Source organism: Nelumbo lutea, chromosome 6 (genome assembly GCF_056320005.1).
Source record: "Nelumbo lutea isolate HS-2025 chromosome 6, American lotus-T2T, whole genome shotgun sequence".
Taxonomy (NCBI): domain Eukaryota; kingdom Viridiplantae; phylum Streptophyta; class Magnoliopsida; order Proteales; family Nelumbonaceae; genus Nelumbo; species Nelumbo lutea.
Genome location: NC_142689.1, coordinates 27,815,756 through 27,887,844, shown reverse-complemented (window position 1 = coordinate 27,887,844; position 72,089 = coordinate 27,815,756). Strand labels below are relative to the sequence as shown.

General features: G+C 38.0%; 2 protein-coding genes across 5 annotated transcripts; both read right to left on the bottom strand.

Annotated features, from left to right (window-relative positions):
- Positions 1-16,475: 16,475 nt before the first annotated feature.
- Positions 16,476-32,730, bottom strand: LOC148848181 (vesicle-associated protein 1-3-like). Its single transcript, XM_088951021.1, has 7 exons — positions 32,425-32,730; positions 32,054-32,124; positions 31,852-31,933; positions 31,578-31,693; positions 31,309-31,482; positions 26,585-26,662; positions 16,476-16,779 (listed from the first exon to the last, which is right to left on the bottom strand). The coding sequence occupies exons 1-7, from the start codon at positions 32,474-32,476 to the stop codon at positions 16,666-16,668; spliced, it is 687 nt and encodes a 228-aa protein (XP_088807147.1). The 5' UTR covers positions 32,477-32,730; the 3' UTR covers positions 16,476-16,665.
- Positions 32,731-41,595: 8,865 nt separating this feature from the next.
- Positions 41,596-53,128, bottom strand: ORP2A (OSBP(oxysterol binding protein)-related protein 2A). Of its 4 annotated transcripts, none has more exons than XR_016101002.1 (12): positions 52,809-53,128; positions 52,227-52,640; positions 49,618-49,977; positions 47,729-47,825; positions 46,070-46,512; positions 44,946-45,101; positions 44,538-44,705; positions 44,319-44,459; positions 43,452-43,682; positions 43,224-43,373; positions 42,072-42,273; positions 41,596-41,921 (listed from the first exon to the last, which is right to left on the bottom strand). XR_016101002.1 is itself a non-coding variant. In XM_088951019.1 (12 exons), the coding sequence occupies exons 2-11, from the start codon at positions 52,632-52,634 to the stop codon at positions 42,109-42,111; spliced, it is 2,283 nt and encodes a 760-aa protein (XP_088807145.1). In that variant the 5' UTR covers positions 52,635-52,640; positions 52,809-53,128; the 3' UTR covers positions 41,596-41,921; positions 42,072-42,108. The 4 variants fall into 4 exon arrangements, 2 of the variants coding, with proteins under 2 accessions (XP_088807145.1, XP_088807146.1); XM_088951019.1 differs by having other exon boundaries at positions 43,224-43,337; XR_016101003.1 differs by lacking the exon at positions 44,319-44,459.
- Positions 53,129-72,089: the final 18,961 nt, after the last annotated feature.

Below are 72,089 nucleotides of genomic sequence, written 5' to 3'. Positions count from 1 at the left end.
CAAATTGTATTGGGTTGGGCCTTAGTAAAGTCGGGTTGATCGGGCCCAAATCAAAGGTTTGCATCTTAGCTAGGGATATGCCTGAGTTGACCCCCAAGCCGATCTAACATGCCTGAATTGGTTAGGTTTGAAAATACACCAAAAGGCATAAATATCAAGAAATTATGATCTTTACATGGTTAGAATGCTCTTAATGAATATTTTCCAAAATAATAATAATAGCAGATGGCTTTTGAAAATATGATTTTTAATCATAAGAAATTTTAAAATCAATATATAGAAATAAGATCTTTATATCAATGAAAATCTCTTCACAATTATTTTTCAGAAAAAATGATTATTTTAAAAATATAATATTGCTCAGTAATATTATTCTAAAAACACCCCTGAGGTTTAAATTGTATGATTCTAAGTTTGAACGCTTTTCCCCAACTATTGCTACCTATATACAAAGATTGGTAACGGTTCCAAAGAGGGTTTGAATGGTCATGATTGCTTTCTATTTGTCATAATATCCATATGAACCATACCCACGATGTTGCTATTTCACCTAATTAGGAAATTTATTTATTACAACTGTCAAGAAGAAAAAGAGTATAAAAATTAGGTGTTTAAGGTAATAATCATCGTTGTTTAAACTCTTTTTTTCCAAAATATATAAAGATTGATAATGGATTCCAAAGAGGGTTTGAATGGTTATGATTGTTTTTTATTGCCTTAATATCCATATGAATCATACCCATGATGTTGCTATTTTTCCTAATTAGGGAATTTATGCAACATTTTTTACAATTGTCAAAGAAAAAAAGAACTAGATTGCAAAAATTGGACGTTTAAAGTAATAATCATCTTTTTTAAATTCTTTTTCTTTTTCAAAATATACAAAGATTGGTAATGGGTTCCAAAGAGGTTTTGAATGGTCATGATTGTTTTTTGTTGTCTTAATATCCATATGAACCATACCCATGATGTTGCCATTTCACCTAATTGGGGAATTTAGGCAACATGCTTTACGATTGCCAATAAGAAAAAGAACTAGAGTGCAAAAATTGGGTGTTTAAAGTAATAATAATCGTTTTTAAACTCTTTTTTTATTGCTTTCTATTGTCTCAATATACATATTAACCATACCCATTGATGCTATTCAATCCGAGGTGGTGCACGAATTGAGGAGAGTAATCAGATAGTCCTTGTTGGCAAGGTGGGGCCGAGCTATAAGACGAGGCCGCGCTTCAAGACCTATGATCAAGAAAGGAGAAGTCAGAGACCCGAGGAGTTATCCCCGGGTAAGTACTCCAACGCCCAACTCAGTAGGAAGTGGTAGATGGTCGGGACATGCTATAAGCATGCTAGTCCGAGCTAAGTAGAAATATGGGTGTAAGAAGTTGGATCCCTTACTTGCATAAAGTACCTTTTTATAGCTGGAGATCCATGTCCTGGTCGAGTTGGGCTTCCGGGGTTGTTGGGATGAGGTTAGCTACCGAGGTATTCGGGATAGAATCCCATTCCCCAGCGGAGTCGCCTTCCTTACTCCTCTTTATCCGTAGTTGTGCTCATCTGTGTGACATGTAGCTGGCGTGGCTAAAAGGATAAGATGGGGGACAACAATAATAGCGTAGCTCGATCAAGCTATGCCGATGTGGTCGAGCTATGCCGACGTGGCCGAGCTAGGATAATGTGGTCGGGCGATGATTGGGCGGCCACATGTCTCTCAGGATCAGCTCAGCCATGACCTGAAGTCGGGGCTTAGCTCGGTCGGGTGCCAAAGAAGGGCTTTTTGCTGCAGGTAGGAGGTCGAGCTTCGGAGTTGAGACCGTTGTGATGCCCGGCCGCAGTGCATCGAGCTACAAATTCGGGGACCTTAGAGGTGCCGATCTACGGAGCTATGCGATTGTAATGTTTGGCCATGGTATGCCAAGCTTCAAAGTTGGGGACCTCATAGGTGCCGAGTTATTGTGATGCTCAGTTATGACATGCTGAGTTTTGAAGTTGAGGGCCTCGGAGGTGTCGAGCTATTGCGATGCTTGGCTATGGTGCATCGAGCTACGAAGTTGGGGCCTTTGTTCTTCAATTGAGGAACTTGTACTTAAAATTTCAGAATCCGAGCACCACTCCCCCAGTTCCAAAGTCAAAGAGTGGGGTTCCCGACTGAAGCACAATGGGGCCTCCTTTGGTCGGAATTTGTTGTTGGGCGTCCCGAAAAAACCATAAGAACTGGTTGACCCAGTTGGCCTGGGTGAATCTCGAGCATTTGCATCGTTGGTTGGACCACTACTACAGGGTGGACCGGATCAATTAATGCCTTGGTCGTTGCTTGTCAAGGTCGTCGCTTCGATTCCCAAGGCCTTGCGCATGTAGTAACAGTCATGTTGATTGGTCTTCCCGAGCTTTGTTAGGGTAGCGCTTGATCCTCACCTAGATTTGGCGGTGATTCACGTTCCTATGGGTTATAAGAAGAGGTAGACAGGCATTTCCCCTTTACCATTTACGAGAGGAGTTCCTTGGATAGCTCGACGGGGTGTTGTCAACGTTGCTCGGCATTTTGTTTTTATTCATCGTCTTCAAGCTCGGTAAGATGTCTTCCTCATCTTCCCATTCTTCTTTCACTTCTAGCTCTTCTAGTTCTAGTGAGTCCGATTATGAGTCCGAGGTTGGGGATTTCGAGGATGCCAAGGTTGAGGAGGCCAAGGTTGGTCCCTCTAGGGTAGAAGTCGAGCTTCCCTTGCGGGCTGATCGCCGATTTGGGACCACACCCTGTGTGTTGAACCTCAAGGACATGGCTTGGATCCGAGCTATGTACGATATCCCCGAGGAATTCCAAATGAGGTGCCCACAGCACGGTGAGATGGCAATCGATGCTCGGACCGATGAAATTTGTGTTTACGAGAACAGTATGGAAGTTGGGTTGAGGTTTCCTCTGAACAAAGGGGTTGTCGAGGTACTTGCATGGTACCGAGTACTGCCGGTGCAGCTGATGCCAAACTCCTTTAGGTTTTTGGTCGGCCTTTTGTCCTACTGCACCATTCGTGATATCAAGTTGACCCTAGGTATGGTGAGCTTCCTTCTTCAGCTCAAACATCACCAGCAAGGCTACTACTACTTCTCGACTAGGAAGAACATCAGAACGTTGGTCAGGGCTCCCTCCTCTGTGAAGGACTAGAAGGAAACTTTCTTCTTTGTGCACTATCCCGGGGACCTCCCCTTCTCAGCCGCACTACAAAAGCTGAGAATGAGAGTGCCCCAACCTCAATGGTTTGCACTTACTTGGGAGGAAAAGTCATCTCTGAGCATGATTCACGAGATAGACGTAGCTGCATATACATGCTCGAAGATGTTGATGCTCGGCGGGCTGATGCGTAGAGTGGCTGGTCCATCCTTTTCGTTGCTTTGTTTGCTCGTACTTTCTTTGCTTTTTTGATCTTGTACTCACTATCATGCTTCCACGGTGCATGTGTAGAAATGGAAAGTGAGGAGGAAATTGCACGTCGGATGAAGGAGAATCGCCAGAGGCAGAGCTGGGCTGGCGCGCCTCCGCAGGTCCGTCCTAAGATAGTTCCTCCTCCGAGGTCTACCAAGAGGGCGCCCTGTCGCCAAAAAAGAGCTCAGTGGCAAGGGAATGACAATGAGAACATTGTGGTTGTGGATGTCGGGGAAGCTTGCCAGGCTACCTTCCCTTTGCAAGTTGAGGTGGGGAGCAGTAGCTCCGATATTCATGTGTCGCGCTAGATGGTCTGCAACTGGGACGGGCTAAAGACCCCCAAGGTTATTGAGCACCTACTCCGCGGGATGATGATAGTCTACATCACCGAAGAGACTGGGAATACTAGGAGTAGCACCTCAGAATACTCACTCATTTGGGTTGCAGCTCAAGTAAGTTTGTATTTGCCTTCGTTGTTTTAAGCATGTTTCCTTGTACTAACAATGCTTCTTGTGTCCATAGAATGCATGCTCGGCTATTTCCATGGTTGATCGCCTTCGTGATTTGCGATGATGGTACAAGAAGGAGCATTCTGAGTACCTACAGTTGAAGGCCCAACTGGCCGAGCCAAAGGCCCGGTTGTTCGAGCAAGTGGAGTTGGTCCAAGGCTTGAAGCACAAGATTACCAAACTGAAGGCAGAGAGAGAATAGCTGAAGCAAGAGGCCGTCGAGGAGGCTGTGATGTAGTACAAGGGCTCGGTGGAGCTTCAGCAGGACATGGATCAGTATGCTTAAGCTTCATTCAAGGTTGGGTTCAACGTCTTTCAGCGAAGAGCACTGTGCCACTGTTCTGAGCTAGAGAGTGTTGCGTAGACCTGGGAGGCCTACAACGAAGAAACACCCCCGGCCTCGGATGAACTCGTTAATGAGGGCGGAGGTGGCGATGACAATGAGGATGGTGGTGACGAGGCCGCTAATCTCCCTTCCGCGGATTGAGCAGCTATAGGTTCCTTTCTCTTCATTTTTTTTTTTGCTCCTGTAATGGATTGGTATACCGAGCTTTCACCTGCTATACTACCTAATTAACTTAATGAAATTTTTTTGTTCTAAACTTGTATGCAATCATCTTTTTTTCCTCTCTTTTTTTTTGGTTCCTCGGCCTTGTCTTGGCTGAGGTTTGAGTTGGCCGAGATCTTCAACCTCTAACTGTCGAAGCGGGAGTGTAATCCAAGCTCTCATATTTTGGGATGCTGAGTTTCCAGTCTCAAGAGCCTTTAGGGCCCTTTGAGGGCTAGCCGTTGCTCGACTAGTTCTGACCGACTTAGTCAGTAGGTGAACGAAGTTTGATTGACCGTCCTCAGGCCTTAATGGGTGGGGGCGCTCTTCTCCGCTTTAGGATCAGGTCGTGGGCAGTCGAGTCAAGTTGGTCGGCAATACGCTACCAAGCTATGCATTGTGGGCTCGAGCTGTTCGGAGGTCAACCGAGTCAAGTTTGTCAGCAATACGCTACCGAGCTATGCGTTGTGGGCTCGAGCCGTTCGGAGGTCAGCCAAGTCAAGTTGGCCAGCAACACACTATCGAGCTATGCGTTGTAGGCTCGAGTCATTCGGAGGCTAATCGAGTTAGTAAGTTGTACTGAGCTACACATGTGTTGTGTGGTCACGTAGCACGGCCATGTAGCTCGGTCACGTAGCACGGTCACGTAGCTCGGTCGTGTGGCGCGGTGCTCATGCAGTGGTGTGTGTGTGTGTCCTATGTGGTGTGCGTACAAGTGGTGTGTCAGGCAATCAACACTTTACTTGAAAAAGATACTCTTTATTATCATCGAACCATTGATAGTACATCCGAATGTTTCCTATGCTCCAACTCCTCAATATTGGTCAGCTATCAAGGTCTTCAAGCCTGTAGGTGCTCGGACCAAGAACCTTGGTGACTCTATATGGCCCTTCCCAGTTTGGTCCGAGCTTACCTTCCCTAAGCGCGGCTACGATGACTTTGCGGAGGACGAGGTCACCTGTCTTGAACTCGCGTATTCTGACTTTGGTGTTGTAGTATTTTTCCATCCTCTATTGTTGTGCTACCATCTTAACATGTGCTCAACCCCAGGATTCCTCGATCAGGTCTAACTCTACGCGGAGGTCCTTGTTATTCTGGTCTTCATCAAAGAGCTCGGTCCAGAGGGTTGGAGAGCCAATCTCTACAGGTACCATAGCTTCAGCTCTGTAGGTCAGGCTGAATGGTGTCTCTCTGGTGGCTGTTCGCGGAGTAGTCCTATATGCCCAGAGTATGCTTGGCAATTCCTTGGACCACCTCCCCTTGGCCTAGTCTAACTGAGTCTTTAGGCCGTGCAATAAGGTTCGATTGGTTACCTCGGTATGCCCATTGCTCTGGGGTTGGTGTACAGTGGTGGTTCGACGATCGATCTTTAAGTCGGAGCAGAGGGCCTTGAACTTTCGATCGGTGAACTATGTCTCATTGTCTGTAATGAGGATGCGCGGAATACCGAATCAACAAACAATACTTTGCCAGAAAAAAGTTTTGGGCATTGTGCGTAGTAAAGCATGCTAGAGCTTCGGCTTCCACCCATTTGGTGAATTAATCCATCACCACCAAGAGGATGTCCATCCCCCACTATGCAAACGACCATGGGCTGGTGATCGGCTTCAAGGGGACTACAGGCTGGTGATAGAGATTGGAGTGTCATTGATAATTGTCGCATTTCCAAACTAATTGGGCAGTGTCTTGCTTCATCATCAGCCAGAAATAACCTTGCAGGAGTGCCTTGTATGCTAGGGTGCGTACGTTGGGATGGTTTCTGCAAATACCTTTGTGGATCTCCTTAAGGACGTAGTCTGCCTCGGATGGTGAGAGGCATTTCAGGTAGGGGAGCGTGTGTGAGCGACGATAGAGATGACCTTGGATAAGATAGTACCGAGCTGATCTATGCTGGAGTCTCTTTGCTTCTGCCCAATCTTCTAGAAGTGTACCTTCTCGGAGGTACTGTGTGATGGGTTCCATCCAGGACGGGCCACGTTGTACCGGGAGGATGAGGAGAGCTGTCGGTGCGATGCTTAGATGGGTCAGTGTGTCCAACCGTGCTGACTTGTCGAGGTTGGTTTTCGGAGAGCTAGCTAACTTGAATAGCACATCGGCTCGTATGTTCTCGGCTTGATGAATCTACTGGATGTTGAAGTGCTCAAGTTAGTGGATGAGCTCTTGCACCTTCTATAGATAACTTGCCATTGTGGGCTCTCATGTCTCAAACTGTCCGTGGATCTTGTTGACTACCAGTTGAGAGTCACTGAAGGCTTCTATTCCCTAAGCTCCCAGGTCTAGGGCGAGGCATAGTCCGACGAACAAGGCCTCATACTCAGCCTCGTTGTTGGATGCTTTAATCTCGAATCTGAGAGCATGCTCTAACACCGTGTCATTTGGACCGAGGAGAATGAGGCCAGCCCCGCTGCCTTACTGATTTGATGATCCGTCCATGTGTAGGGTCCATACTTGTGACGGTAGGGCAGGATCTCCGGCGGTGAATGTGCATTCAGCAATGAAGTCGGCTTGGGACTAAGCTTTGATTATAGGTTGGGGTGCGTATTTGATGTCAAACTCATTTAGCTCTATGCTCCATTTGATCAAGCGGCCAGATGCTTCTGGCCTTTGGAGAACTTGTTTGATCGGCTGGTTGGTGAGCACTCGAATACTGTTGGCCTGAAAGTATGGCTTAAGCTTTCTAGCCGAGGTGACCAAAGCCAAAGCCATTTTCTCCAAGTTGGAGTATCGGGTTTCCGTGCCACTAAGGACTTTGTTGGTGTAGTAGACCGGCCTTGGTACCCGATATTCCTCCTTGACCAGTACTGAGTTGTCAACCTCATCCCCGTTCCAGAGGTAGAGCAATAGCTCATCCCCTGGGCTCGGCTTGGTGAGGAGAGACAGCGAGCTTAGGTATCGCTTCAGTTCTTGAAAGGGCCGTTCGCATTCCTTGGTCCATTAGAATTCCTTCAGTCCCTTGAGGGCATTGAAGAAGAACAGACACCGGTTTTCGGATTTGGACATGAACCTGCTAAGGGTGGCTACTCTACCGGTGAGTCATTGCACATCTTTATGAGTTCAGGGCAATTGCATGTCGAGGATGGCCTGTATTTTCTTTGGATTTGCCTCAATCCCCCTTTGTGTCACCTTGAACCCCAGGAATTTACCCGAGCCAACCCCGAAAGCGCATTTGGTTGGGTTCAGCTTCATCTTGTACTTCCTGAGGATACCAAAGACTTCTTTTAGGTCGGCAAGGTGGTGCTCGGCCTTTTTTCTCTTCACTAGCATGTCACCGACGTATGCTTCCACGTTTCAGTCAAGTTGATTGTTGAACACCTCATTCACCAGCCGTTGGTAAATGGCGCCGACGTTCTTGAGGCTGAAGTGCATCAATTTGTAGCAATATAAGTCGCGGTCAGTGATGAAAACTATTTTCTCCGGGTCATCAGGGTGCATTCGGATCTGATTGTACCCTGAGAAGGCATCCATAAAACTTAGGAGTTCATGGCCTACCGTTGCGTCAACGAGTTGGTCGATCCTTGGTAAAGGAAAGATGTCTTTGGGGTAGGCTTTGTTTAGGTCGGTGAAGTTGATGCATATCCTCCACTTCCCATTGGCTTTCCTCACCATTACCACATTGGCCAGCCAGTCGGGGTATTTGACTTTCCGAATGAAACCGGCATCGAGCAACTTTTACACTTCGTTTGCAATCACATGCCACTGTTTTGTTGCGAATCTCCTCTACTTCTACTTGATAGGTCGATAGCAGGGGTCAGCGTTTAAGCGGTGCGTAATGAATTCGAGGTCAATCCCCGGCATATCCGCGGCTGACCAAGTGAACACATTGGCGTGGTCCCTTATCAACTACACAAGCTCTTCCCAAAGGAGGTCATCTAGGAGATAGCCGAACTAGACCATCCTCTTGGGGTCTCTTCGTTGAGTAGCACCTGGATGAGGTCTTCAACCGGTTGGTTGTGTTGTGCCCTCACCTCGTCCCTTAGATCATAAGCTTCTGCCATTAAGGGTCGGCTATGCCATATTCGGTGGTGAACTTCATGGCAAGGTGGAATGTGAAGACCATAGCCTACAGAGCATTGAGGTTTGGCTACCGAGGATGGCATTATACGAAGAGGGGCAACAAACCACAATGAAGTCCACCATGGTCGTCACAATAATGTCACCGTCTCTGATCAGTAGGGGAAGGGTTATTCTCCTAGTGGGCAGGAGGGACTCCCCAAAGAAGCCCATCAGGGGAGTGTTGACGAGGGTGAGGCGCTCTTTGTTGATGCCGATCTTCTCAAATGCATCCTTGAAGAGTACATAGGCAGAGCTGCTTGTATCAACCAGAATCTACCATATCTGAACCCCCTAAAGGTCATTGTCGGTGAATGTGATAGATTGGCCATACTTCTACTTGTGCACCTGGTTGTTGATCTCGCACAATCGTGCATATTTCTTGCGCCCCGAGCTACTCTCCCTCCTACGGCGATTCCTCATAATTTGATATGGATCACACCAGTAGGGGGATCAGGGTAGTGGTCAAGCATTCTTCGTGTATTGTTCCTCTTGTGCCGACTTCTCGCTCTTGTCAATGAATCCGCCGAGGTATCTGCACCTGATTAGGTCTTCAATGTGGTTGCACAGGTCGAAGTAGTTCTCCATGTCGTGGCCATGATCTCTATGGAACTCAAAATACTTGTCGTGGTTCCTTTTATTGCTTTGCATTTTCATCTTCTCAGGCCAACGAACATAATTGCAGTCGCAGATTTGCATCAAGACTTCAGATCGTGGCATATTGAGCGGCGTGAAGTTCCGATAGGTCGGTAGGGGTGTTCGTGGTCTATGGTCAAGTTGGCGGTCTTGCCTCTTATGGTCACAGTCTGATCTTTCTGACTTCCACTCCTTAGTATCTCTCCTCTTCTTGTTGGGCCTCTCCTCCTCGTCCTGCAGTTGTGTCTGTGCTTCTTCTACGTTGATTTACTTCTACGCATGGCACATCAACGCAGCCAAGGTTTGTGGAGGGTTCTTGGAGATGAAGACATTGAATGGCGATGGGCGGAGGCCGTGTTGAATAGCGGTGACAACCACAGACTGTTTTAGATTCCTGACCTATAGTGCCTCTTTGTTGAATCTCTCCAAGTAGTCCCTAAGAGATTCGTTTTTCCTCTATCGTACCTGTATGAGGCTGGCTGAGGTCTTCCAATGCTTTTGACTTGCTGTGAATTGTGCACAGAACGAAGTTTCCAATTGCTCCCATGACGCTATTGAGCGTGGAGGCAAAGAGGATTACCAAGTTAGGGCAGGACCTGTAAGGGTGGCCACTAGGGCTTAACACATCAGGCCTTCGGAAGATCTGTGCAACATTAACTAAGCCTTCAATACCTCAATGTGGTCGACGGGATCAGTATTTTCATCGTACTTGTTAAGCTGAGGTGCCCGCCATCCTGTGGGAGGTACCTTGTCCACAATCTCCTAGGTGAACAGTGGTTCCTTGGCAGTAGGTGCAGCTGGTTGCACGAGCTGATCTATAACCGGCAACGTGCTTCTCTAAACTTGGCTGCATTCAAACTCTTCCAAGCACTGTTGGAGTTCACGAATCTCATTATCCCTATGGTCCAGGACCGCGGTGTGTGTTGCCCTTTCCTTCTTGGGGCGCGTAGTGCGGTCTTTCACAGAGCTGGACTCTGCAATGGAGACCACATGAGGTGGCATTCATCTGTCGAGCCTTTCCTTGGCGGGGATCCGTGTGGTTTGGTGTGTCCTGTTGTGAGAGAGGGCAAAGGGGGCCAACCTTCTTGTGGTGTCTTACTTTTCTTGGTTGGACTGAGCTACACCCTTGTCCACTCGGCGCGCTTTGGGGTCCTCAAGGCGAGGATTATCCTTCATGCGCGTCGAGGCATAAGGGGGGACGGTCTTACTGGGTGGTGCCGTGGATCCTATGTTATGCATCATTTCAAAGATCGTATCAACCTTCTCTTACATTGCTCGAAATTGCATAGGATCAACCGTAGCTGGAGGCTGTGGAATTTCTTGATGCGGAGGGCTACGATGCCGAGACTCCCGAGATGGGGATCGGCCTGTTGATCATTCAGGCTAGTTCTTGGGCATCTTGATCACTTTCTTGATTGTGCGGTGAGGAATGAAGGATTTTTGGGAAAGGCTTTTTGTGTGTTTCCCACAGACAACACCAATCTAATGCTGCTCAATCCGAGGTGGTGCACAAATTGAGGAGAGCAACCAGATAGTCCTTGCTGGTAGGGCAGGGTCGAGCTACAAGGACGAGGTTGCGTTTCAAGACCTGTGATCAAGAAATGAGAAGTCAAAAGCCCGAGGAGTTATCCCCAAGTAAGTACTCCGACGCCCAAGTCAGTAGGAGGTGGTATTTGGTCGGGCCGAGCTGTAAAGATGTTGATCCGAGCTAAGTAGCAATATGGGTGTCAAAAGTTGGATCCCTTACCTTGAGCATGGACTACCTTTTTATAGCCGAAAATCTGTGTCCTGGTCGGATTGGGCTTCTGGGGATGTCGGGATGAGGTTAGCCACTGAGGTATCCGGGATAGTGTCCCATTTCCCAGCGGAGTCATCTTCCTTACTCCTCTTTATCCATAGTTGTGCTCGTCCATATGGCGTGTAGCTAACGTGGCTGAAAGGATAAGATGGGGGGCCACAATAATAGCATAGCTCAGCCAAGCTATGCCGACCTGGCCGGGCGATGGCTGGGTGGCGACGTGTCTCTCAGGACCAACTCAGCCATGACCCGAACACCCATAATGTTGGTATTTCACCTAATTAGGGAATTTATGCACATTTCTTACAATTGTCAAGAAGAAAAAGAACTAGAGTGCAAAAATTGGGTGTTTAAAGTAATAATCATTTTTCTAAACTCTTTTTTTCCAAAATATACCAGGATTGGCAATGGGTTCCAAAGAGGGTTTGAATGGTCATTTTCTTGTCTCAATATCCATATGAAACATACCCATGATGTTGTTATTTCACATAATTAGTGAGTTTATGCAACATTTTTTTCAATTTTCAAGAAAAAAGAACTATAGTGCAAAAATTGGGTGTTTAAAGTAATAATCATCTTTTTTTTAACTCTTTTTTTTCAAAATATACAAAGATTGGTAATGGATTCCTAAGAGGGTTTTAATGATCATGATTGTTTTCCATTGTCTTAATATGTATATGAACCATACCCATGCTGTTGCTATTTCACCTAATTAGGGAATTTATGGAACATTTTTTACAATTGTCAAGGAAAAAAACTAGAGTGCAAAATTGGGTGTTTAAAGTAATAATCATCTTTTTTTAAACTCTTTTCTTTTCAATAGTTATCTATACTATTATAAAAAGTCAAATGAGGGTGTGAAGTTTTTCTTGACTAAAATGTCCATATTTGGATATTTAGTTCATTTCTAATTATAATGGTTGAAAATGTAATTTCAATTAATGATTTTCACCTTATTTAATCGCCTCTCACTAAAGAGTTCATCTTCCATCAGGGAAAAGCCCATTAGAGCAGCCTTCACAACCTTCCATTGAGAATATGTCCCTACCTATATGCTTTATTTCATGGGAAGATATTCCCAATGCAAGGTTGCAAATGGCGGTTGGAACGGTGTGGGCACGGGATTGCCCTAAGGGAAGCCAATCTCTTCTTAGATTTAAGGTATTAATTCTCATTCTCTCTTATTAAATCCTATATTTAAGTTATTTTTTAACTAATAATCGCAACTAATTAGATCTATGTCAATAATTTTAACAATATAATCTATATATTTAAAACTTAGTCAAAAACAAAACCATTATTTATCCAAGTGATGACTAATAAATTCAACAATCTGAGTCAAATTGGTCAACCCATGAAGTCATAGTAAGATAATAACATTTTTAAGCATAAATAAATATAAAAAAAATTACAAAAAAAGAAAAAAAAATGACATGTTTATCATATTTTTATTAATTAAAATAAAAAATAAGTATAATAAACAAGAATTATTTTTATTGATAGTGAAAATGAAATACATAATCTAAAATTAACAAAAAAATGAAATTATTTTCTTATTTAGTGGAGATCAATAGTTCAATTCTTTTGGTCAAATGTGTCAACCTTTAATGTCATAATTAAATAATAAAAATTAATAAAATATAAAAACACAAAAATGAAACGAATACATAAGTTTTACAAAAAATCATTTGGGCACATGTATAATATCATATTAAACAAAAATAAGTGTACATAATAGAATTATTTTTACATGCATAGAAATAAAAAAAATTATAGAAAAAATTGAACACATATGTAATTCTATATTTAGACTACTGTTAAAAATATGAATAAGATTGTGAAACTTTCTTTTGATTAAAATACTCATTTTTTGAATTTAATTTAATTGTGATGTTTAAAATGTAACTTAAACTACTATACTTTTCACCTCATTCAATCCTCTCTCTTTAAGTCTTATACTTTTTGATAATTGAACAAGAAAAGATATACTAAAAAGATAAAACATTATAAAAAGAAGAATCCATCCAAGCAGATAGGCCCGTCAATGATACTCAAAACTATCTAGCCCAATATGAGGTATTTACTTAATCGAATTCGGATTTTACAATTTACATCCGATTAAAAACTTACTAGTTTATCCAAGTGCTTTTAGGGCATTATCACATCTATGAAGTTTTAAGAAGATAAATAATGGTGGAACTGTGTTTGAAACTAAGGGAGAAACTCGAAAACAGGAAATTGAGGGAAAGCTCTTAGTAACTTTCACCAAGTACCCCCCCGATGCTAAGAGATGCTGGAATGAGGTAAATCCATAGCGGTTATCCACATTAACCGACTTGGAAGAAGTGAAAATAATGATCTGGATGTTACCCATTTGGGGTTTTGGATTGGTCAAAGGATCTTTCGGTATTATTAAGTATGCCTTTTTTTAGTATTTATGGGTATGGCCCGGAGAGGATTCAGATTTCAGAGCGCCTTAACCCTGGATAAATCTGTGTTATACAGCTGGACCAACCGTTGAAGGGCTTAAACTAACGGAAACACGGTTGCAATTTGAAAACTTTTAGTCTATAATTTAAATGTTGTAAATTTTACTGAAAAATATGAGAGTAATCTACAAATCGAAAGGTAAAAAAATAAAATACCCAACTCCTTACTAATCTATTATTTAGGGACTAAACAATTTGGGCGGTTTCTAAAGTTTTCGTTTCCATGAAGTTTGGGCCTCTACAAAAACTAGCCTATTCCCATTGTCCTCTACTGGCCAAAATCTAACTGGTGTCAAAGGAGTAGAAAAAATATCACAGTAAAGAAGAAAGAAAGAAAAAAAAAAGAAAGAAATGCAAGCCCAATGCACATAGCAACAACCAACTTTACTTCCTACTGACAACCAAAAATCCATAGGCCTTTTAAGACCAAACAAAGGTATAATTAATATAATTGAACCTTTTTTTTGTTTGTTTTAAACTTGTTGTTTGCTCTAGTCGTGTATCTTTTAAGGAGTGAGGTCATATTCCCCCTCTTTGTGAAGTTGTGATCATTAATAAATTTTTCTTTAAAAAAAGAAAGATATTAGCAATTTCCATGCCATCGCATGAATTTGACAATTTTTTATGGAACTGGTTTAATTCCTGTTCCGTCCCTTAATTGGCACGTCATTTGGGTACATCCCAATTTTACAAAAAGAAGGCGTAGGAGCTTTACTCATAGAAATTGGGTCGTACCCGGAACCCGAGTAGGTGGTGGAAACTGGAAACGAATGGGGGGATTTGGGAGGAGGCGCGAAGTTGGAAATATGACCATTCAAGGATTGAGGTCACAGAGAAAATAGGAAACAAGAGCAACCGTCGCATACCTACCTTCTAAAAGCTATAACTGTCGCCTCAAGTCTCAACATTCAACCCAAATTTCGATTAAACTCTTCCGATGATACAAAATTAGAGACCCTTCTCGCAATCTGAAAGACCCTGGATTATAGAGGAAGACAGGCAGGAGATGGCCAAGCGATACGCAATCTTAAAGAGAAAACTCAAAGAACTTGAATTGGAACTCAACGAGGTTGTCGCCCTTTCGGCCGAGACCCCTTGTCACCAACTCCTTTCAGAAGGATTGAGGGGAAGATTTGGATTTCTAAGGAGTCTGCTTGCTGCAGAGATTAAATCACAACCCCGGAAGCCGCATCACTTGCACCACATTGAGCAAAGGCTCGCTGAACTCGAGGCAGCGTTTCTGGACTGGGACAACTTCAGGACATCAGCCATCCACCATCTCGACAGTGCTTCAACGTGCTCATGCACCGAGTCATGTCTCAATGAAGACGAGGACGGAGATGGTTCTTCTGACCTTGGCTCTCCTTTCTATCTGGAAACAGAAACTGTTTCCGACAAGGCCATCGAGGAAAAAGCACAGGTGGCAATCGAAAAGGTTGAGGGCAGGAGAGTCCAGAATGGAAAGATTTGTAGAGGAGTCGTGACTAGTTTTGTGCTGTTTGTTTTGGTGATGATGGGTTTGGGGGTTGCAATTTTCTCTGGTTGTTGCTACTACATCGGAGAGGAGTCTTCCTTGATTCCTACATGAGTAAAACATAGTCAGGGTTTTGGACTGAACTAGTCATTTATGGACGGAACGGAATTTATTTCTTGCTGTTACTTTCGCTTCTTTGCAGAGTTCCTGTTTCTCAAGTAGTATTACCGGAAGTGACAACAATTTGTAGTTGTACGTAGGGGTGTCAATTGCACTGGATTTGCTCCAATCTAATCTTATACAGTCCAATGTTAATCCATTACAAATGGATCAAGTCCAATCCAATCCAATGAATATTTTAGTCTGGACCATCCCATCTGTTCAAATTTGTTTAAATCTAGATTAACTCTAATCCAAATCTGGTCCATTGACACCTATATTCTAATTTTCTATGAATGATGGACCAGGTCCAATCCAATCCAATAAATACTTTGGACCATGAAGTCTAGACTGGTCCAATTTAATGTCATATTTGTCCGTCCAATCCATTTAAATTGATTTTGCTTTGGACGGGATCCAATCCAAAACTGGTCCATTGACACCCCTGGCCCTGTAGAACGTACTCTTGTTTAGCAATTCCATTTCCTGTTTCATTCTCCCTTCGCAGCTCCATGCTTCTATAATTCAGTAGATTTCTGGATGGAATTAAATGAAGATGGGTCAGAAATTTCAAAACGACCCTGCTTCCATTTTCCTTTCTATATGAGTGACGAATCTCCAACCCTAACCTTCAAAAGAGTCTCTTAATCGTCAAACTGGTTACGTTTGACATCCAGTTTGCGATAAAACAACCCGAGCCGGGCAGATTTGATGGGTTTGTTATTGATTGGTGAATACAATATTAACATCTGAGGGGATACTTTGGTTTTGGTGCAGGTCATAAAGTTAAAATCGATGATATCAGAAAGAAATGATATCCCAAAAACTTTTCCAATCAATTGGAATCATAAACGTGGTGTTATTCATCAAAATTCATGGATGGGATTTGATTGGTCAAAACTCTTTTGGTAGTATATCTTCTTTCCCACGTCAGATTTTCCCTAACATTATGTTTGGTTTGAAGGAATAGGTAGGGAAAGGAAGGGAAAATGTAAAGAAACCTTTATAAACCTTGTATAGGTTTTCCTATCTTTCCCTTCCTTTCTCTGCTTTTTCCTTCAAACCAAACACAGCCTAAATCTTATTATATAATGCTAATTAATAAGTTCGACTATGATATCCGAAAGACATACATAAAAGGGGAAAACATGTAACCAATGAGAGTGGTAATCAAACGGGCGGTTATTTATCAAATTCACAGTAGGTTTTCATTGGTCAAAACCCTTCTGGCATCACGTCTTTCTGAGGAAGCTGTGGATGGATGAAAATATTCATTGCCCATAACTCCACGATGCTTTAATTTTGTATAATTATTTTTCTGAATCCAAGGGGCTTTCCATCCCAACTCAGATTCATGGATTAATCATCATTTGGTGGTTGGTGCAAGCACTCAAATCAACAAAAATACGTCCTTTCAATGTAATAAATTGGAACCCAAAAGGCAATGATGAACAAGACATCTTTTTTACAACTACTTGGAAAATATATTTCATATAAAGTTCTGAGAACACCTAATCAACTAAACATTGATGTAAAGATGCGGCCATGCATTCCTTGTAATTTGAACTAAGTGCACGATGGCATCCTATGTCTTATTGATAAGATATCCAACCAGCACACCCAGGAGACCAACCAGCACAACAAACAGGAAGGAGAAGCCACCAGCATGACTTTTGCTAATTTCTTTTCTCATCAACTCCTGTTCAATGACATAGTTGATCAAAAGAATAGTCTCGTTTACAACAATGTAAAGTTCAAACAAAACAAAGGATTGATCGAGTTGCAAATGTCTCACAATAAATAAGAAACAAATCAACATTTTACACAAAAGGAGCATCTTGTGAAGGGCTTAAAACATACTCCTAATTTCTTATCTTTCATTTCAGTTTTATCTGGTTTACCATGTTAAGAGATGGATTCAAAAGTCAAAACCCTTCTTTTCCTCCTAGCAACCTCTACCCCACACTTCCCTACCACCCCAGGGAGAGGGACAAATAGATAACATTTCTCATTCTCTGATTTCTTACCTATCTTTGAATGAGACAATACATGCTGGCATGACCACATTGAAAACTTTACAAGTCACTACTATGATCTTGTTAAAAAAAAAAAAAAAAGTGCATTACCTAATGTTGATCCCAGTGATCCAGGATCTTGGAAGTTGGGAGGGGTGGATGAGTCAGTCCTAAGCTACAACATTTTTGTATGAAGTGGCATCCCTCAGACCAAAACCCACATTCCCATGGTTGTCAGCCCAGATTTTTATAATGGCCCCATATTATGATGGTATTACCTTGTTCAAACTCCTTACTATCCCTGGATTTCCTTCATACCACAAAGAACATAAAGGCAAACCAAAAAACCTAAAAAATTAATAGACGGGAAACTTGAAGACATTTAGAATCTACAGTCGGTCAAAAACATTTTTTTTACAATAAGCTCCATTTGCTTCAACAGTGAAAGTAGAATATTTTTCAACTTTAAAAGTCTAAGCTATCTTTCTACCCCCTCTACAATGGAACAAATGCAGTCTAAGGTAGAAGACTTCAAACAGAAATCAGGGTGCTTCTTAATTGAACCAAAAGATAAAAGGCATAATCAACTGTACAGAGCTTGCAAAATGCACAACAACCTATAAGATAAAGGTCCACATCAACAACACTATCTCATTGGATAATGCCACCTCATCATGTAACAAGGGAGGATTACCATCTAATTTTGAATGGTATGACCTTGTGCAAAATGTACAATACCACCTCACTTCGCTCGCTCACCTCTGCCTCGACAAGACACCCCCCCCCCTTCAGTTAGTGTTATGCATCTTCATTCTTCTTAGTATAAAAGATTTTTATTAAAAATAAATAAAAATGAAATCCTCCTTCCTCTTCTTCCTCCTCCCCCTCTTCCTCCTTATCCCCTCCTCTTAAGGAGGTTTATGCCTCCTTGTGTTCAGGAGGTCTACGCCTCCTATGCTATAAACTATGCCTCACACCTCCAAGTAGTGGAACTCCTCGAGTCACACACCTCCACGTTTTAAAACATTGTGATAGTGTTCCTAGAGAGATAATATAGTGGGTTCTTGGAAAAGAAAGGGGTTCAAAATAGGTATATAGATCTAATTAAGGATATGTATGAGGTGGCAACAACAAATGTTAGAACACCAATGGGAAAGACTTCAGATTTTATAGTTACTATGGATCTTCACCAAGGTTCAGCACTTTGCCCTTATCTATTTGCACTGGTCATAGATGAATTAACTAAACATATTTAGGAGCAAGTTCCATGGTGCATGTGATGTGGACGTGTATTGGGAACAGCAGCAGCAATGATCCGGTGTTCTCATCCTATCCAATTCGGCAGCAACAGTCTTATCCATTCAGCAGATTAGATTAGACTATCTTGTTATTCTTATTTATTAAGTTAGTATATTAGATTATCTTATCTTATTAGATTAGGATTAAGAGAGACTTATCTTATTAGATTAGGATTAAGAGAGATTATCTTATCTTATTACATTAGGATTAAAAGAGACTTATCTTATCTTATCAGTCTTATCTTATCAAGATAGAGTTGGAGGTCTCCCTATTCAGCAAGGAGTCTCCCCTAAGAGCAAGACTCTTGTAATCTCCTATTTAAAGAGCCACTATTATTGAATAAAGGCATCCAAAATTTCAATCAAAGAGAAGAGTAAAGGAGAATTAGGGTGATCTCTTGGACAAATCACCCCTTAGGTCGCCACGATAGGGTCAGCACGCAAGGGGAGGGGCAAGGGGAAACTAGAGGTTCTCCCCGTGGACCGACCCGTGACGAGATCCTACACCTGGGCCCATAACATTTTGGTATCAGAGCAAGGCGTCATGGGTGATCTAGAGCAGCTGCCGTCCAGGGTCCAAGAACTCGAGCACCGGCTCATGGAGACTAGCTCGGAAGTACGGGAAATCAAGGACGAAGTCAGGGAGCTATGGTGTCTGATGGAGTTATTCCTTTCTAGCAAAGAGAGGAACACAGAAGGGGTGACAGCCACTAGTGGCCGCCGACCAGATCTGTCGGAGTCTTCCGGCGAACAGTAGTTCGGCAACCAGGGGGCCGCAGTCATCCCCAAGTACAGCAGGTTAGAATTCCCGGCGTACAACGTCAACAGAGATCCCTTGGGCTGGCTGTACAGGTGCGAGCAATTTTTTTGAAATCAACGGACCAGACAATCAGGATAAGGTAAGGCTAGCCGCCTTTCACTTAATAGTGGAACCGCAACTCTGGTTCTATCGATTAGAACAGGAAGAACCTGGGCTCAGTTGGACCCAATTCAAGTCCTACTGCCTTCTTAGATTTGGGCCCCCACTGACAAGTAACCCCTTAGGCGAGCTGATTAACCTTAAACAAACCGGCACGGTGGCAGGATACCAGCGCCAGTTCTAGACCCTCCTTGCGATGGCATCTTCAGTGCGACTGGACCAGCAAGTAGGCATGTTCATCGCTGGGTTAGCAGAATCCCTGCGGGTGGACGTGAAAATGCAGAATCCCCCCAACCTGGTTACAGCCATGAATGTAGCTCACGCCTTCGAACGCAAACTACAACTCAGCCGTGGAATCTTCAGTATGGGGTAGCCTCCACCATCATGGGCATCCCCGGAACCACTCAGAATGGCTCCATATTCAGCAGCCAGCCAAGAACGGAAGCCACAGACGAGCAACAATTCCAGACCAGCATCCAGTATGGGGAGCAGCGTCGTTGCACCCCATATTAAGAACTTGTCCAGGGCTGAGATGGCGGAACGCAGGGCGAGGGGACAATGTTTTAATTGCGATGAACTCTACTCAGTAGGGCACAAGTGCAAGAGACTTTTCTGCCTCCTGGTGAAACAAGAGGAAGATGAGGATGAACCCTCTTCATTGGAACCCGATCTAGGAGGGCAAAGTCATTCCACCTATCCGGGATTCCTTTGATGGTGTTTCCCGACACCCATCCTAAATTCGAGCTTGAGGACAAGCTCGTAGTCCAAGAGGGGAGTAATGATGTGGACGCGTATTGGGAACAGCAACAGCAATGATCCGGTGTTCTCATCCTATCCAATTCGACAGCAACAGTCTTATCCATTCAGTAGATTAGATTAGACTATCTTGTTATTCTTATCTTATTAAGTTAGTAGATTAGATTATCTTATCTTATTAGATTAGGATTAAGAGAGACTTATCTTATTAGATTAGGATTAAGAGAGATTATCTTATCTTATTAGATTAAGATTAAGAGAGACTTATCTTATCTTATCAGTCTTATCTTATCAAGATAGAGTTGGAGGTCTCCCTATTCAGCAAGGAGTCTCCCTAAGAGCAGGACTCTTGTAGTCTCCTATTTAAAGAGCCACTATTATTGAATAAAGGCATCCAAAATTTCAGTCAAAGAGAAGAGTAAAGGAGAGTTAGGGTGATCTCTTGGACAAATCACCCCTTAGATCGCCATGATAGGGTTAGCACGCAAAGGGAGGGGCAAGGGGAAACTAGAGGTTCTCCCCGTAGACCGACCCGTGACGAGATCCTACGCCCAGGCTCATAACAGCATGTTGTTTGTGGATGACATTGTTTTAATTGATGAAACTAATAGAGGATTAAATGCAAAACAAAGCTTATGGGGACAAATACCTTAAGAACAAGAGGTTTTAAAATAAGTAGAACTAAAATAGAGTATATGACATGTAAATTCAGTAATAATAAGAGTGTAAATCAAGATACACTTGGGATTGGAGACTAATGCAACCATTTCTAATAACTTGGTTCAATAATCCATAACAAGAGATAGATTGAGGAGGATGTCACCCAAAGAATTAGAGCAGGTTAGGAAAAATGGAGGGGTGGATCTGGACTTTTATGTCATAGGGGAATACCACTTATGTAAAAAGGAAAACTCTATAAAACAGTTGTAAGCAGCTATGTTGTATGGAGCAAAGTATTGGGCAGTCAAGAAACAACATGTCCAAAAAATGAATGTAGCTGAAATGTGAATGCTAAGTTAGATGAATACAAAAACTAGAAAGGATAGGATTAGGAATGAAATTATCCATAGGAACTTAGGAGTAGCTTCAATAGGTGATAAAATGGGAGAGATTAGACTAAGATGGTTTAGGCACATGCATAGAAGTCCACCAATTGCGTCAGTTTTTTTCTTTTTTCTTTTTTTTGCTTCATGGAGCTACACAACAGGGAGTAGCCCATCCCCCTCCCTTAACCCCCCCCCCCCAAACCCTGGTGGCAGAGATACTTGATCCCAGGTTTCTACTCCAATTAATCAAAGAACCTACCAACTAGAGCCACCATCAGTTGGTACCAATTGCACCAGTTAGAAGAACTGTTACACATTGAAGGGGGTAGAAGAGCTTGGGGTAGACCAACATGGGTAGTAGTAAGGAATTATTTAAGCACTAATAATTTAACAGTGGATATGACTTGTATAGAATGGATTGGAAAAACAGGATTCATGTAGCTGACCCCATATAGTTGGGATAAGGCATGGACAATGATGATGATGAAAATGAAATTGCTAATGGGTTGGTGAAGGAAGAAAATGTTAGGGATGAACTGCTTCCATGTAATAAAATGTTCAACTACATTTATCTTACAAAGGTTAAAAGGAATGATCCTTGTCAACCGCTTCTATTAGTGTGGGGAGGATGAAGAATCAACCCAGCATCTCCTCGTTCTTTGCAGCTACTCTTACAAGGTGTAGTCCCATGTTTTAAGACTGTTTGGTATGAGTTGGGTGACCCTTCCAGACCACCTCTCTCTAATGTCTTGTTGGCATGGGCAGGCCTTCTCTAAGAGGGATAAGGTCTTGTGGAAAGTCTCTCCCATGGTGGTTTGTTGGTGCATTTGGAAGGAGCAGAACAGCTGCTTGTTTGAAGATCGAGTTTGTCCTTCAGAGAAAATGTTTATGATTGTTGAAAGTATTTTAACTTTGGCAGCTTCTTCCAATCTGAAGCAGCAAGTTCAGTTTCTAATGAGATCTCAAGTATGGCTTTCTCCAAACTAGTTCTGTAACTGATTAAGATTAACCATTAGTAACATCACAATTTTTTTTTCTAATTCCTAGATTCTGGCAGCTATGTGCTTATGCCTATCTTCTATCACCTAGCATCAAAGATTCCTATTTTCACACTGTTAATACTCATCTCAAATAGAATTTCATTCATGAAAGATGAAACACAAGAAACCAAGTTCTAAAATTCTCATGTCCAGATATACATTTAGTCATCAATCACAATATCTTAGCATATTAACCTTCACAGCATCTTACCCTTTCAGATTCATATACATTCATGATCTTGACCAACTCCTGAAAAAACACCACTACCAAATACCATATTGCTACTGTTAATCAATATCTTGAAACTCAAGGTAACATGAGATTGTTGCCGACCTTGCACCTCAAAGCAACCATCAATACCACACAGTTTTCCACCTCATAATTACCAAGAACCTCATTTTTGGTGGAATTTATTCTGAACATCGGTACAGGATGACAAATTAAAATTATCGTATTGCATAAATCTCAAGTATCATATATTCAAACTGGGATTACAAAAGAATATTAAGTTATAATGGTGCACAGGAAAGGAGATAGAATTCCAAGGGTTAATTTTGGGATTTGGGAAAGGCTTGGGAATATTCCTAGGGTATGTAGTTTATCCAGCCCTAAGGATAATATAGGGCTTGTGTAACCACCTCTAACTATCAGAGAAATTGAGTATCGACCCCAGGGCAGCTCTTACATAAGTTTAAGGTGGTTCAGAGATGCCTCAGGGCTTATCCATTTATCCTGTGGATGAAAGAATGTTTCTTTCTTCATTTGGAATAGAGCAACATGAATCAAAGAATAGAGCAGCAAAATGCAAAATAGGTTTCAGCAAGAAAGAACCCAAGAAGAATTCGGGGCTGGATATGTCAAGTAAACAAGAAGATTCAAGGAGAACAGCAAGAACTTGCAAGGGAATCAAGCAAGAATGCAAAGAAAAAATAACTAATCGAAATCAATCAATAAAAGACCAAGACTAAAGACAAATCATTTAGATGGGTTAAAAGAGGATTTACAAGTGGAGATAGGTTGGATTAAAGGTGGAAGTGATGTCCCTTGGGTGCTCAGATGTCAATTTGTGAAGGCTAAATTTCTTTCTAGCAGTTTAAACATGCCATTTAGATGGTTAAAACATCTGCCAATCTTTAACATATCAACTTGCTATAAAAGGGGGATACCTGGTAGCACTTCATCCAGAACCTACTAATAGAGAATAGGTTCACGGGTATGTTTGTAATTTGGAGTGAATGAGCCTCTTGCCTCATTTTGCATACTTATTATGTGACCTTTTATAGCAAATTCCTTCAGAAGTATTAATGATCAAAACATAAAGTCCAAGATCCAAGAAATAATGCAAAAAGAAAATAAAGTGGTTTCCTACCAAATGACTTTTGTGAGTAGACACGACTACGGATCTATGATGCACATACACCTGTACAAGGATGCTATATCATATCATAGTATTTCAACTTTAGTATAAATTCCATACTTGACACCTCATCCAGTCATGCCCTCATCATATCTGAGTAGCATAGCTACAGTACTAACACAGATAGAGGATATGGGGACAGAACTCCATTTCTTAAATTCCTAGACACTTTTTTCTTGAAGAGTAATAAAGAAATTTTATTAAAAGGAAAAAAGGTTAGAAAGAGGTGACAAGATGACACCTCACCAATACAAAGCAACCAATGCCTAAAATGTACATGCTAATCACTTGCAATTCTGAAATTCAAGCACATTTTAAAAGTTCTCCCACAAATCTGATCTGCTAATCTGTTCAAACTCAGGGAATACCAGAAACCAGTGCCCCTACCCGAAAATTCTTCCTTCAGGTTCATATTGAACAACTCCCAATTTGTTTCCTGTAAAAGAACTGCCTCCGGTCTGTACAGCCTAAAAAAGCTCCTGACCACTACTCTTTTTTTCCCTCAGACGCCTATTATTCCAACTCAATATCCTCAACCTTGACCCACTCCCTGACCCCTAATACAAGTTAATCTTCAACTCCTTACAGATCCTCTTCCAGCACCTCCTCCTCTGATCCTCTCCCCCTTCTTCATCCCAAGTTCCCAACCTCTGTTCTTTGTTAGACTTCCTCTCTCACTGCCACCTCCTTCTCAACCAAAGTATCGGTTTCCAGACCTCCCTTATGGTTCCAATACCCCTTGCTCCCCTTCTCTTCCCTTCACTACTATCTCTTTTTCCTCCCTCTGTTCCTTCAAACAATCTTTCCCATGCTTCTCTCCTTCCTTCTCCCCTTTCGTTCTGGTGCCAAGACACCCTATTTTTCTTTTCCTCTTATACACTATTTCCTTCTTGTCCCCCCCCCCCCCACCTCCTCCACAGCCTTCCTCTTCCTACTACCAGCCCCTTCTTCTCTAGGTGTTCCCCCAGAAGGCTCTCTGCTCCCTCCTTCTCAACCAAAAGCCTATTAGTGATAGGCATACATACCTCTTTCACTAGGTGCTCAGTGTCAGACCCCTTCACGCACTCTACATCGACTTCCTCTGTTATCGGTTCTGCAGTTTCTTCCACCGATTGTGATTTTAATAAGGATAACAGCACTCCAACTGCCTGCGCTGGAGAGGTGGACAACAACAACACAGGGCAGAACATATAATGCCTAGCAGTATGACGTCCTTCTTCTTAAAAGTGCCAGCTTTCCCAAGTCTTTCCTTACCTTGTAGACCTCCCTCATTGCAAAGTTTTATCTTGCCTGCAGATAGGACAATGCCTCCTCCCTCGTTGCAAAGTTTTTTATCTTGAGAACCCCTACTTCGTTTACCAAGCCATCATCAACTCCTTCTGACTGCAGTAATTCTAAAGTAAACACAACTCCTGCCACTACCTGAGAGATGTTGATTTGTGACAACATAGAGCTCATCTCCCAAAATCTGAGCCTCTGCATTTTGGACCTGCTTCTGAAGCTATAATCCCTTCCCTTTCCTTGCCTTTTCTTGAGTTCCTTCTTCACTTCGATCTCTTGTTTTATCCGCCTCTTCATGTCTTTGTCTGCTGCTCTGCAGTACTTCCAGTATCTTCTTGGCTCCCTCAAACCTGGAAATCACAACCCAATCTTCCTCTTGCAGTTTCGATGTTCCTCCCATTTTTTTCGAAAAGCTCTTATTGGTGTTTTCCAATAATACCCTTTCCTCTTATAATCCTCAACCCATTCAGTCGAAAGCTTAGGTTTGGCCATATTCAACCCACCACTACTTATGCAGGCCCCACCCCATTTCAAGTCTCCACTAACATCTCCCACCACTTGAGCCCCTTCATCTCCCTTCTTTTCAACCCACGACTTTTGGTCTTCCCTTTTCTTACATTCCTCCCCCATTCCACGTGTCTACCCCTTTTCTTTTCCACATTCCCCCCTTCCTTCAAAAATTCCATCTTTACCCTTCTCCCCGCCCCCCCCCCCACCTTCCTTCGAGTGATTGTTCGTCTTCCCATCCTCTGATCTAGCATCTTCGAACCCGTTTTCTCTCGCACTTACCCTCTCTCCCTCACCCTCCATCTTTCCTTCCGTTCCCCTGACCATAACTCAGAGCCGTGCCATCTTCTCCTTCAACAATGGGCCTCAGCTCATAGAATTCCCCTACAAACTCTAGCATCGTATTTGGAATACCTGAGACATCCTGCACTTTCACCAACAATCTTGCCCTGTCCAACCTATCCCAGGTTCTGTTTTTATCATCAAATTTCATCAGCCTTCCACAGTGCTTCCCAATTTCCTCTAAGTAGCTATACTCCAAGCATGCAAAGGGATCCCCATGACAGCAATCCAGCCTTCCACACTGTTATTGACAATAGACATCCCCATCTGGACCCGATAATGCTAATACCATGATTTTATGCTTAGTTTTAACCTAGGTATCATTTCTGATATTTATACCTCATCAAATTTAATTAAACTTCTAACAAATATAAATCTTTTATTGTATTGATAAGATGTAACAGTTTCATAAGGCTCATGTCATAAATATACTCTAGAAGTGTATATCATGTCCAATATAGGTACACTAAGCATAAAGAGGCATCCAGGCATGAGAGAACTTTGGCTATTTGGAGAAAACGGTCTAGGCTGTTTTAAAGCTTCATGTACATGCACGTTAGCATGGATACAGGGTAAAAAAGTAATTGCAATCAATATTCTTTTGATTAAAAAGAAAAACAAGGGACTGAATGGGGTTACTTGTCTTGTGCAGAAAGCCCCCAAACAGACCAGGCTGTTTTTTTCCAAAACAGCCAAAGCTTTTCCTCCAGCATTATAGTTAAGGTAAAGGAACTGGAAATTTTTATTGTATTACAAGCACAAAACAGGTATTAATAATAAAACAAAAAAAAAATACAGAAGTGACTAAAGATGGTAAAAATCTAGAGCTTAACTACCAAAGATTAAATGACATTTCTACCGATAAAGATATCTGAACCATACCATTTCTTGACGGAGTTTCTGATTTTGTTGAAGAGCAGATGATTTCTCCTCGGTCAACTTGGAAATCAAAGTTAATGCCTGAATAATAAAAAAGAAAAAAAGAAAAAAAAAAAAAAAAACCTATTAGAAACTGATATCTACAAAAAACAAACAGTTTTTTCAATGAAAGCACATACTGTAGAAACTGACCCGAAAAACAGCATGCTCAGAGGCAAAATATATAGCCTCCAAAACAAAACAAAACAAAACAAAACAAAAGAGGAAAAGAAAAGTCAATAAGCACCACATGTTTCCTAATAATCATTAGCTTAAAGTTATAAGCTGTATTTGGTATTTTCCACCAATAGCATGTTATACTCCAAATGGTAAAACAATCCCTGAATACATTAACGAAGTCTTTAACTTTCACAATCTGACATACAAGTTCAATTTCTTGCATCATGTGAAACAGTGAAAGTAAAGGGTAAAAAAAATTGCTCTGATGTGCTTCATAATAATTGTAATTCTATTAAAATGAAACCATACATGGGAAATGGCCACTAGTCCTTTTTATGGGTAGTCCATTATCAATAATAACACATAAATGGAGTGACATTTAACAAAGAATAACCCAGTGGAGGTAAATCAACATTGGATAATATATCTTAAGTCCTTGTAAATATGTAAGACTGTAAATTTGGGTGAATGTTCAATTTGAACCATCAATTAAGTTCATTGCAGAAATTAACAAGAAGCATAAAAATGCAATTTCAAATAGAAAACCCAGCACAAAAATAGAACTAATTGGAAAAAAAAAAAAGAAAGACAAGAAATCACCTATTGCCTGAGATGTGTACCTTTCCTCAAGGAAGGTACAATTCAAAATATGCAATAAAAATATAAAAAATAGGGAAAATCTATGATGTCGGAAAGGTATGGTACCAGAAGAGCTTTGACCAATTAAAGAACCCCATGAATTTTGATTAATACCACCTGATTGGTCACCTCTTTTATGATACCAGGTGATTGGCTGCAAGTTTTTCTGGTATCATAGTTGAACCCTTAAAAATAAAAAAGATACCAACAGTAGAAATATAAAAGATTAAGAGAAATTATAGGAAAAGAAAAATTTCATTGTGAACTGCATCAAATGAAAACAGTAAACATTTGGAGAGAATAAATGTGCATGACAGGAAAACAGAGATGGGGCTGTCAACAGGTCTGAATTTGATCCAATTATGTCAGATTTGGGTGTCTGTTAAATACAACCAAATTGGATTTAGGATGTTCAAAATATTATTTGATTAATAATTGGATCTAAACTTGAATTTAGGTTGATCCAATTATATGCCTGCCCCTCTGAAAGTATATTTTCATAAGAAATAAAAATATTATGTATTGGTAATTTATGTAGCACTGGGCTAGAAAGGCACGTCTCATCAACCAAATCTAGTTTAGTCATAAATATTATCAACCAAACCTCAAATGATGAACACCATAACAAGGCATTAATATTGGCATAGTTATATTATATAACTTTTATTATATATCCAAAAAGAACCCTAGAAATTCTTCTATATGAAGGAGCTTCCTCTTTCTCTACTGTTTGACATGACATTAACCAAAAGAATGCTAGGAGTTTTTTTTTTTCTTGCTTATTGGTATTTGGCTAGGTCAGCTTGGTTGTTCTGACTTCTGGATGCAGATCATGAAAATGATGTAAATTTTAATCATGCCACAGTATGTTAAAATAGCATACTATGCCTGTGGCAATTTGAACTAGTTTCCTCTGGATTGGACCAGGTGATTCACCCAACTTTTTCATTAGGTCAGTTGGACTAGACTTGCTTAAATCTAGGTTAGAATACATTAGGTGTGCATGTGCAGAGATCTGTTTTGACTTTTCTGTGCTATGATACCCAGATACCTTCCAATCAAAAAATACCCAGATACCTCAATGCTTAGTGCACCAACACCAAACATAAAATGTACCTGATACAACACCAAATACTTCATGGGCACTTCTAGAGTAAACTTACGAGCATGAATCCTTCTGAAAATACGCAAGTAGTATATCTTTAATAAATCATACCATGAAAAATATGTAGATATTAGGAGCTTAATTAAAAGTTACAACAAATATGTATGCACTAATATTTAACTTAAACTAAAACTAAAGCATGATAACACCATATCTCATGGGACACCAATACCTGTATCTAGATCCTCAACCTTGAGAAATGGAATAATATCTCACTTCTTATATCAGTATCCATATCTATACATCTTACATTGTCTTTCTAAAACTGGTTAGTCAATTCAATGTCACCGAACTGCTTTTATTTAACCATGCCCTCTTTGCATATTCACTATCATGCTAATGCAATCAGTTCTAGCCAAATGATCAAGGGTACCAAACCAGATATGCATGAAAGTAGGGCTGTAAATGGATCAGATTCAGATCGGATCCAGCTACAGCTACAGCCACATCCAATCCAATTATCAAACCTTTGGATCGAAAATCCGATATGTCAGGCTCAGGTAGGATTCAGATTTAATCCACGTTCATCTTATTGAATTTAAAGTGGAAAAACAATTAACAAAGTTTAAAAAAAAAACAAATTATTTTTAACTTATACATGTATAAAACTGTATATAAATATAAAATATTAAATTTATCAGTAATGAAATTTATATAATTGTATATAATATCTCTATATATACACACAATGACACAATTGAACGAAATATCTATAAAATAATAGCTTTTTATCAGACTTGGAATTTAATCAGATCAGATGGGATTAAATCTGCATCCAATCCGATTATTAATCGGATGCAAGTTCTAACATCCAACTCCAGGATAATCGGATCCAGAGTCAAATCAGGTATTGTACTTTTGGAGTCCATTGAAAGTCATGCATGAAAGTTGATTCATCAACTTGATCACCCAAACACACAGAGATATAGCTTTTCATGCAACATAACAAGATTCAACAACCATACTTCAGCCCAAATTAAATATTTTTGAACCCTAGATATCAAATTATTTATTAACATGTAAAAGGAAAGATTTTCTTTCAACCCCTTTTTAATTTGGGAACTCAAAGGCAACTCCAGAACCCTCAATCCAAATCCATTAGTTGACACTTTATGCCTCATACAGTTGATGAGAACTAAGGCTGTGTCTGGCTTGGGGCAGAAGTGGCAACACACGGTAGAAACATGCTTCATAGAACAATTTTGTTGTTCATCTATAAAAGAAGATCTTACTGAAATATGGAGAACAGCAGAAAGTTTAAAAGAAAAACGAAGCAAAAAGGAAAGAAGAAAAAGGACAAAATCCTTAAGCACTATAGAAAATAATAACTTTAATAAAGGAGAAAAGTTTCTGAAATACTTCTAGTGCTCTTTCCTAGCCCAACAGAAAGCCCAAAGGGAGAGAGAAGGAAGTACTACCAGAGAACAAATGAGCTAAGCTGTACATCCATAGGACAGTTAAATGGGATCTCATTCAGTTCAAATCATGGTCCCTTCTACCCTCTAATTTCTTGATCTATCATATAGAAACTTAGGGAGTGCTCTGTATCGTGGCCAAAAATAGTTTGGTGTGTTCCAAGCTACTAGACCCCACTTTGGTGTGTTTGAAATGGTAGGCTTAGAAACTCACCACACCTTTGATAATGTTCTGCACCATGGTGGTGTGGTGTGTTCCAAAGTAGGGGTGAGCATTCAGTTTATTCGCTTAAAAACCGAACTGAAAAAAATAAATACTGAACCGAAACTGAATTTTAGAAAAATTGAAATAACCAAAACCGAAACCGAAACTTTCGATTCAGTTTTCGGTTATTTCAGTTAAAACCAAATTTTAATAATATATACTATATTATATATATTATAACATATAATATATATTATATATTATAAAATATATATTATGAAATCGAATTTCATTATATTCATATATTAATGTATAAATATATAACATATTATATATTATATGTTGCATATTATATATTATATACCAAAGTTCGACTTATTCGGTTAACTGAGTTTTTAATTCTAAAAACCGAAACCGAAATATTCAAAAACCGAATTAACTAAAAACTGAAAAACCAAAACCGAAATTTCCGGTTCGTTTTTTCGGTTTTAACAGAATAATGCTCACCCCTATTCCAAAGCATTGGGATTTGAAATACAAGTATATTTTCAAAATATACTAAATTAATGTTTATTGAGTGTCCCAAGGTGTGGTGTGTTATGGAACACAAAATTTTGGTGTCTTCCAAAATCTGCAATATTTTGTTGTCCAGAACTGAACTCCGCCAGTTCTAGAACACAACACAGCTTGAAAGAATATGTGTTTTCCACAGTGCATTCTAGAACCAAACAAAATGGGTATCTACCACAGTACCAGACACCGCCTTAATCTGTAACCTTACTTCCTTGCACAAGTTTTAACTCCTTGAACCAAGGCAAATCTTGGAAAAGGAACCTCAAGCAAGAAGTGATTTTCCTTGGAGGCTTTTAGACAAAGAAAATTTCTCAAGTGCGTTATGCAATAAAATCCATTAGTAAAGTGTAATGCTTCACTAAGAATATATGTAGTCCAACATTTATTTGGTTCTGTGGTCAGCAAATTCAACAAGTTGTCTACCATTGGCTTGAAAGCTACTGCATAAGGCAACGTACCTTTAAATGCAAACATCAAATGCCAAAATAAACAATAATTGTAATAAGATTACCTCTGAAGATCTCTCTTTGGAATCCTCAGTGTTTTGGTTTCCATTCTCTAGGACAGATGCCCTTGGGGAAGATCCTTCTTCAGATCCTTCAGGTACCGGTGAGGGGGGATTAGCGGGAATATAAACCACCCTCAATTTAAACTCCTCCACAACTTTACCAGCCTCTCTATTGAACTAGGATATCATTTCACACCAGTTATGAATCATTAGAAGCAAAAGCCAGAAGAATAAATCAATATAATAAAGTTTGCAGGGGAAAGAAATTCTACCATCTCTGGTGTTATGTCCTTTGTAGTTGCACCATTAGGGGCAGCAACGCTCTGAAGAAGGAATTTATCCTTACATTGCATATCAGGTGGGGCTTCCTTTTGGGCTTGCATTGTCACTAGAAGGAACCAAGACCAGCAACCGGAAACCAATAAGAAGAGGCAATTAATAGAATCGTGCAATAAATTAGCAAGAAAAACTATATATAACCTAAAAAAACTAGCAACCCTGAATAAGAACCACCCGCGAGTAGAGTCAGTAGACATTGAAGCTTACCTGTGACATCACATGTTGTCCCAGGAAAGACAATTCCCGTATTGGGACGCACGCAATATTTCTTCGGGTTAGTTGTTTTAACCTTCCATTTACAGAATTAATTAAAAGATCATGTTCAATCGTTACTACCCAAGATTATGAAAAGCAAAAGAAGGAAAAAAAAAAGGGGAAAAAAAGACAAGGGAATGCAAAGAGAAAATACCTTGAAGGCAACATACTGTTCGGTTTTGTTAGTCAATTGCAGAGAACATGAACTCTGCTTCTTCAATTCGACTTCTCAACAGAAACAACACAAGCAAAATAGCATGAAAGAGAATTAGACCCATAAAATTTAATAAGCGCATCAGCAGTGATTCATGCAAACAAAGAAATTTATGACACAGATGATCTAGGGCAAGCAATTCGGTGCAAAAAAAAAAGTAACAAGCATCCACATTCACCATTAAGATCCCTGAGGGAGAAAGATCTAAAGGTAGCTGATGAATTGATTAGAGAAAATGGCAATAAAAACTAAATGAGGACGAGAAGTATATGATCACAAACTGGGAATCCCAGGCAAAACCACCTACTTACATGGAAATTTGAGCTCGGAAGGTTGAATACTGAGAAAATCTCCGCCACTCATACCTAAACGCCCAGCTTCACCAGACGAAATTTCGAATTTCTGGGTGAATTTCGATTCTGGTAAGAGATCGAATGAGGGTTTAACAAGAACAAAGGAAACAGTTTTTCTACTTTTTTTTCTTGTTCTCTCTTTGCTTTTCTCGTTCTTGCTATCTTCGCCTTTTTGGAGTTTGAGTGGCGGATCTGAAAAACCGGCAGAGAGAGAGAGAGAGGTCAGAGGATTATTACTTATTAGGGCAGTTGGGATTTGGGACCAGGAATTATTATTAGACTCTGCGGTGAATTTAATAGCAAAATGTACCCACCATCACAACCCAACTGGTCATGCAGATTGACTAAAATACCCCTTGCATATCTTCTATTTCTATATTCTCTCACTCGAGTATTAAAGGCAGAACGGGTAAATAACACAGAGATTGGTGGTACTCTCAACTGTCCAATGGTACGTGGTGTGCATATGAGCCACACGCACGGAGAAACATATAAAGAATTATTTATTTTCTGAATACAAATAAAGGAAGGATAAATCGCAAAAAAAAAAAAACTGTACGTTGGAAGTTGTAAGACTTGTCACCCGATGAAATAGGAGTGTTCACGGATTCGATCGGTTTCGGGCTGTGTGGCCTGAACGGACTTGGTCGGGTTGAGAAATGGTCATTCAAAATCGATTGACTATTAGTAAAAACTGTTAATTTGGGTTTTAGATTACAGTTTAAAATATTTAAAGTTTAAAAAACTATATCAATATTATTAAAAATTTAAATTTAAAAAATGAATTTACAATATATGATCTTGAATTATATGGGAATTTTTTATTTTCCCATAATAAAAAATTAAATTTAAAATATAAAATATTAATATAACTATGTGTTTGGGTCATACCCTAGCCCGGCCAAAACTGCCATGTGCACGCCTTTGTGGCCGATGTCCTCAGATCATGTCAGCGGATCAGTACGCCGCCAATTAAGAAGGGCGTACAACCACGTAAACAGGGACCTCTGTGGAAACACACTCTTCCGTTGGGGAAGGTGAAGGCCTCCGAAGACTTCAATTGGCAACCTCATCCCTACAACCCCAGAAGGAATATGTCTAGGTACAATGCAGACATTCAACTATTTAAAGGCAGCTCCCCTAAGGTTTGTCATTTTAAACTCTCCTACTCTCACATTGCTCTTCTTGGCTTGAACCAGCTTGGCCCAACTAAATTTATTGCCCTATTACTAACTTGAGCGTTGGAGTGCCTTCTCCAAGGACCTCATTCTCAGGTCTCTGACTTCCTTCTATTTGTATATCCCCTTGTCGCGCAACTCCATCCTTCCACTTTGGCCTCACTTAGTTGGTAGTAGGGCTGTTCATAAGAATGCCCAACCCGACCAAACCGACCAACCCAGACCGATCCAACCCGAGTCGGCCGGGTTTTCATCCGTATCGGTCTGTTTCGGGTTGGGCACATACGTAAACCGAAATCTCTGGTCAGTTTCGGTTTTCTTGCGTGAAAACCAAAACCAAAACCAACCCGACCCGAACCGAACTAGTATTCTACTAGTTTAGTAGTTCCTACTTCGTAGTTTGAGTAGTTTCCTAATTCCTACTAATCTTCTACTTTTAGACTTCTAGTAGAACTAGAACTCTAGAAGGCCCATTAGACAATTACAATTAGAATTCAATTAGGTGTCCTTTTTTAGTTTTTTATCTAGATTAGAATTTAGAAGGTTTCTAAATTTTTATTTTATTGATTTACTTACCTAGATTTACCTAGTTTTTTACTCTAGAAGGCCCATTATTGACACTTGTTTTTACATGAAGAATTTATTGATTTTATTCTTTACCTGAATTAAATTTAGATTTATCTTGGAATCTTGAATATCAAATTATCAACTAATTCAGATTTTATTTGGATTTGTGCAAGAGCAAAACCAAACCAACCTAACATCTAAGATTAGCATAACGCTTGAACCAAAACCAACCAAAAATAGTTAAAAACCGAGCAAGTCAGGTCAAATTGAATTGGGTTGGTCAATTTGTTGGGTTTGATCAGTTTTATGAACAGCCCCCTACAATGAAACAAGTGTCATGGCATTTCACACTTTAACATATCATGATGAATAACCTATTATGACTACCAAAATTATGAAAAACCCGACCCCCACACACACACATATATATATATATATTTATTTTGAAGAAAGCCCGTATTGTCTTTCAACAATACAAACATTAAGGGGGGCGAAAACCAAAGAAACTGTCCTAGAGCATGCTTGGCTAGAAAATGGGCTGCAAAACCAAAGAAACTGTCCTAGAGCATGCTTGGCTAGAAAATGGGCTGCAATATATATATATATATATATTTTGAAGAAAGCCCGTATTGTCTTTCAACAATACAAACATTAAGGGGAGCGAAAACCAAAGAAACTGTCCTAGAGCATGCTTGGCTAGAAAATGGGCTGCAATATTACCTGTTCTAGGGGTATGAGAAGAAGAGTCCTGCAATCAACAATAATTGTGTGAATTCGCCAATCTGAGTCTAAGGGGTCCAACATTGAGCATTCCCCTCAAGAACAAATCCCTCTCTAAAGGCTTTAAGGCTTTAGCTTCAGTTTCTTCAGAGGCGTTCTATGCTAGCTCTTAACAGATTGAACAAAAAGAAAATCCCCACCATCTGATAGAAGAAATGGTAGAAAGATGAGATTGAGGGTGGAGATTGAATTCGTTTGTTCAAGCTTGAGCTTGGTCACTTCAATAATTTGTTTGACATTGGGCTTTTAAGATAGTTTGGCGTCAATCTTGTCAAAAACAGCTTTGCATCTGCAATGCCACATTATAATTGCACAAATACTTAACAAACTTAGAGTCTGTCTATCTTACCATACCCTTTTCTCGTAGAAGAAAATTTCTATTCATGATTTTGTTGCTACTTGCTAGAATTCTATATTATTATTCAACTAAACTTTAAAATTCAGGTGTCGTGCAATGGTTTCAACTTTCAAGCAGTGAGGCTCCACTAGTAAATGATAGTACTAAATTATATATCCAATTTTTAAAAATATAAAATCATGTAAATGATATTGGGCCATTACATTGCCACTTTAAGAACAACTGAATAATCTCAACTATCCAAATAATGTATTAAGATTCAAACTAAATCAACACAAAAATAGGTTATAAAAATAAATGATCTCTGATGTGAATGAGAAGAATCAATCTTGGCCATTGATTTATCTAGGTTTTAATTATTCATGACAATTCAAGTAGAGCTGGAAAGCGGTCCGTGCCACTTGCAGGCCAAATAATTGGACAATGCCAATACAGCCCATGGCCTAACACGACACTGTCCATACATACACATATGCATATATAAAATAATATATTAATATGCATATAAATTTTTATTTTTATTTTTATTATACTGTTTTATTCTTTTTTTTTTTTGTGTACATCATAATTTATATGAAATAAAATTTTAACATTCTTTTATTTCTTGTCTATCATGTTAATTTATTTTAACTTTTCATTATTTTTTCAATTTTTCTAAAATAAATCATGTCGGACCAGCATAGCCCCTGTTACTTTCATAAAATATCGAATTATGATGTATCAAACAACAATTAAAATCTGGGCCATCAAAATGACATTCAAAGGTCAATCAACTAGTTCCAACCATTCAAACGATGTACAAAATTTCATCCAACGTAACCTATCTAAATGATGATGCATAAAAGCCCGAAGATATGGGCCATTGAAGAGGTGTCTTATAATTGGTGAACTAATCTCAATCATCCAAAGTGATGTATCAAAATTTCAACTAATTTAGGTGATTAAAATCAACGTTTTCGAACTGCAGTTGACCTGAATGATCGGACCATTCGGCTCGGGAACCGTCCAGGCAACTAGTTCTATTTTACCTTAAACCTGCAATCTGGTAAAAAACAGTTGAAAAAGTCAACAAACAATTGACTTGGACGGTTGAATCATCGAACCGTTCAACGATTTTTTACCAATTTTTTATTTTTTAAATTATTTTTTAATTATTTTTAATTTTATTGTCAGAATGGGCCGTTAATTCGAACTGGACGATCGAACTGTCAACCTGAAAACCAGTGGCCAAAACGATTCCGTTTACAGGTTGCTTTTTAAAACATTCATCCAAATCATGTACTGAATCAACCAAAAAATCAGGGCTATCAAAATGGTCTCCTAATATCGAAGGCTTAATCTTGGCCATCCAAACAACGCATCAAGATTTCAGTTGATCTTGATCTTGGCCTTTCAACTAAGGCACCAATAAGACTTCTGAAAATCTATGTCAAATAAGGTAATGAACAAAACAAGCCAGATATTTAATTCTATGATACTGAAAGGTTTTTAAAAATGGCCCGGAGACCGAACTGGTCAGAGGTCTAGTTACCGGGTCAAACGGTTTGAATGATCGACTTGTTCTGATAAAAAAATTAAAAAAATAAAAAACGGTCAAAATCGTTCGAACGATTAACCGCCCAGGTCAGCGGTTTGCTGACCAAAATCAACAGTTATTTCGGGCAGATTTCCCGTTTTGGAGAAAACCAAAGCCAGTCACCTGATTGATTTTCAGTTTTTCTGGTCCAACCGCCTGGTCCGGTCCAATTTTTGAAAACCATGTATGAAAATGTTAAACAATTAAAACCCCATCCGAATTTGAATGAATTGGTTATTCATTCAATGATACCAGATGATTGATTATCAATTTTTTATGTGTGAAACTTCTTCATTATCACAGTCAAACTCCCAATTTGTGTATTTAGATTTCTAACTAATCCATCTCATTCGAATGGGATATCAAATCAACTAATCTAACCGATTAAAGTAGTCTCCTAAGACCAATGAATTAATCTCAACCATTGAAGTGATATCAAGATTTTAATTAATCTAGCCTATCAAAGAAATATGCTAAATCAACCCAAAAATCATAAAGGTTGTCAAATTAGCCTCTAACAGTGGATTAATCTCACCTATCCAAAATGATGTGCGAAATTGACTAAACATTTGATTTCTCAAAATAGTGATCATGGAGTTAGCCTGTTCTCTTGTATCTGTTAGGTTCTTTGCAAAGACATTTTAAATAGTATTTATTTGTACTATAAAGGTGGTAAGTCTTTGTTTAGCAAGTACAAGGGTACTTTGTGCTTCTCATCCACCGGCATATGGAAGAGATCAATTCATGGGTTCTGTAAACGTATTTAATTGTTTATGACAATAAAGGGTAATTTGGTAATTTCAATCTACGGTAATGTCTATTAATAATATTTTATTTATGTGACAGTTTTTGAGAGTTTTGATACTGCAGCAAGTAAAACTATCCATAAAATACAATGTACTAATATGCATTTTATCCAAAAATTTTTATCATGAATCTAATATAAACATGATACCTGGAAGACCAAATAGATTACCACTTGATTGATTAAGACTTTTCTAATACGGGTTGATTGGTTACTTCAACTATCAAGTCTTTTGGGTATCATAGCCGAACCCATACTATGTTATATATACATTTATAAGCTGAGCAATGAGTGTAAGCAGAAATGTTCATTCCCTACACAATATGCGTGGTAACCTGAATGTACTTACAAGTTAGGACAGATTATGATTTTGTGACTTGTGAGACATTTATACCATAAAATAGGCCGATCCAATGGTATCCAGAGCCCCAATCCAACCCAATTCATTTAAATCCACGCATTTCCAGCCAGTTAGGTAATGGTTGGATGGTTGGGTTTGGGAAGATGATAAGTGGGTTAAGTCTTGAATGCATCAAATTGGTTGGATTGGAGAATTGCAATCTGAATGAAGGAGAAAATAACTAGAAAAGCTCTGTATTGTTGGTTTCACTTTCACCCTCAAATTTCTGTGATTGGTCAAACAAATTTTGATTATCCGTATGGTAGTCACTCAGATTGCTCCAGTGAACTTATCACTATCAGAGTTTTGGAGGTGATAGATCATCATCAGGGTTTGGATCATTTGTTTTCATAGTTTAAAGCAAGACAGAGAGACTCAGGCACATGAGTGGGTACCTTAGCCCTGTCATGTGCCAGCTCAATGACCCAATAGAATGGTTTTGCTTTTGCAGTACCCGGACCCTCATCACCTGCCTCCTCCTGTGTTCTCAAACCCAAGACTCTCCATTGAAAAAAAGGGGAGGGAATTAAAATAATATTGGCTGATGAATTGCTGATGATGATGGCTGGGTTGAATGACTGGTTGCTTTGTCTTTTGGTGAACAAGTTAATTAAAGACGGAGGTTGATAGCTCTGGCTGCCGTAATTTCTTCACTCCACACGACACATAGCCATTGATTCTTGGTCAACAAACCCAGAAATTTTTATATTTTCAAGAACTAAAAATGTTGTCATAAATACAGGCCCAGTAGTCCAGTACAATAATGTATATGTGAAGCTTGGCTGCCACTGCCAGAGAAAGTTTTCTGTTTGGCCTTTGGAGATTGGAGATGAAGAGCAGCAGAGATAGTTCAAATGCAAGCAGATTCAGATTTCGAGGTATCCATCTATATATCAAAATACAATGCCAAATCAAAGGCAGTAGTAGTATTGGCCATAATCAAACTTGCTGAATCAGCAGGCGGTGAAGTAGATAAATCCCTAATCCTATAAATTTCGTCAATCCATTTTATTTAGTGTGATAGTATTTAAATTATTTCTACCCAAGTCCTTTTGGTTTATCCCCGACCCTTTTAACCTCTTCAACTTGCAATAAATCATTTCTTTCCATTGGTACTATAACCAGAATTATTTCTCATAGAGCGTATCACAACACGTTCCAGTCATGTATTTGGAACATCTCCATAATCATTAATTTTTATTCATAGGAAAATTCTCAATGCACTGTGTAGGGTCAGTGTGTGAGAATATTTTGTAAGGAGAAAATCCAAACTCATTCCAACAAAGTATGAGAAATAAATTAATTGAATTAAAATGAAAGTTATAGGAGGAACACCCCCAGTATCTAATCTGCAATTCCAACAGTCCATGACCAACCGGGACGCATACAAGAAGAATCAGATGCAGTTTGCAGCTGCAGATGACAACTGATCTGCATGAAGACGGACATAACAACATGGTCAACCATGCTATATATCAGTTGGAAATCGCTTCAGTGCTCACAAGATGGGAGTGTACCTGTTGTGTACAGGGCGATGGTATTGCGTTATCAGTGACAACATCATATATTCCATATTTTATGCATTCGCAGTGTTCTCTGGAAAGAGGTGACATGACAAACCAGTTGGGGTCTGTGTGGATTATGGAGTTATATCGTATGAATATGTGCACTCTGAAAAGATTGCATGATCTTGATCTTAGTATGGAAGCCTATTTAAAGATAGTTAATTTGTAAGAGTATTGGAGGCATTTGATGAAGGATTGATAGGCAAACTTACTTGTGTCATAGGAGTGCTAGCCTTGGACTCGGCTGTTTTATATGAGATGATGTGTGTGGTCCATGTCTTTGGTGAATATCAAGTGTAAGAGAGTGGTTTCTTACCCCTGAAAAAGTAGCAGCATGTCCTAATTCCTCGTTAAATCATTTTTAGTGCATTGGTGAGTTCAAAATCTAATATAAGAACCGAAACTTTTCAAAGCTTTGAACCTTTGGCCGTATATTAATTCATTCTTATTGATTAAGAAAGATTTTTTTTTTTTTTTAAGTTTGATGTGACCATTCTTACAAATGGTTAACTTTGCATAGTTTACCTTTTCCTTTGGATAGATGCTAAACTTAAAATATGTGTTCATTCAGAGAGATCACTTGCTTAGAGTACATATATGTTGCTTTACAAACTATAAAAGTATTATTTTAACCCCCAAACTTTACTCTAGGTGGAGGGGCAGTCACCTTAACATCTTATTAAGCAAAACATCAAAAGGAAAGTGAAATAATACAAGGGAGGATGTAGCCCACCTTGCCTTACAACCCAAAACAAAAAGCACACCCCTTTACCCGTTCAACCCTGCCCAAAAGCTTAAACAAACAATACAATAGAAAATTACAGCAACAAAAGCAAAAGCCATTATATAGGAATCTTCATACAGTTCCTTCAACAGATTTTTGAGGTCCCATGGAAAATCCTGAGTTGTATAAAACATCTGAAATCTCCCCTCAAATATGTCCACATTAGCCCAGAAATTAGTAAATATATTCCCCTCAGGGAGTGAGTAAACCTAATTCTCATCGAATCATACATCTCCCTGATATATTTTACTATTTTAGAGCATCAGTAATATTCAACGGAGAGGAAGCCTTCTCAAGAATGATACCAATTAAAATCTTGTTATCACCTTCAACCTCTACTTCAGAAATACCATTATTGGGGCAGAGAGACAAACCATCAAGGAGAGCCAAGCATTCAGCCATAATAACAGTTCCAGTGCATGGTTTTAAATTTGAATGTAGTGTATTAAATAAGTTTTACTTGTGTTAAAGTTTCATATAAATAATTTTCAATTAATTTGTTCATAAAATATAATGCCAAAGTCCTTTTTTATCATTTTTTAGTTTAATTTATTCATACTATTCAATATATAATGCAATCCAAATTCAATTTGAATCCAACATAAATCCAATGGATAAGATTCAACTTGATCCCAAATATAAACGAATCAAATTAGGATCCGTCCATATCCAATTCAATCTGATCCGTTTTTACCCTAGGGCTGAGTTTGGAATGAACCGAGATGGGCTCATGTTGGACATGAGTTATTATCAAAAGGCTTAACCCAAGCCCAGAGGAAAATTAGATCAGGCTCGAGTCTTCGGGCCCAGGACGAGCAGAGCTTGAAGACTCTCAATCTACGAATACATTATACATGCAAAAAAAGCTCAACGTTGCAACCCTACGTTCTACTTCCAATAATAAAATAAAGAAAAACTTAAAACTAAAGTGGTCCGGAATTTGAACTTCCATTTGTCCTCCCATGCATTTGTATTGGTCCAAATGAAATTTGCATTGCAAGGGAATCTAAAGAGCAAAAAGTCTCAAAAATGCTTGGGCATATGCTTACCAAAGAACAAAGACGTTAGCATAGGTGGTAAGGTAAAGCTTCAAATTGATTCCACAAAGATCAAGAATGCCAATAAATTTCCTTTTATTCAAAATATTACAAAAAAAGATTCTAAATGAGGTCAATATAGAAATAGTTTACAAAATAGCCTGCCAGATTCATTATAATCAAAGGCATATATAAAGTGGATACTTGAGAAATTGACCTTACATCACTACAAGAAAATTCCAGTAATCAAATCATTGGGGATTAATTCTCTAAAGACCTATGATTCAAATTTCAATTAAATGGACAAAAACAAAAATAAAAAACAAGTAATCAGTAAACTCTCCCCCCTCAGACTCCCAACATTTCAAGAGTCATCGTCTTTCCCCGTACGGTATCTCAATCTGTCTGCATAACAACGCACAATAATGTCAGTATCATGCACCCAATTTTCACGTTTCATAAGAGTGAAATAAACATCAAACATCTACTTGTAGAAAATCAAGACTGTTCATTGACCATGGCAATTTTCCCTCCAAAGTAGCAGTTAGTAGATACCTGCATTGTTAATAATCTTGCACACTATACACATGCATTACACGGCTATCCCTTCCTTAAATTCACCGAATATATCTGGACATCCATCCCATTTTCTTTGCTCCCTTGCTTCCCAGTAACCGCCCACATAACGATAAGACCCATTCTCACCATCTTTCTCAAACCATCTTGGCTTCCAACCATTTTCTTGTAATTTCCTGGACTGCATTAATGAAAATTAAATAAATAAATGAAACTTTTAAAAAACTTTTGAATACTAGAAATAGCAACCATCTATGTGCATCAATTGTGAAAGAAAATCCCGAACTGTACGAAATAAAGGTGCACCCATATACATCCCGAGATACAAGTCTCTTGGTAAACCACATGTAAAATCTCTCGTTAGTAACCACTACTGCAGACCGTGTTCTCTACTGAATTCCAAGTATTATATGCGACTTTGGAGGAATATTCAATCATCAGTCTGTGAAACTATGGTCATTAGACAGATAAGTCTGTGAAAGAAGAGGGACTAACAAAGAGAACTAATGGCAATCTAATCAGCAATTACAGCCGTCGCGAGGAATGTGAATCATATCACACAGAAAATGAAAAACAGGTGCAAGATGGAAGACATATTTGAACAGCAAGGATGATCTGGATCAATCTAATCCATCTTACACATGAAAGAAATCTTGCATCAATTTATCAAAATAGAAATAATTGCCAATTTGGAATAAAGATAACACTGTTAATAGGACCCAGAGACCAGAACTAAATCTTGCATTCTAATACGTATCAAAAACATTCACTATAGTGATGGCATTATATTCTGCATTAAGAAAAGATACATCAATAATGGCAATGCTTCACTTGGCTTAATTAATGAGATAAGAACATATATTTTCTAGGAAAATGCCCAAAAAATGAGAAGAAAATGTTTTATTGCTCCTTGCTCAAGAGTGCATAGATTTTCAAGAATAATATTAGTACAAAAAGTGAACCATCTAAGGTTCATAGGCATTTGGAGAGCCAAGATTGATGAACATGTAAACCATACATCTGAGGCTAATTATAGGAATTTTAGCAAAAAGCTTATTTAAAAAAAAAAAGGCTCATTTCAAATTCATGTTAATAAAACCATATAGTACAAAAAAGTGGTACCGCACATACCATCCTCTGCCTCTGCTCTAAACGCAACTTCTCTGCATTCGCCCTCTCGAATTCCCCATTCTCTAGATGCCGTTGATCCGGTCTAAGTCTTGAGTCCGTGGGTGGAAGCTTCTCCTTAATCCGTGATCAAACACTCGGAATCAGACAGAGCTAAAACAGACAATTAGAGATGAATAAGAAAAAAACAAAGTAGATTATAACACAACTGATTTCATACATAATCTCTACCTGTAGTCCGGGTGTCAGCTCGTTCAATGTGATTGCAAATGATGTTAAGTTGTACCGAGTGAGATTAGGAGGTGGTTTGCTACTTTTCCATAAAAGGGAGGCCCCTGATGGCAAATTACTACTCCTGGACTTGGCAACACCATCACCACTGATGTAATGCATGCTATCATCCCACTTTCCAAATAAGGTGGCAACTTTATTCCCCACGACATCCTCAACATATCCTTGCACCTGTGCAGCACAACCAGGCAGATTCGTAACTCTGCAAGTTGCAACTTGATGCATCCGGGTGCTATAAATAACAGGATAAAGCACTAAGGTGGCAAAACATGAAATCTTGTACTCCACCGCCAGCCATCCATGCAACATGCCCATGGGGGGAGACATGCACCACAAGATATGAGAAAAGAGATGAAATGGAAGAAAATCGCGTGGATAAGATGATATCACCATCTATCTGCCTCAAAATAATATGATTGGTCTATTATTTGTAATCCATACAACCCAATATGTCATATGACCAAGGTTCAAAATTTCGATACAATATGCCCCGTATCAGTGGCTTCACGATACGCCTATTTACAGATGTTTCAGGAACAGGCCTCTTTTTAATTAAAAATATGGTTAAAAATAGGCCCAAAAACCAAATTTTGAAAAAAAAAAAAAACTAAAAAAAACAAAAAGCGTGTTATTTTAAGTACCGATATGCCCCTGCCAATACATAGGGGCGTATTGATATTTTGAACCTTGCATATGACCACTGAATTTCCCTCAACATTAGCATGCATGCAAATGGGATGGCAAATAGGCGAATACGCAAGGCCTCTCATGCTTCCTCACCTTGAGATCTAATATCTCCTTGTTTACCTGGTGAGGATTACGGTCAAGGATGGACTGTTCTTTGAACTTGAGTTTGCAAGAATATTGACGGTTACCCTGTATATGCATTGTCCCATGGTGATCACAATACACTTTACCAAGGATGAGATTGTAGATACTTGTTGTGACCTGAAGATGGCAGATACGTTCTAAATATTCATTTTATAAGGATTAAAAAGAGAAATCACAGACGAAAACCACAAATACCTTGCTCCACTGGAAGATCTCACCATCATCAAACTCCAGGGTCAACACACCGACAGGATCAAGCTGAATTGACCTACCCCAAAATTTTGTCCTTAGGTTGCTGTCACCCCAGATTTTCCATCCTTTGCCTTCACAGTGGCAGGCAATAACCGTAGGGTGATGGCTAACCTATGTTACAAAATAAGATGGAATTACAAATTGGCATACAAGATTATAAACAAAAATGTTAAAGTTAAAAATCAATATAATGTCAAGTATATAGACACAAAAGGGCAAATGGTGTATGAAGCATTTGCAAAGTGCAACTGCATATGTAGAACTTACCAGCCCATTCCTATTTTAGGAACACTTTAATAATGCATCTTTATATGTGTATATGTGCAGCTAAAAAGGTTGTTAGATACTGACCTTCTCAGAGAAGAAATGAATCCCTTTATCAGGGTAATCAGCTTCATAGGTTTCTCCCAACAAAGGATTGAAAGGCTTGCAGTGTCGACCCTCAGAGGAGGCATATCCAGATACAGCAAATGCAGCTACATTCAGAATTCTTAGAAGACTGTTCCCCTAGAAAAACAATACAGGCACCATTTGAGCAAAATGATGTGAAATGTCCACAATTAGCCATGCAGCAAGTTAAGAACCTTTTCCTCACCAAGATTCAAAATCTTTGTACACATTTGAAATTGTTGCATTGTACAATAAAACTACATGCATAGAGAGAAAATGCAAGAATTTCCATAAACTATGCAACTTTGAGAAAATATTAATCCTGGCCAGTAACATGGATAAGGTAATAACCAGAAACACAAGACAGAAGCTAAATCAACCAATCTATTATGTTACCTTCCACTTCCTTCCTCACCGATAAAACATAAAACCAAATTAAACACATGATAATTTGAAAGACATATCAATAATAAATTTCAACTCAATCCAAGGGCAGCCCAGTGCACAAGGCACCTGCCAATAAGGCGTCTGGGGAGGGACAAATGTATACAGCCTTACCCCTGCACAGAGAGAGGCTGCTTACAAGATTTGAACCCTGGTCACCAAAGTCGCAATGGAGCAACCCAACAGTTGTGCCAAGGGCCACCCCTCCCTCTAATTAGTGAATAATAACATGAGCTGTCTTTAAAATTGAGTTTATGAAAATACGATGTTTTAAGCTAAATAATATCAAATGAATTAAAATTCAAAAATGAAGATATGGGAACTCTAAGTGCTAACAAATGTCAGATGTCCAAATACAAAATATGGAAAAAGCAGAAGGCCCACCATATATACCAATGTAAACATAATCCTGTAAAACCACCAATTGCATTGTTACTTAAAATTCAAACAAGTATAATCAATCCAATCATCGTCAGAAATAACACATTATGATACAAACACCAAAAGGGGAGAAAAAGGAGGTCAAACATTATCATCCTCAAGAGAATGTCAAATCAAATCCTTTTTTATTGAACCACATAACATAAAAATGTAAATGTATATCATGAATGACAAAAGGCAGAACTTTGTATAAAACTTGCCTTTTTCCCATACACATATGCTCGATCCAGAAGATAAGAGTATTCCAAGTCCTCAAAGCATTTCTGCAGAGATGATATTGGCTCATTGAAGTAAACTGGGAGACAGACTCTTGTGAGATCCTTTCCAACATTGTCTTTGATCATTGACCAAAGGCTAACACCTTTCTCTTTCTCAACTGGAACAGGAAGTTTCTTTCGCCTTTCAATGTGAGGGAAAATGTAGTCAAATTCTTTCTCAGGATGCACCTTCTCCAAAGTATCCAAGGTGTTTCCAGGTATCATACAGCTCAACACAGTGTTTTCCATTCCCATTACAGACTGACAATTAGAAGGAGAATCGCTAAAATACTCGCTAGTGTCAAAAAAAGAAGTCTCTTCATCCTCTGAGATTTCCTCGAGCTCTTGTTTTTCAATATCATCAGATGATTCAGTTGTGCTGTATTCTGAATGCCAAAATAATGTCAGCCAAAAGAGAAGACAGGGAATAAAACTTTAAGATACCAATAAATACTAAGAAACATCAGTAGTTGATAGAACTTGGCAGTAACTAAATGACAACTTTGACCGAGAAATCGTAAAACACAACAAACCTAAAATTCAAAATTCCAGGAAAGACTCAAATTGGCAAAGAAAATCTATTTCATGATCATATTCAAGTATGAGTGTCAAATTATGGGTGTCAACTGTACAGTTATTGATCTAGTCTGTATGGCCTACACAGCTAACTAGTCCCTTGACTATCCAATGCTTTGATAACACTATAAAAGTAAATCATTATCCCTAGTAAACAGAAGGCTAAGAAGGTGCCAGATAGCTTTCTGGTAAGGTCTCTGGTTGTTTGTATAAGCGACTTGGAACAGACAGAGAGGCACAAATTGGGAATCTAGACATGTCTCTACATGCATATAATTGTACATTGACATTATGAGACACCAGAACTTCAAATAACAGTTGCCAAAACTTATGTGGTCCTTCAAGGGCTTAAGAGATTAGTTAAAACTTAAAAGGTATCTCAGCTACTTAAATGAAAAGGAGATGATATCATTCAATTTCCCCTGGGAGGGCTCCTTAGAAAAACCACCATCCACCCTGTTGTAGAATGATGATACAAATAACAAACTTCATATTGATGGCAATTTAAAAGAGATTCCAGAGATCAGTTGGGATTCAAGGGTTCTTCTCAAGGCTAACAGGGATATATTTTAGCTTATGGGGGCCCCATACCATAAAAAAAGCTCTCCCTTGGGTGCTCAAAAAACTAAGAATCCTGCCACCTCTGCAGGTACCTAGGTGTCTTTTATACCTCTTATTGTGATTTACGAGAATTGGGTGAGCATAGATGCCTAAATGAGATGGATTTCTATGGACTTTAATACTATAGCAGATGGTCCAGCCAATTCAGAATAATAAGGGTATTAGGATATTAAAGTTCCAATCCCATAGATTCTTGCAACAAGGGGAACCCTGCCCATAACTCAGGACAAAGCCTAGGTTTAGCATCTAGAAACTGCCAATAGAATACAAGAATAATTATTACAATGAAAAACAAAAAGGGGAAATTGTGTTAAATTAAACAACATTCCAGAAACTTCAATTTTCCCCCCTTTATCACTATAGTAAATGGAAACACAGAAAGGACATGAAGAGATTAACAAATACCACTATATTTTCCATGTCCAAGGCTTGAAAATTCATGCTTTGTTAGCTGGAACTGGCTTTCATGTATTCCAGGGGTCTCAACTTCAATGTTAGCTGCCTGCAAAACAAAACCAGTTCTTTTATTCAACAAGAAATAATCTTGAACAAGTAGATAAAAAGAAAATTACAAAACATGAAGAACTGATAATGAAATATTTTTAATGGAAAACCACGTTCTAAAATTAGTCAGAATAATTACCCTGTGAATATGCCTAAATCTGTAACCTCAACATTATAATTTATCTATTTACAAAACAAGAATATTGATTCAAATGAACAACATCAATGCTAAAACAGTACAGGGAACTATAGCCATCTTGCCAGCTTTGCATGTTACCATGAAAACCATGCAATGCTACACTTTGGCATGAAGATACATACATAACAAAAGCCATATTAAAAATTCACACTCACAATAAAGCAATGCTACCCTGAAACTAGAAGATACATGCAATGGAAGATATGCAAGTTGCATGCATAAATAAAAACCATCCAATGATACTCTGAGACTAGAAGACACATACAATGGAAGATATGCAAGTTACATGCACAAACAAAAAACCACGCAATACTACTCTGTGGCTTGAAGATACGTGAATAAAAGTCATCATGCCAACTAATGAAAGATATGAAATCCTGCCAAATAGATGGAACAATTTAATTCCACATGGAATTTAAACTAGATCTACACCACTCCAAGGGAACTAACACCAATAACAAAGCAGGGGAAGGACCTAAACATGAATCCATATTACGGGGCATCCAAGAGGGGTGACAGCCACCTCACAGTGCAAAGTGGGGGGGGGAGCAACTATGGGGTTCAAAAAACAGGAAACCAAGCACATGAAATATGCATTTCTAACAATGTTACACTTTAAATGGATCCAATTTGGCATGTCAGAGAGCTTGCAGAGACAAAAAAATATTCCAACATCTGAATTAAAAGAATTAGATTTTTCTTTTACCCTTCCACGGAGACAGATTTTGTTTAAAGTAACGCTGACTACTAAAGTGAGGGAAGTTATTTTCCCCACAAAAAAAAAAAAAAGCAGTAGGATTTTCTTTTCCTTCTAAGAAATATAGAATAGGGAAAGGGGAAATAAAAGGAAAAGGAAAGAACCTACCTTAATTGACAGGGTCAGTACTTATAAGGAGATCCGTGAGGTTCCAGGTGAGAATTTAGTAAAATTACATTCCTGATGGTCAGTTAAATTTACACCACCCAACATTGGTATGTAGAACAAATAAAAACGATAGTAGCAATAAAAAATGAGTCCACAAAAAATAAATAGAAAGCAGTTTTTTCCTACCTCATCCAACTAAAGAGAGCATACCAGAGACATTGTGCCTTCCTCCTAAATATTTTACCTAAAGTATGTCACAACAGCATCGGTAACAGATTCAATGTAAATGTCCAAACAAACTAAACAAGCATAAAAAAAAAAAAAACTTAAAAGCCCATTGATGTCTTTTTGATACTGAACCTGATGATATCTATGATATAAATGAAATAATAACTCAAATTATTAGGGGCTTCCAACCTCCGAATAACAACCTAGAAGTACCATAAGTTGTCATGTGGAACAAAAAATATAATCCTTTGAACAAAAATATCATCTTAATTTGATGATAATCTTCGTATTTGTACTTACTAACATCTGAATTGCCAAACTCCAGAAAACTTCATGAAAATACATCAGAGAGGGTATAAATACAAAAAGCATGCTTCCATTCCCATTATATAAATATAAAAGATGTCACTATTTTCTAAAATGTAAGTGAGCAATAATAACATTTTATTACTTCACTTCCAAGGGCATAGGGTTTAAAAATAATAGAAATTAAAATACCTCCAGCTGTCTTAATGTGTCAAGCAAATTAGATCGTTCTTCACAAAGAACTTTAAATTGTGCTTGTAACTCTGAAAACTCTGACAGCATAATCTTCTCACATTCCTGGATAACTATCTCACTGGTTCCCTCTTCGAGCAAGCGACTTCTAAGCTTCTCCGTTGATATGGATAAATCATTAGGAACAAGGGAAAGTTTATCATTCAATGGTCTCAGGGAAAATAGGCTCCTTGAAGAGACTAATGCATTAATCCAAGATACACGGTCTTTCTTTGAATCAGTTCTGAGATGAAGAGTCTTCGTAGCAGTGAATATGTAGAATCGTCTATCATCAGACTTGCTCTCACGAAATGATGAAATCTGTAATAAAATAATTAAACATAGAAATTATTTAGCTTAAATCAAATCATACACTTGCGTAAACTGGTAAATGAAAATATATATCATCAGTTCATCACAGCAGAAGCTAATTGGGATGGTGATATATGTATCATCATGAAAGATTTGCACTCCATTAGCAACATTTACCAGAAGTTCATTAGTTCATTTCCTAATAGATGATAAACGATTTGTGAAATCTTTTTTTGCCATATCACATTGCACACAGGACAGGAAAACACAGATTAGAGAAAATTACAGAAATTAGGTTAATTCAATTGCCACTCCTTCAGTTCATGTGGCCTTTAGCGTTGCTGTCATAAAGGTACATTAAATAAAAGAATGTATACATTAACGGAACAGTAAAAAATTAATGTCCTGACAGGAAATTAACTGAAATATAAACTTAAAAAAAAAATCAATGCATAGCAAATTAAAAGTACAAAAAACCAGAACTAGAACCAACAGTATAAGTGGAACCTAGCAGAGATGAGCTACGCAATAAATCATCCTCCCAGAAACGAAGCCACTAGTCACATTTAATTCCAAAAAAAAACCTAGCTACGGTTACTTCCTTCCACCGCAAACACAACGAATCCGATTGCCAATTTTAAGTAAGTGAGCATATTTAAATTTCCAGATTTTTTTTATGCTGTGGTTCAACTTCAACCCGATGGCTAACTGAAAGAGATACATCACTCGTGTTAATTCCAAACAACCTAGTTACGGTTACTTCCACCGCAGATAACGCAACGAACCCGATGAGTAATTTAAATAATTGAGAATATTTGAATTTCCAGAATACAAGTTGTAGTTAAACCCGATGGCTAATAAAAAAGGAGAAGGGGGAGGGGGTGGGGGAGGGAAAGAGATACAACACAAGCTGCTCCACATTCTACATGCGATGGAGTCGAAAAGAAAAGGAAAAAGACGAAAGCTAAGAAATGATGACAAACTTGGAGAGAAAAAATGGATCAAGCTCATCCAGCTCTAGTCATCGCCAAACATCTGAGCGAAGACAGAAATTAAAAAAGAACGAAAGAAAGAATTGCTCGACGAATCATTCGAATAAAACAATGAAATGAAAGGACAGAGAAAAAATTCAGCTTCTCCGTTAGCGTCTATACTCCCAAAAGGCCAAAAGCGTGGACATCCAAACCAGGCATTTTATTTTACGTCTTTTTTACTGAAAAAATAAAAAATAAAAAACACCCATAACGACAGCCCATCTCAATAAAAGCGGTAGAAACCCAGACTTCACCCCTCCAAGCCACTTAAACCCATGAACAGTAATAAAAAACAACGCAGATGCTCAACAAGACTAGACAAAAGAAGACGAAACCAAGGACACTTCGATATCACATAGATTAGATCCACCGCTCGTTTATGAATCACGACGCTTGACATGTTTTTCCTCTTTTCCTTTTATTTTCCTCTAAAACCAATAATAAAAAAAAAAGAGTAGAAGGGAGTGAACCTCACCGTCAAAACCCTCCACCAAAGAGTCCCCGCAGTAAAAAAAAAAAAACCTAAAAACTGAAGCTGACGAGAAGAGAAAAGTATGGAAAAAAGAGAGGCGAACGCATTGGAAAAGATCGCCACTTGCAACTCCGAAGAAACGCAGGAAATTAAAACCTGGAGATATCTACATTTATCAAAGCTGTGATGTGACCTGCAGCTGAGAAAACCCTAGGCCTACCTCATAGCTTATCGTGTGGCCTACAACCTCACCTGAAAACCTCACCTGCTGATGTGACCCACTTACAGCTTAACATGCAGTGAAACTGTAAAATAACCGGTTAAAAGCAAATGAGAGAGAGAAGTTGGATTGAGGAGGCGAGGGAACAGAGAAATATTTTTGCGGTCGTACCCGAAAAATACACAGCTTTTCTGTATTCGCAGATCACAGAAGAATGTGGAGGAACGACGAAGGAACCAATGGTTTATAAGCTTACGCTCAGTTATCTAAGCCTCTGTGGCAGAATGAGAAAAAGAAAAAGAAATTACAAAGAGAGAAAACGACGCAATTGGTAAGCCTTATAAATTGATTTGAATAGAGAAAATTTCTGATAATAGCAACTTTTTATCTTTCTTTTTTGGCGGAGCGCTGGATAACGGAGGCCTCCTCCGATTGGCGCCAAAATGGAATAACGCAGCAAAGATTTTCTCCGATTGGATGTCTTTAGTTATGGAGTGGTCGTTCGTAAAGAAAGCTTCTCTCTCTATCTTACCTTTAGATGAACAACACCAGCCGTTTTCTGTTGCTTTCTTCTCCCTACACTGTCAAGGCGTGAAAGGCGACCGGAAGAAACATCTCCGATAAGTCGAACGTCATCGCTCGTCGACAACATATTGAGACTCTCCGATCGCCGAATCTTGGAGTAAGAAAGGACGCCATTTCTCAAGCAAAACCATCGAGATCTCCATCCCTTACCGTAATTGGTCCACTTGTAAAGAAGCCCGGCGACATTAACATCAGATCCCGTCTCCCTTCCGACATAGCAGTCAGATCCACCGTAAGTGGCAGTAGAACCCCCCAAAAAACCGCTTCTCGTCGCGGAAACCTCCGGTGACCGATCCCCGATCCCAGGGCTCTCCAGTGAGATGCAACACAAGGGATGCATTTCCTTTACCCGCATTCCGATCTGCAGATTCAAATTCAACAATCAAATCTCCAACTAAAACGAAAGAAATTGAAAACCGAAACAGAGTGTTTGTATAAATATCGGATTCCTTTTTTCGTAGTAAAAAACTAATAGCTTATTGAGAGAGAGAGAGAGAGAGAGAGAGAGAGAGACTAGTGAAAGAAAAACCTGCGAGAGAGTTCTGAAACCGAGCAGAACCCAGTGAGATGGGGAGATAGGGAGAGAAAAAGAGGGAGATGTGATGAATTTGAAGATTTAATAAATAAATTCAAAAAAAAAGGAGTTGTTCTTTTTAATTTACGTAACAAATAATAAATTTATTTTAATAATAAAACATGCGGCAGTCGCTGTGAAGCGACGAAGGACGGAAGGAGGGGCGCAGGGTGGGTGAAGGCAGTAGCAAGTTGCAACCAGCAACGCTAACGCTAGCCCCGTTGGCAGTATCGTAATAAATTGCCATATAAGGGAAGATTCGTAGTAAGGGACTTGGCATCAAGGAAGAAGAAATTCATATAAATAAGCAAATGAAACGGATTTCGGGTTTCGGGTTCCCTTTTCGCCTACACTCTCTCAGTTGCACTAGACTGGTGACTTGGTGAGGTGTGGAGGATGGATGCGGTGCGGGCCGGGTGGAGGTGGACTTGTTGAGTCGTGGTGTTTTTTGTGATAAAACACACACACACACAGAAATCTCGTGAATTTCTCGTTTAGCTTTTTCAGGTCTTTTATTTATGATTTCGTCGGCTGCGGGAGTCAAATTGGTGGACTTAGCATTTATTGCACAAAATCATGAAATGAAATGAGTCTCGCATTTATAATGACGAAATTACCCTTCATTGATTAACAATTTCCATGATTACATAATTAATATATTGGAAATAAAGAGGTGGAGCGTGGCAGAGGTCGAACGTCTGTTTCTTCTGACACGTGTCAGTGACAAGGGGGATCGATTCATCAGCACATGTGGCGCAGCAATCCGCACCGCGCGTCCATTGGATTGGATGCTTTATGCTTATTATTATTTTCCCCCGCTTTCACGCTCCGCTACTTTTACAAGGAAATACGCGCTACGACCTAACAACTGCTAACTCTAACTGCATATAGCAGAGTGCGAGCTTCTAGTGTTCCACACAAACGGTCGGTTACGTTACGTTTACGTATGTGGCCTTGCCAAATTTAACCAAATGCCCTAAACAAACAATCAATTTACAATTTTTTTTGGATTTCCCCGTGAAAGAAAACGAAATAACCGTACTCCCTTCGCTTATATTTAAAAAAAACCGTACATGTGTAAGGATAGTCTTGTCATTGCATATATAAAAATAGATAATGATGGAATCAGGGAAATGAGAGAATCCAAGAAAATCTCGGGCATCTCGTTCCAAAACTGTGTCCCATTCTCACCCATCTTTTCTCGTATTGCTCGTAAGTCGTAAGGGAGGTGGGAGTGGGAAAAAAAAAAAGGTTAAAGCTCTTACTACAATGGACCGGGTTTCGTTGGACAAACGGTGTCGCACGAGTGGTCTATGAACAGCCCCAGAATCTTACACGTGGCAGATCAGAGTGTAAAAACGTCATAATCTTGGGTTTTGGCTACTGGAATTTGAATTATTTACAACACCACCCTCTCTTGCTTGATCGATGTGAAAGAAAAAAAAAAGAAAAAAACTGAATGGTCTAGGGATTGACAGAATTGGGAACAGAAGAAGAAAATAAATGAAAATGTATAAATATAGGGCGTGACGTCAAATCGTTCGTGATGAAAATGTGTAACCCAAAAACGTTACACATTCCAACCGTATATCGGAAACATCTCATCTGCCAAATCCCAATGGCTTAAGGCAGAAGAGCTGGTTGTTTAGTTAGTAAACCAAGTGGGGAATTAATTAAAGGTTCTTAGGACTGAAATAGCAAAAAGTGGAAAGTTGAGGTGTATAAACCAAGTAACCATCTCAGCTTTTTAACAAACGCACTTTAACACGAGTTGGTTGGATGCTTGTCAAGTCTCTGAAGAATTCAAATCAGCCCCTCACCAGATTGCCCCCACATCGTATTGTATTGATGACATCATGATCATTTCTGATATACGGCTTGAATGTGCTGTGGGGGGGCAATGTAGTGGGAGGGCTGTCTCTGAAAGCCTTTACTACTGTAGTGATGAAGGAAGCACCCTCAGAACTGAAGAGACGTCTATTCACTGTTTCAAAATTCTTTAATTTCCTACACTTCAGCTCGGATGTAAGCAATTGCCCTCTAAAGACAACTTTGCACTGTAACACTCTATCTCTAATTCTCTGTGGTTAAATTATTTCATTCAAAAAATAAATAAATAAAAGAAACAGAGCATGTGCATCTCATGTGCTAAGCACTAGTGACTAAGTGAGAAAGGAATGAAAACAAGTCTAAATTGTATAATAAATGCATGGTTTTTTTTTCCTATGATTATCTTGTTAGTCAAGTAAAGGAAGAGATATTGCTTAAAGGGCAATTATTAGAGTTGGGGATTGAATTGGACAAGTTTATGAATAATATTGCATATCCTCTTATCCCCATTGGATCTGGGATCTTCCCGTCGCCCTAAACTAAAGTGATCATGTCTTAATCTGACCAACTAATAATAATCCATGCTTGCTCCCTTCTCCCTACCTTCTGATTTGACTAACAGAATATTATGTCTTGAATTGAACTGGATCAATCAACAACCAAATCTGGTTTTGTCAAAGAAAACTACATTCACATTCACAAGATCAAAGTAGGGAGACAAGGAGATTAGGGGTTAGTCCCCCATACGAAAAATCGTTTCATAAACAAGAGGCACACCATAGGGAACAACCAATTACCAATCTACACGAAACCCCACGATTCATCTAATCCCAATCACCTTTGTGGGAAGAGATGCCAATCTAGTAACCTGGTGAAGCAGCAGATCATATTTCTCAAAGTTAATCATCCAAAGAATAGGAAGCCACGTTAGGCAGGGGCAAGAGAAAGCCATATATCCAAGAGAGAGGGGTGTCAGGGCTTTGTGAGACCAAAACTATCTTGGTTTTCTCTCCCAGCCATGTGTTTAAAATATCTAAAAAGAAGGGTGGGACCCAATAACATGGTCTCTATCACATGTCACTTCTATGCTCCGTGATGGTCAGCCAAAACTTTGAATAAAAGTGTTGGATAAGGAAACACTAAATCTCACTTTTGCAAACATAAACAAACCAAAACCTTTTTTAACAAGTCTTTGCATTATATGTATAGTATTTTCTATCTTTACTTGCCTTGCATTATATATATATATATATATATATGATATGGGTCTAATAATAAGGTTAGTTCTGAAAAAGATGATATAAAACTCAAAAGCCAAATAAGTGGTAAGGAGGTTTGGAAGGTTGCGGTGGTGGGACAGGCAGAGCCATGTGTTGAGAAGAGAGAATGACGCCTAAACTGAAGGAAGTGATGTCACTCCACTCATGCATCTACTGTTGCTCCTCCCTTCTCCCTATCCCTACTTGTTACTTGTTACTTGTTACCTTTAGGGGAGGAGTTAAACGACGACGATTTCTCCCGTTATTGAGTAAATCATGTCATATACGCACCTCATTAGCAAATGCCTTATTATGGGCATTCCTTTATTTGTGTGCACCTCTCGTTATTTAGAAAAATTCACTTTAGAGTTTCTTTCAACGGTTAAGTGTTTATTGATACTTTGTTAATGTAATACTTAATGGCGTTTATGTGTCATAAATATCCTTATTAATTGCTCTTCTCAGTTTTGTCGTATAAAACGTTTATTCAATCAATAAACATATATGGAATCAAATATATACTAGGAGTCCGTTTGGCTTATAGAATTAGGGTTTGAAATGGTTCATCCTATTTTAAATGTTTGGTTGGGAAGAATCAGAACCCCATTCACATTTTTTGGTGGAATGGTCATTCTCACATTTCCTCCCTCTCCCTTGGAAATGAGAATTCATTCAAGTTAATTTCAATTCCAAATCTGCCTTGAAATAAGCAAGAATAATAGACCATTTTAATTTTTAATTCTAATGGATTTTGATTCTGATTTTAACTGTAAATCAAATAGACCCAAAGGGCATTTGTTTTGCAGTAAATGAGGGTAGGTCAGTTGTGTTGGACCGAGTGGCCTATGCCCCTCAATATCATCCTTGACGTGTAGGACTATCCATAGACCAACAGGAATAACCATACAATCAATAGAGTATTTGCTCTATATGGACCAACATGCACACACAATCAACACCTATTTTTCTAATTATTATTATTATTATTTATTTTCTTATAAAATAAAATTTGTTTTAACTTATCTCTTTTAAACTTAGTCCACTAGAGTAGTTATTGGTTGAGAAAATGTTTCAACAAGCATGGACAAATGTCTCATGCTAGTGGAAGCTAATCCCAACTATTTAGAGAGACTAGTGAATGACCCCGTACTAAGTACAGGGAATCAGTAATGTTAAATTTACATTATGAAATCAATAATGTTAAATTTATATTTATTAATATTTTCAAATAATTATTAAAATTTCAAAAATATTTATTTTAAAAAATAGTTTTTCAATAATTATTAGAATATGAATAATTTTCTTTTGTTACGATACATAGAGGGTTAATAATTAAGTGAGATAACCACTTTGCATTTTTTGCATTTTTTAGCAATGGATTGAAAATGGTGGTAGTGGCTTGTGGGCTTCAGTAGCAATTTCTCATAAAATCTCACATGTCTAGCATTCCAAAAAACTGAGAAGGCCATGTGTTTGAATGGTGGGGGGTTGTAACCTGGTTGTGGGTTGTGGGCTTTAGTAGGAATTTCTCAAAAACTGACACGTGTCTAGCTTTCTAAAAAATGAGAAGACCATTTGTCTGAATGGTGGTAATGGATTGTGGGCTCTAGGCTTTAACAATAACTTTTCAGAAAATATAATGTGTCTAAATTTGAAAAAGCCACGTGTCTAAATGGTGGGGGCTGTGTCTAAATTTGTGGACGGTTCATATCCATTGGAACAAACCCAACAGTTATAAATGGGTCTATAAATAGAACCCAAAATAGTGAGGAATATACTTGAACTACTAACAACATATTTCCTTCTCAGCATAACATTCTCTCTTAATCTCTCTTATCTGGATTATTATCAATTTTTAGTTGTTGTTAGAACATTACCTCCACTTTGAACTATTAAAGAAGTTTAGGCCCTGTGTTCAAACTTGACACACATTCCTGGGATATCACCAACACCACCACCTAAGCCTTTCAGTCGTACCGGAACCAACTTCAAAGCTTATTTGGCATGATGGAGAGGATACATAGAGCAACTGGATCTATAGGAAAGAAATTTCTGTCATTTTATTTCCAAACTAGGTGTGATTGTTCCACTCCCATTTTTTACTCCTTTTTCTCTGAAATTTGTGGTTGGGTTGTTGCTCATGTATTTTGGTCAAATCTTTATCATTGGAATATTATTTTCATGATTTGAATCTAAAAATTCTGAGTGCATGTTTGTTTAAACATCAAATATCCTTTTAATTTTAATAGGCCAAAGCATTATAATAGCACTGAAGTTTCATACTTTGATTGAATTGTATGCGTCGTACACCTTTAAATTTGTCTTTTTCTTTAGTCACAAAAACCATTCATTTGAAACAATCATAATCTTTCAATGATTCAGATTTGTTTTTAGTAAGTTACTAAATAGGTATTTATGAGATTAATTTTAGAGGCTATTGCATTTTACTTTTATTTTAGCAAAATTACTTTCAAAGATAAAGTAGCGTGTGATCATCTATCCATTTAAATTTGGATTGTTCTTGGGCAACCTCTAAAATGGTTACATTCAAAAGAACGATTTGGTTGGTTGGACCTCTAACTACTTGTCACCATTTGATCTCCTATGGTGTCTTCTACACAAAAACCTTAAAGGTTTTCTTTTTCTTTTCTTTTTTTTCTGACTTTTCAAAGTAATATAGCTAATTAGATTTTGAGTGGGAATTAAAAAAGAAAAAGAAAAAAAGAAAATTCTTGAATCGATCAAAATTTGTGAGAATTTATTTATTCTTCTACTAAGTCGAGCCTCTAAGGTAGTGCACAAAGAAGAATTTCTCCTTCCAGTGCTTCACCGAAGACGGAGCCCTAACTAGCACCTTAATGTGTTGCCAAGCTGAAAAATAATAGTACCCCTATTGTGGTGGTGCTTCAGCTGGAGAAAGTAAGTAACCATCCCCAAGGTGATCTCAAGGTCGTGGATGAAGCAGTAGGGAAGGAGGCCAACTAGAAACATAAAGGAAATAGGCATCAGTTGAATAGGTAGTACTCGATACCACCTGAGCACCTCGATGAGCCCCTCACACAGTAGAAATCTCAGCTCGGCTATCAAGCTGTGCTCATACACACAAAGCTCGCCCGACCTAGCATCTTTGGACCTCTCACTAGCTCCCAGGCACCTAAGTTGGTATTCCTTGAGAATACAGTACAAGGCTTGAATCTGTGCTATGCCCCCGGGCATCAGACAACACGACGTGGTCCCAAATTGATGACCAGCACGCAGAGTAAGGTTGACCTCCCTACTTGATGGCCCCGCCTTAGCCTCCTCGACCTCAGCGACCCACTCAGGATCAATTTCCACAAACTCCTCGGCCTCACGAGTGTTGAGCGTGGTAGCCTTGACAAGAGACCCTGGCTCGGAATCAGAACGAGAAGAAAATGAAGCATAGGAAGAAAAAGAGGAAGAATGGGAAGAGTCAGAATATGAGGAAGACATATTCTGAATGATTCAACCCTAAGCCTCTCTACTCAGATAGCACACTCAACTAACTTCAGATTCAAGTTCCTCAACTGAGAACCGAAGAGCTCTTCCATGCCACACCGTGGTCGAGCACTACACTCATCGACTTCAGAACTAGGGGAGTGGTGTTTAGGTTACGATTGAGCTCGCTCTAGTTTCACATGTCACCTACGTGGCCACCTTATCACTTCGGCCATATCGACACCACATCATCGGATAAGTGTGACTAAGACAGGTGAGCATCGCAGGGATAAGGATGACAATTCCATTGAGGATTAGGTCTTTTCCTAATGACTTTAGCGGACAAACTCATCATGACAACCCTAGAAGCCTCATCCAACCAGGACATTGATTGTCGTCTATAAAAAGGTAACTCTCACTCAAGGTAAGGGATTCAACTCTTGACTTCGTAGCACCCAAACTGTTACTCTGCTTGGACCAACATTGTTCTCTCAACTGCTCAGCCCAACCACCTATTCTCGACTAACTTGAGAGTCGGAGTACCTACTCGGGGAATAACTCCTTGGGCCTCTAACTATGTTCTTGGTTTTAGATCTTGCTATGCAGATTTGTCCTTCCACCTCGGCTCCGCCCAATTGGCAGGATTATCTGACTACGACATCGGTCCAAAAAACATCTCGTATCGAACAACATCACTTTCGGATACAAAAATTTGTTGCATATTAATCCTATTTTTTTACTAATTGAGAATAAGTTTTTGGTAAGCCATTAAATACGAATTCATTATAGTGATTTAGTGGTTATTTATTTATTTTTTATTTTAGAAAAACCACTATCTCAAATAAATTGAAATTTGATTGTTTTTGGACTTTTTTTTGAATAAAATTTAAAGTTGCTACATTTCTTTTGAGTGATTCGGTTGAATAGGCTACTAATATAGTAATTACTTGCCTACCTAAAGACCCCATTCAATCTCCTATTTTGTCTCCTACCAAAAGGACAAGGATTTTGATCTCTTTTTACGTTTTTTGCTAATAGATAAAATTTAATTTGGTTTACAGAAACACCTCTTGAGTCAACCAAAAAAAACTTGGGGAGATTTTACCTCCTCGATTGAATTGTCACCCATTTGATTTGTCGGAAAATATAACTTTATTTAGATCACTGAAAATTATTGAAGATGAACCCTACCTTTTAGTGATTGGATTGTTAAGCTACAAATAGCTATTTACAGAAGTGTTTTAGTGATTGGATTGTTAAGCTACAAAAAGCTACATATAAGGATTCATATCTCTCTTTTATTGAGCCATTACATTGGTAGTTGATTCACATTGGCATGATTAAACTTGGTTTCCAATCACCAACTTTTTCTCATAATACTCCTAGATTTTAGTGGGTAAAATTTGTTAAAAAAAAAAGGAGGTTATCTCGTTGAGTGACTAATTGAGCCTTTTATTTCTCTCCTAAAAGCTCTTGGGGTCATTTTATTTTTAACTAAATTATTTTTTGAAATGGTTGCATTTATTTGAACGTTTGGGTAGTCAACCACTAGTCCTCTCCTATTTAACCTCCTAGTAAAGAGCCTTTAAATTTTTTTAGATTCTCTTACTTACTTTCCTATTAATAGTTATTTTGGCTGCTTAAAAGAGTGGGCGTACATTTGGATTTGTCTTTTAGTGGAGTCCAACATATCTTTTGCCCTTTTTTCCCCTCAACATAGCATCTTATCTCTATTTAATTGTATGATTCTATTAGTGCCGATGTTAAATTGTTGAAAAGTCATATATGCTTGAGAAACTTTTGATTACTATATAATATTTGAATAATTATTAAGTGATCCTCAATTCTAATTGCAATATAATCATTGAATTGTTAAAACTTTTACTGTTTAGTCCTTTCTAGAATATCACTCTTCGATCCTTAAGTTATACATACACATTATACTCCCTTACAAAGTGGAAAATATACCCCTAATGCTTAGAATAATAAAAATTAAGAGATAAATTACTATCCATATTAATTAATGAAGAACAAGGATAGTGGGAGTGAAATAATATTAAAATAAAGAGAATAAATACACATAAAAGGAAGAAGGAATGGGAATCATGCGAGGATCATTGGTTGTAGCTTGTGAATTAAGCAAAAGTGAGAAATTAAATGGAACTAACTTTCATATTGAGAATGGAGAATTAGGAAAGTTTTTGAAAAGAGAAGAGGTAGAATACATATTAGATAAGGAAATACCTTCACCTTCAAAAGATGAAACATCTCCAGAGACAAATAAATAATATGAAAAGTTTATGAAAGATAATCGAAGGGCAAGTTCAGCAATGCTAACTTTTATGAAACCCAATATAGAATTAAAATTTTGAGGATTATGAAAATGCAAAAGAAATGTTTGAAGCTATCAATGATACATATAGTAAAGTCACTAAAACTTATGTATAACTTTTAATTCAAAATATTATGCATGTAAGATAGTTGGAGATGATTCAGTAGTTGAACACACATTAATAAGATGAACGTAATATCCAAGGAATTAGTTACTACTAAAAATCTATATCTGAGAAAATGCAAGTATCCACCATATTACATAGCCTACTAGAATCTTGAAAACCTGTGGTAATAGCATTAAACCTATCAAGGACAACAATAATTATGCAAAATCCCCATATTCTATTGGCCATAGAAGTTGTGAAAAAAAAAAACAAAAGAAATTATCACAAGCAATGATGGTAACAACAAACAAGAATAAGGTTGAAAATGAAATTGAAGATATCCCTCAACAAAATAAAAAATTCAAGGGAAAATATGAGGGAAAGAATAAATGGAACAAGAATCCAAAAAAAAAAATTCAACAAAAGGGTTTAATGTTACCACTGTGGAAAGTTGGGCCATACTAAATACAATTGTTGAGAGTTTGAGAAAAAGGGAGAAAAGTAAAGGAGAAAATGAAATAAAGGGTTTTTCATATGTTAAATCACTCGTTCGTTGGAAATGCATTTAGGGGAAGTCCTAAGTATTGGAATGGTAGTAATTAAGACCTATCACATATAAAATATTGGCTCCAAAATGTTTATATCTTAGATCACCCTATTTATAAAGAAAATGAGCTAACTAATAAAAGGGTAATGTGTACTCAAAAGATTTCAAGGGTTCCACATAGTATAGAGGTGATTAAAAATACATATTCTAGAGGACAAAAAAATGTAATGCATAAATTAAGATAAGCATTGCATAGATTAAGTTGAGCCTCTAGGAAGTCGTTTTGCACTTTTTTACAATATGGATATGAAGATTTATACTAAGAATAGTGGAGCTCTCATATGATTTTATAAATATATACTAAAAATAGTGGGAGTTCTTACATAATAAAAGCTAAAGTGTGGTTATCTTCTATATTTGAAATGAAAGATATTATATGTAATGTCAATTTCTTTTACTAAGCATTACAAGAAAAGGGAAGAATCCTCTCTTTGACAATAATCCTAATAAAATTATTTTCATTAGAACTAGGTAATCTAATAAGAACTCTATTTAAGAAGGGAACAAAATTATGCAACTCCCAAAGATGAAAAATAAATAAAATAAATAAATAAATAAATAAATACATGTGCTCAATTGCATTATATGATACGTTGATATAATTGAGCATATGCAAAAGCTATTGTTAGTTAATATCAATTTAACTTTGGAAATTGCATTGAAAATCGATTTAAGGGATATTAGAATTATTCAAGGAGAAAAAGAATATTATAAATTAACTTACCAATGCAATGATTTGAAATTGATATAATATTGTGATGCAAGTTTTTTGTAGAAGACAACCTATTACTAATTATATTTTCATCTTCGGATGAAGTGTATGTAACAAAACTCATAATGAAAATAAAGTTTATTGCATGCAATAAATCTGCAATTGAAGCAATGTAGATCCACAAGTTTATTGAAAATCTCAAGATGGAAGGTGTACCTACAAAACCAGTCATGAACTTGATAAGGCTGCAATATAAATCATCAAAAATAAAGAGATTGGGCTGACTGAAAAGCATGTGCTACTTACGGGTGCTCATGGTTTGGTTAATTGAATCGCGGGCCTTTTTTTTCTTACTGAAGCGGTACTACTGTTTTTTGGAAAACCGGTAACCAAAACCAAACTGAAGCCAATCTGTTAACCGGTTGACCAATTTGGTTAACCATTGGTTCGGTTCATCGGTTTTTCAATTTTTTTTTTAATTTTTACAATATATAATATAAAATTATAAATAAATGTATATATATATATAATATTATATTTTAAGTAATAAATAATATATAATATACACAAATATATAAAATATATAGAAATATATGTATACCGGTTGGTTTGGTTAACTACCAGTTTTCTATATTGGTTAATTGAAATTGAACCGGTACCTTCGACTTTTTTTTAAAGCACCAAATCAATCGGTTCAGTTAACCAATTTTTCAGTTTGGTTTCGATCAGGTTTTTTCAGTTGGTTTGGTTTTTTGGTTTTTTTTTTGCTCACCCCTAGTGCTACTACAACATCATTATGTTCTTAATGTACATTAAAAATATGAATTGAAAACGTGCCAACATGTGAAATAGTTGCCAAACTATTGACCAAACTCAATTTAATTGATGGGCAATTTTTAAATTGCACGTGGGTTTAATAAGACTATTGGGTAGCTATGGCCCTGGACCGAGTGGCCTATGGCCCTGGATATCATCCTTGATGTGTAGGACTATCTGTAGGCCAAGGGGAATAACCACACTAAAGATGAAGTTCTTGCTTTATGTGGCAACATGCACACACAATCAACACATTTTTTTCTAATTATTATTTATTATTTTCTTATAAAATAAAATTTATTTTGACTTATGGCTTTTAAACTTAGTCCACCAGAGTAGTTATTGGTTGAGAAAATGTTTCAACAAGCAAGGACAAGTGTCTTATCCCAATGAAGGTTAATCCCAACTATTTAGAGAGATTTGTGGACTGCTCATATCCATTAGAATAAACCTAACAGTCATAAAATAGTTTATAAATAGAACCTAAAATAGTGAGGAATATATTTGAGCTACTAACAATATATTATATCAGCAATACCACCACACAAGTCATTCAAATTGGTTGGTCCTAAGAAAAAATAAAAATAAAAAAAGAAACATTGATTCATATTTCGGTATTAGTAGGTTAAAAAGAACAATTAATTCATGAACGGTTCATTATTCTTATTTGAGTTTGACAAATAAACAATTTTCATGCTCTCACAAAAAATGGATAAAAGGAAAGATATTAAATTATAAATATTTACTAGATGAAATGATCATCATATAACTTTACTGGAAAATAAAAAAACTCCAATGAATACACTTATCAAATCTAGTGATGATTATATTTATCAAAACAAAATAAATGAAGAAGTACCATAGGCCCAATGCAGATTTTTATTTTTATTATAGAGCTATAAACATTCAAAAAGTCAAAAATCCTTATTCTATACATCAATGTGCACCCACGAATTGACATCAATTCCGAACTGACATCTACCCCAACTGTAATTTGGACTTACAAATTCTGACCTTGAACTGATCGATCATTCTACCTAAAATAAATGATTTACCAAGAAACAAATAAGACCTAAATATGAAAATTGGCGAAAAAAAATAAAAAGTAGAAAGGAAAACAACTAGAGTACGTAGGGAAACTTTTCCAAGGATCTGAAATGAAGCAAGAAACGGATGGAGGGGATATAGGACGGTGTGATTGTTAGCGTAGACGTGGGCCAACTTCTGAAGTGGGACCAGCTAAATAATAATGGGACCTTCTGCTCTTGTGCCAGGCACAGGGTAAATTATGAGTGATGAGGCCAAAGCTGGTGTGTGGGCAGACCAGAGACAGTCATGAGTCATTCCACACTGAGCTGAAATGAAAAAACAAAGACCAACTCCAAGTTCCAACAACTAGTGGACTAGTGGGGAGTGGGCATTTCCACTTGGCGCTGATTATATATGGGAGTGGGAAGCCGTTCGCCATTCTTTTTTCCAAAAATGGCAACAACTGTTAGTACCCTAAACTAAACTGTGCTCAATTTCATGGCCAACACCAAGAGAGTGGGAAGCATCATTTCCGAGGGTTATATGGCATTGTCATTCTTGCAACTTGCAACCTGCTCACGTGGGTTTTGGTCAAATAAACGGAACAAACATCTATCACTACAATTCAGCGAGTAGACTATACTCGGTGTAGAGAGACAGAGAGAGATGCTCTTGCAGGTAACGGGGAGATAGTGGTTGCTTGGTGGGACCGGACGTGGGATTGCCTGTTTATAACCCGACCCGCATGTCCATTTATTCTTCAGCCCATGATTTTTAAAACCGACCTGGTGACCGAATCGGTCAGGGGTCTCGTTATCGGTTCAAATGGTTTGACCATTTGACTCGAATGATTGATTCGTTTTGACAAAAAAAATTAAAAAAATTAAAAAACGGTTGAATCCGTTCGAATGATTAATCGGCCAATTTAACGGTTTACTAACCAAAATCAATGGTTTTGCCATAACCCGACTTTATGTAATTAACGGGTATTGTTCTTGTGGCCCGGGTGCAATATAATCAATCACGATATTATCTCATTGTAATTTCAATTTAGGCTGCGTTTGTTTTTGGAGTAAATACGTATGGGTGTAAAATTTCATTTTACGTTCGTATTTGTCGGCATTTTTCGATGTAAATTGTATTCAAGGTAGAGCTTTACATCGATAATCGATGTACATACAAAGTTACAATGGTTCATTTAAATCATTCAGTGTTGAACTCCATTCGATAAATATTTACACCAAAAATAAATGCAGCCTTAATTATTTGAATTTGAATTCAACCAATAAAATATTTGACTTAAAAGTTTCAGAACATGATAATTTTTTGATCTCTTGAGTAAAATTTGAACTAAAAGTAGAATTTGAATTGCACTCGAAATCAAACATAAACATATAAGTTTTTTAGTTGAACTGAGACAAGACATATCAAGGTTAAGCTCGACTTAGTTTGATTGAATCCTAGTAGGTGTTTGGCATTGTGAACATCACGCTGTTTTTTCATAAAAATGGTGTTAGGCATGTAGAGTTGTCAGTAAAACGATATTTATTTTTTGTTTGGAACCGGTGTTGCAACATAAGCGTTTTCTAAAAAAATAACACTGGTTTTGTTTGACACCATTGATGGCATTAGTGTTTCCAACATTGATCTATATAATCCAATGTTCAAAATGATGCCACATCATTGCACTGTTGGCAGCAATGTACCGTTTTCTCAGAAAACATCAAATTTGACGTTACTCTATACCACATTTTCCCGATTTCAAAAACATGGTTTAAAGCAACATTTTTTTTTATTAAAAAAACAATATGAAAAAAGAGAGTGTTGTTTGAAGCTCTGCTTTCTCTGATGTAATGCCTATATGGCGCTGTTATCTCATAAGAGGGCATTGTTATCAGAGGAATAATTATTTAACCCGGATACCTGACCAATTTTCATCCCCATGGCAAGTTCGTTGATACGATAGTATGGGTTGAACAAGGCCATCTTGCAATTTGTATTCTATGTTTAAACCTTGCCATGCTCCAGTAGCTCCGATTATTTATGAAAAGTGTACTTTATGGAAATTTTTGTTTGACAAAATCATCCACACTATACACACAACACAACGGTACAGAACATCCTCACAATCACAATGTGTGGTGTAGTTTCAACCACATTCCACGGCGAGACCCAATGATCGATATGTTTCACATTTTATTGAGCCACAATGCCAAATAACTCGTAAGTGTGCATTTCCAAACAGAAACGTAGACATGCTTAGGTATAGGTGCAAACGGATCGAATTTGAATCAAATTAGGTAATATCTGAATTTGAATTCAATTAAAAAATCTGATAGCTGAATTCGATTCGATATCTGATGGATATTGAAAATTAATATCCGAATTCGAACCTGATTAAATATTCAAATATCTGATTCGATTTGAATTTGATTAATTAATTATTTTAGATAATTAATAAATATATAAAATAAATATTTTATTGATATAAAGTATATAAATATATAAATTATTTATATAACTTAATTATTATATATATTATAAAATATTTTATATATTATATATAAAAATTAAATAATTGATTGAATTCAGATATTTATTAAATCAAATTAGGTCATATCTGAACTTGAATCCAAAATAAGATATTCAAATTCGACCAATTAAATATTCGAATTATCCAAATTTAATTCGATTATATCAAATATTAAATTCAAAATTAGATTTTTGAATACCATTGACACTTCTATCTTTACGACATAATAGTAAAAGATCTTTTACCAATCAAAACTCCCCTGTCAATTTTGATAAATCCCACGTGATTGGTTACCACCGGCTTACTGATTACAAGTTATTTACACATAGTCTTAATTAGTAATTATTAATTTATGATTATGATTCTCTTAATTAGTAATTTACACTCTTAATTAGTAATTTACACATACAGTCACAATGCTAAAAGAATGGTAAAAGTAAAGTAAAGAAAGCCCAAGTGGAGAAACGATTCACCAAGCTAAAAGTCGACCAATAGAAGAAACAGCAGTTATATTGCTAGAAATAAATGAATATGGAATCCATGTTTCTCAAGTACCAAACATGAGCAGTTTCACTGACGAGGGTTCACAGGCTCACAGCCATGGGTGTCAAAGTGTCAACCCACTAGTCCAGTGAGGGGACAACTCATTGAAGCAGTAAGCTTGGACCCTCAACTCCAATTGTATGTCTTCGTCATGGGTGGCAGCATTTCTAAGTTTATGTACCCCCCAAAGGGGTAGATTAAATCAGAGCCGTGTCTCACCACAACTAAGCTGTTGTGCCAGCCAAGTTAAGCAACTTTGGGCATTTCATATATATATATATACATATATATATAAAAGAAAAAACTTTGGGTGTTAATCCCTAGGCAGGGCTATAAGTATCACTTATCAGCTATGACTATGAGTGGATGGGCTAAATTCGATTAAGGTAACTCTACCTCAATCTCACCCGGAGAAAAAAGAAAAAAAAAAAAGTTTGTTAACCAATGGATCCTGCCATTTGTTGAGTAAATGGGCCCCTTTTGTCCAAGTTTAAAAAGAAACTCGTGTTGGGTTGGGCCAGAATTTACTTGGGTGGTGAAGACTGAAGAGAAGAGATGATGATTGATGAGTTGATGGCATCTGCTACTCCAAAAAGGAAATCATATTAATGAGATGTTTGAAGATACCTAGAGGCTGTCAGGTTGGAGTATGTAATGTTTGAAGTTTTAACTAAAACAAAAGGGATCACGATTACGTTTTGGAAATTAGCAGTTTTAACCATTCAAATGTGAAACCCAGAATTCAGCTTGGGCCCTAGTGTCAGTACTCTTCCGTGTGGGCTGAGCCTGTGGCCACGATGGTCCAATTGAATTACTTTTCGAAATTGAATTTGGGACATATCCCTCCAAAATGGGGCCTATGCCTATAACAGAAACTGTGCCATTCCCTTTCCTATTTGATAAGACAAAAAAGAATACCAGACCACAATGAGACAATGAGCAAAGGCGCAACCAAAGTCACTGTGCAGAGCTGATCGGGTGGTGGACTCTAGAGAATCGTACTCCGTAAAATGGGCACTCGGCAGGATTAAAAAGTTTCAAAAAGAAAGGAAAAAAAAAAAAAGAAAACTCTGAAAGAATGGATGTGTTGTTGGAATTTTCAATATAACAAGTTACAATGTTGAGTGTTGTCAAAGAAAGGATTGTGTTAGATAAGCCATCAAAGATGGAGGGATCATAGATCATCACATGCTCCTCCAACAACTCCATTTGTCAGACTTCAGGACCCTGACTTATACCCTATATAATGGCAACCAGAAAAGGGTGGACGAAGGCAGAAAAGAAAAAAAAAAAAAATGGAGACAAAATCGTCTGTCATGCTCAAACAATTTGCTAACTAGTGCTAACAAAAATGCTCGAGCATTTCAATAATAGTGTCAGATGAATAGGACAATATTTATCGTTTTAATTTTCATATGAAAATGTAGGTAAGGTTTCCAATATTTTTATTTGACATGTCTACTTCTCCATAATTTTTCTTAGACTATTTATTCTGATTTTTGTAAATAATTGACTGAACCCTATATAATGAATGGTTATATTTAATTACTAGTGGGGACCCATGTAATGCAATAATAGAAATCTATATTTTATAATTCTGTGTTGAAAACCAGTATTCAAATTAACAATTAATAAATTTTTATATTTTTAATTTTTGTTGAACAATAAATTCATAAGTAATTAATATATGAATTATGAGTTATTATTTAACAATTTTAGTTATTAACATATGTAATAAAATAATAATTATTTTGAAATTCATAATAATTAAAATAATATTCTATTTATTATTTTTAATGTTTCTAACTTAATTATTATTTAAAATATTTTTAGTACATGGGTTTAGGTGAAAATACATAGCTTGATAGGCCAAACTAGTTTACCAAGTCTGACATGGCCCAAGAGGTGAAATCAGGTCTAGTTGGCTTAAGTAAACTTGGGCTAGGTTAAACCAGGTCGGTTGTGCCTAACTTCACGAGTTGGACCGGCCTAACTCTTTGGGTTAACTCATCGAGTTGATTCAATGGACTCGATCTACTTGTGTCGGGACTGCTCAAGGAATGTCCTTGGGAGTGCCTTGAAACCATATGTGGACCATCATCTTCTTAAGAAATGGTTTGCAATAAATAAGTCGGGCTTAGACAAGATTTCAGGCCCGTAGGCTCAGGCTTGGGCATAAAACAATGAGTCCAACCTTTTTTTGGGCCGGTCTCGGCCTTTCTCAAAAAAGTCTGGCCTGAGCCTGAGCCCAACTTGATAATTTATTTATATAATAAAAATATATTTTATAATAGTGAGCCTGAGCCCAACCTTCTTTATTATTCTTATATTTTTTCAAGTAATAATGAGATCTTTCATTATTCTTTTAGGTTTGGAGGTCTTTTAAATATTTTTCCAATTTTTTGGTTGGGTTCGGGCTTCAGGCTTTATATAAGGATTGGGCTTGGTCTTAGGTGTATTCTGTTAATACAGAGGCAAAGTCTGGCACAAACCCGATCCAACCCAACCCATGAACAGGTCTACCTAGGATTGATCATTGATGGTCAGCGACTCTGCCTATGCAACCACCAAAAAATTCCAATTTTTGTTATATGTTGGTTCTCTCTCTCTCTCTCTCTCTCTCTCTCTCTCTCTCTCTCTTCTTCTTCTTCTTCTTCTTCTTCTATATTCCAATTATTTTCTTCTCCACAAGTCGTTCCCATTTCTAAGGTGTGCCCCTAGAAAAGTTTAATCAACATTTATTTCTCCCTGTAATTATCTTATCTCCTCGCTTAAAATGCTAAACAAAACAAGGCATCTATTGGGCTTAGGCATGGTTTTCAAAATTGAACTGGACTGGATGGTTGGACCGAAAAATTGGGAATTGGTTCCATTTTACCCCAGAACCGTCTTTTGGCTAAAAAATGTTGATTTGGTCAACAAACCCCTGACCCGGAAGGTTGGACATTCAAACCGTCCAACAGTTTTTGGTCATTTTTTAATTTATTTTATTTATTTTTGTCAAAATGGGCCATCCGTTCGATTTGGACGGTTGGATTGTTCGACCTAGGAATCGGACGCCTAAACGGTTTGTTGTTTGGTTCGGTTTTAAAAACCTTGGGTTTAAGGGCATGTTTCTCTTAAAAGGAATCTTATAACTTTAAGAGGAAAATGGGTGTTTGTTTTTTCTTATCTCTTATCTCTTAAAGTGGAATCTTACAACTTTTTGTTTTCTAATGACACCCCAAAAACACAAGCAAAAGTGTTCATATATGAGGTTAAAATGGACATTTGACAATTTTTAGAATTTAAAATTTAAAAGAATATTCTCTGCATTTAGATTCTAAAGGAAAGAAAGATTCACCAATACTAATATACCTCTTAATGTAATTATTGCACTGCCAGATGTCAAACGTTAGACAACAGGGTAAACTAATAGGCCCTAAAATTTTCTTATGCAAATAGAAACATGTTTGTTTGAATAACTTAATGATTTATGAGAGAATGAGGCCGTCCTGAATGTTAGTTTACTCTAAGCTTGTGAACGCCCTAAAATAGGCAAGAAAGTGGCCATTCCTCCATTTAAAAACAGTTATACCTAAATCTTAATGATTAATGCATAATTTAGTCTTCCTGAAGGTTGGTTAGCTGCTGTAAAACTATAAAAGAGAGAGTGGGGAACTGATATGAACCAAAGGGAAGGAGTCTTGATGTTGAAAAGTTTCTCATTTTGCCAAATTTCCTTGGAAATGTATAGCTATTGGAGAGTTTCCAAGGATAGGGAAGACTGGGAAACATGGGTTAGAGGGTTGCTAATGTTGCTCAATGAGAATGCAAAGGGAAATAGAGCAAGGAGAGGGTGGGTTACATGGACAACGTTGTTTTAATTAGGGAAACATTTATCATAGCTAGATAAACAAATTTATTTAATTTTTGTTCTACATATACAATATTCTAAATTGGCATCCTTGAAAATGATAGAGAAGGAATTATTCCACAATGTAAGAGGATTGTTTAAAAAATTAACTATGATC

What these genes read in the sequence shown, in the direction of transcription:
- ORP2A (XM_088951019.1), bottom strand. Translation starts at nt 52,634, where the DNA reads ATGCGGGTAAAGGAAATGCATCCCTTGTGTTGCATCTCACTGGAGAGC. An exon ending in CTGGTGTTGTTCATCTAAAG is followed by an intron (nt 49,978 to 52,226) that starts GTAAGATAGAGA and finishes ATTTTATTACAG; the next exon opens with ATTTCATCATTTCGTGAGAG. An exon ending in TGGACATGGAAAATATAGTG is followed by an intron (nt 46,513 to 47,728) that starts GTATTTGTTAAT and finishes TTTGGCATTCAG; the next exon opens with AATACAGCACAACTGAATCA.
- LOC148848181 (XM_088951021.1), bottom strand. Translation starts at nt 32,476, where the DNA reads ATGAGTGGCGGAGATTTTCTCAGTATTCAACCTTCCGAGCTCAAATTT. An exon ending in GACAACATGTGATGTCACAG is followed by an intron (nt 31,694 to 31,851) that starts GTAAGCTTCAAT and finishes GGTTCCTTCTAG; the next exon opens with TGACAATGCAAGCCCAAAAG. An exon ending in AGGACATAACACCAGAGATG is followed by an intron (nt 31,483 to 31,577) that starts GTAGAATTTCTT and finishes ATGATATCCTAG; the next exon opens with TTCAATAGAGAGGCTGGTAA.